At 46.1% G+C, this 62,075-nt stretch overlaps 1 protein-coding gene across 2 annotated transcripts; it reads right to left on the bottom strand.

The window, feature by feature from the left end:
* Window positions 1–30,008: 30,008 nt before the first annotated feature.
* DRGX (dorsal root ganglia homeobox) lies at window positions 30,009–60,968 on the bottom strand. 2 transcript variants are annotated; one of them, XM_077945457.1, is made up of 6 exons: window positions 60,932–60,968; window positions 57,583–57,764; window positions 56,549–56,650; window positions 52,677–52,855; window positions 52,475–52,587; window positions 30,009–32,325 (listed from the first exon to the last, which is right to left on the bottom strand). In XM_077945457.1, the coding sequence occupies exons 1-6, from the start codon at window positions 60,966–60,968 to the stop codon at window positions 32,060–32,062; spliced, it is 879 nt and encodes a 292-aa protein (XP_077801583.1). In that variant the 3' UTR covers window positions 30,009–32,059.
* Between the last annotated feature and the right edge of the window lie 1,107 nt (window positions 60,969–62,075).

Below are 62,075 nucleotides of genomic sequence, written 5' to 3'. Positions count from 1 at the left end.
TGCAACCTCCACCTACTGGGTTCAAGTGATTCTCCTGCCTGAGCCTCCCAAGTAGCTGGGACTACAGGCAGGAGCCACAATGACCAGCTAAGTTTTGTATCTTTAGTAGAGACAGGGTTTCACCATGTTGGCCAAGCTGGTCTCTAACTCCTGATCTCAAGTGATCCGCCCGCTTCACCCTCCCAAAATGCTGGGATTACAGGTGTGATCATTGCTATAAAGAAATACCTGGGACTGGGTCATTTATAAAGAAAAGAGGTTTAATTGGCTCACGGTTCTGCAGGCTGTACAGGAAGCATAGTATATCTACTTCTGGGCAGCGGGGTGGGGGATCTCAGGAAGCTTCCAATCATGGCAGAAAGCAAGGCATGGGCAGGCACATCACATGGCAAAGGCAGAAGCAAGAGAGAGAGTGGAGGGGGAGATGCCACACACATTTAAGTGGCAAGATCTCACAAGACCTCACTATCATGAAGACAACACCAAGCCATGAGGGATCTGCCCCCATGACCCAAACACTTCCCACCAGGCCCCACCTCCACCACTGAGGATTACAATTCAATATGAGATTTGGGTGGGGACACATATTCAAACCATATCAGAAGGAGAGGTGGCCAGCCAGTTTGGCATGCTCATCCACACTGTTTCAGCTCCATCCATGGGCTGACAGAGACCAGGTTCCTGACTCGCAAAGCTGTGAAAGGCAATGAAGATTGTTGTTATTTTAAGCCACTAGGTTTTGGAGTGCTTTATAACACAGCAACAGATAACCAGAGCCCTCTCTTTTTCCCAGTCTCCTTTCCCTCTCTACCCTCACACAATCCCTGAAACCTCACACTCTTCCCTGTGGGTCCTGACCTACAGCCTTCTCTTGTCTACTTCCTGTGGGTCCTGACCTGCAGCCTTCTCTTGTCCATTTCCTGTAAGTCCTGACCTACAACCTTCTCTTGACTACTTCCTGTGGGTCCTCACCTACAGCATTCTCTTGACTACTTCCTGTGGGTCCTGACCTACATACAGCCTTCTCTTGACTACTTCCCTAGGGTCCTGACCTACATACAGCCTTCTCTTGACCTCTTCCTGTGGGTCCTGACCTACCTACAGCCTTCTCTTGACTACTTCCTGTGGGTCCCGCCCTACAGCCTTCTCTTGTTCACTTCTTGTAGGTTCTAACGCACAGCCTTCTCTTGTCTGTTCCCTGTGGATTCTAATCTACGGCCTTCTTTTGCCTAAATTCTATGGATCCTAATCTTACACTTTCTCCTATTTACTTCCTAAGGATCCTAACTTTATAGCCCTCTCTTTTCTACCTCCTGTGGATCCTAACCCTACAGCTTCCTTTTGTGAAACTTCTGCACATCCTAACCTTACAGTCTTTAATGTCTTATTTCTACAGATCCTAATCTTACAGCCCTCTCCTGCCTAATTCTTACAGATCCCAACCTTATAACCTTCTCTTGTCTAATTCCTCTAGAGTTTAACCTTGCAGTCTTTTCTAATTTCTAGAGACCCAAAACAGATAACCTTCTCTTGTATATCTATTATGTACCTTAAAATACCCTAATTAGATACCATGTCCCTCTAGGAGGCTGTCCCTGATGCCCTAACTCCTAATCACACACCTCACTTTCTTAGTCCACCAGCACTGTGTACTCCTCCCATCATTGGACATATTGTCATTGCCTATTTAACTGTTTGTCTTCCTAACCCAGGCAATGGTCAGTTTTGGAGGGAGAAATCTTGCCTATCCACATTATGTTGTATCCCCAGAGGCTAACGCAGTGCCAGGTACAAGGCAGGCAACTAGTAAACATCTTTTAACTCTTATGTTGAGTTCTTATTTTCTTATTTTAAATTGTTGGGTTGAAACCAGTAAAACAAATTTTTTGGAAGAGCAACCAATGCCATGTTGACTGTGTTTCTTCACTTTTCCCAACTAGCTGTTGGACACCATGTAGATGAGCTCCAGTTCCAAGTCACGGTGAGTGCTTTCCCCCCAACCCCCATGTGGTCGCTAGACTGAACCCCACAGATGGGATCTCAGGTATCCAAGAACAGGGGTCCTGCAATGTAACACGTATGTAAGTACTTACATCTAACTAATGTTCTTTGATGAGAAATCTCATGCCTGCCAACAAAAGGAGGCCAAAAGGCTTGCCCAGCACTCACAACAACATCCAAAGCTCAAATTAGAACTGAAGTATTATTTGGTTTTGTAATGACGAGGACATTAGGCAAATTGTATTAAGTGAAAGTGGTGGATATGCCTGAATTCTGTGTTTATTACCACAGGGATAATTCAGCTGCAGACTACAGTCTTCATTGTGTTTGTTTACCAAGTGGGAAGGCCAAGTTAGTACAGATGTGCTTTTAACTTTTAAGTCACCTAAGAAAAAACAGGGGTGCTATTCTTCAGGACTAGGAGGGTAAATTAAGATAGTTATTTTATTTCTCTTCTCATTTCCCCTCAATCCAATGAATCTGTCTAATTTTAGTTTCATAGATGGAGAAATAAATATTATCACAGGAAAAAATGGCTCCAAAAGGCAAATAGCATCACTACCCAAAACATACACACATCCATGTTTAAATCTGTGGGTAGAATTTAAACATTATGAAGCACAGAGGAGCTTTCAAAACTTCTAGAGCATCCAAAGGATGCTTTACATGTTCATATCTCCATCAATTTTTCTATGAGTTTTTGAAACAGGTGGCTTTAAAGGTCAAATCGGGTGGCTTTTAGGAAGTCAAATTAGCCACTAAGAGTTTTTAATGTCCAAGAAAATTCCAACAGCTTCCTTTGAGCATTCTTGAGGCTCCAAAAACTTTAAACCAGCTGACCCAGCTAAATGAATTTGTTGAAGGAACTCAGACCACTCTGTGTTCCTACAGCATATTATCTTTGCTGACGGGGATGGCCCACCCAGCCCTAGGAAAGAACTTTGCCTCTCACACTCTGCAAGGGTCAGGGGTGGGGCAGAAGCCACCAGAAGCAAAGAAGGTAGGAAGAAATTCCCTCCCAAAAATGCCCACATCATATTAGAATCTAGTCTCAGTTTTCTCAGGCTGTTGGCAGAAGATGCTAAAGGCTATGGTTTGATTATGGTCCCCAAAGTCCACGTGTTGGCAACTTAATACCCAATGTGACTATGTTGAACGGTGGAACCTTTAGGAAGTGATTAGGTCATGAGGGCTCCACCCTCATGAATGGATTAATATTGTTACCTCAGGAGTGGGTTCCTGATGAAAGGATGAGTGTGACCCCCTTTCCTTTCTCACACATGTGCCCCCTGAGCCAGGTGATGCTTTCTGCCATGCTATGATGCTGCAAGAAGGCCCTCACCAGATGCAGCCCCTTGATCTTGAACTTCCTAGCCTCCAGAATTATGAGCCAAATAAACTCTATTGTTTACAAATTATCTAGTCTGTGGTATTTTGTTACAGCAGCACAAAATGGACTAAGAAGCTAAGGGTAAGGGTTTCTCTAAGCAAAGCTAAGCCCTATGTTGATGGCTGTAGAGAGGATTTACTAGGTGTGAGTTGTTCCTCTCTGCCACTTAGGCAGGGACTCCAGCAACCCAGGTGAGATGTGTCCTTTCAAGGTATCATCATCAGTAGACCCATCAAACTGGGTCACTCTGATTTACACCAAAAGCCTTTTCAACTTTTAATGGAAATTTTATATCAAAAGGAATATGAATAATTTTATCATACTCTATGAATAAGCTCTTAGCTGAATTTACCAGTCACTAAAATTAACCACCATAACTAACTGAAGTATATATCATGAAGGCATGTATCTTCTGTCTTCCCTTTCTTGTGCATGAAAAAACTAAACAATTTTTAGATTTGGGCAATAGGCAGCATAGGACTGGAATCCTGAAGACAGGGCACAAGCACAGGGTGAGCTCTAGGATTTTACCACCTTACTATCTGAAGGAAATTTTCAGGCGGCAATGCAGGGGGGTGGAAACCCAAGAAGAGCCTGGTGGTTTGTCTTTGTAGCCACAGAGATCAGAGTTTTAAGAGACCCAAAAAGCCAGAATCTGCAGGGCAGAATACTGGGGAGAAGGAAGCGTCACCGAAGGAAAGCTTTGGAAATGAGCAGAGGGGTCTCCTAAAGTCTTGGGCTGAGTAATGGTACACATATATGTAAGAAGAAACTGCTAGGAAATGAACTACCAGTAATGCATACACAAAATAATCCCCAGAGCTCATACAAAGCTGGGAAGAGTTCACGTCCCACGCATCAGAATGGAAATACCTCACAAGACACAGATCATTGACTAGAATCTTCAGAAGGGTGTCACTTTGGAGTGAAGCTAAATAAGTCTTAGAATAAAGGCTCACTGGCTCTACCTTTTAGAAAGCTTGAAAGCAAACCTGAAATCTACAGCATCCTATAGCATAGCCACTAGCCAAATATGGCTGTTTTAAATTAAATGAAATTCAAAGTTTAGTTACTCAGTTGTACTAGCTAAACAGAAAGTGTTCACAAGACGCATGTGAGTGGTGGCTATCCTTCTGGACAGATTATAGAACATTTATCAAAATAAGTTCTAAAGGACCCAACTAACTTCGAGTAACTTAGTTGTTCACCATACAAAATATGACTCCATTTAGAAGAATACAACAAAATCCAGCAATTTTCAGTAGCCAATCAAGTATTACCAGGCATGCAAAAAGCAGAAAAATACAACTCATAATCAGGTAAAAGAATTCACTCAATAGAAACATACCCTAAATGAAAGAAATAATGAGCAACCAGAGAAGGGCATTCAAACAGCTATAATAAACATGTTCTATACATCCCAGAATGTAGAGGAAAACATGAGCATGATAAGGAGACAAATGTAAGATATAAAAAATAATCCAAATGTAACTTCTGGAGATAAATATTACAATATCTGAAATGAAGAATATACTGGATCAAGTTAACAGCAGATTAGACAATTAGAAGAAAATGCCAGTGAACTAGAAGATATAGCAAGAGAAACTATATAAAATGAGACACATAGAAAAGGACTTTTAAAAAGTTAACAGTATTAATGGCTTGTGGGACAATATCAATGGGTTTAATATACACTTAATTGGAATCAAAGTGAGGAAGAAAGAGATAAGGAAAAAAATTCAAGAAATAATGGTTGATTTTTTCCAGATTTGGTGATATAGTTTGGATGTCCCCTCCAAATCTCATGTTAAATTGTAATCCCCAGTGTTGGAAGTGAGGCCTGCTGGGAGGTGATTGGATCATGGGCCGGATCCCTCATGGCTTCGTGCCATCCTCACAGTAGAGTGAGTGAGTGAGTACTCATGAGATCTGGTCATTTAAGTTTGTAACACCTTTCCTTCCCTACTCGTTCTTGCTCCTGCTCTCGCCATGTGATGTGCCTGCTTACCTTTTGCTTTCCACCATAATTGTAAGCTTCCTTAGGCCTCCCCCAGAAGCCCTGCAGACACTGGTGCCATTCTTCCTTTACAGCATGCAGGACTGTGAGCCAAATAAACTTCTTTTCTTTATAAATTACCTAGTCTTAGGTATTTCTTTATAGTGATGTAAGAATGGTATAACACAAATTTGGTAATAAATATATACCCAGAAATCCAAGAAGTTCAACAAATGCTATGCAGAATAAATCTGAAGACAATCATGCTAACCAGTGATTAAGAGAAAAATTTTAAAGCGGCTCTAGGAAAAGAAGACATAGTACATTCAAAAGATCAAAGATAAGAATCACAGCAGACCTATCACCAGAATCTATGCAAGTAAGAAGACAGTGTGGCAACATCTTTAAAGTATTAAAAGAAATACTCTGTCAATGTATAATTGTTTGGCCAGCAAAAATGTCATCCAAAAATAAAGATTAAATAAAATCAGACAAAAAATTCTAGGACAACTTATCTCTGGAATATATGTACCTCAAGAAATATAAAAGTAAGTTATTTAGGCAGAAGGAAAATGATATCTGATGGCAAGCTGAGAATCTGAATATACACTAGAGATAAAGATAATTGTTTAAAGCAAAAATAATGTCAATGCATGTGGATTTATGTAAACAGAAGCAAAATATATGTCAACAATAGCACAAGGGATAAAAGGAGGTACACAAAAATATTGTTGTAAGGTTTTTATAAGAAGTATGATAATATTATTGGAAGATTGTTTTAAATTAAGGATTAAATTGTAAATTCTACAGCAACTACAAAAAAAAAAAAAAAAAACCATGAGATTAAACCAACAGTGGAGTGAAATGAAATTATAGAAAATAATGTTTCCAAAAGAAGATAGGGAAGGACAGAAAAAAGAAACAAAGAGGATATGAGACAAATATCAAGATGGTAGATTTAAATCCAAAATAGATAACGATATTAAATGCAAATGAGAGACAGAGATGGTCAGATTGGATTGAAAAAGAAAAACCCAATTATAACCTGTCAATAGACATTCAAATTCCATGTAAAGTCACAAACAGTTTTAAAAGTAAAAGCATAGAAAAAGACATATTGTGCTAACACTAATAAAAATAAAACTAACTTGCCTACATCAGAATTGAACAAACAGGCTTCAGAGAAACAAACATTACAAAGAGTGAAGGTGATAATATAGTTATAGGGGTCCTAAGTAAAAACAAAGCTTCAAAATACATGAGGCAAAAACTTATAAACTGACAAGGATAAATTTAAAAAATTGTAGTCAAAGTGTATTAGTCCATTCTTGCACTGCTATAAAGAAATACCTGAAGGCTGGGCGCAGTGGCTCATACCTGTAATCCCAACACTTTGAGAGGCCGAGGCAGTCAGATAACTTGAGGCCAGGAGTTCAAGACCAGCCTGGGCAACATGGCCAAACTCCATTTCTACTTTAAAAAAAAAATGCAAACATTAGCTGGGTGTGGTGGCATGTGCCTGTAATCCCAGCTACTCAGGAGGCTGAGGCACAAGAATCGCTTGAACCCAGGAGGCAGAGGTTGCAGTGCACCAAGATCATGCCACTGCGCTCCAACCTGGATGACAAAGTGAGACTCCGTCTCAAAAAAACCGAAAAAAAAAAAAAAAGATATACCTGAGACTGGGTAATTTATTTTTTAAAAAAAGAGCTTCAATTGACTCATGGTTCTGCAGGCTGTACAGGAAGCATAGCAGCTTCTGCTTCTGGAGAGGCCTCAGGAAGCTTCTAGTCATAGTACAAGGCAAAGGGGAACAGATGTCTCACATGGCAGGAGAAGGAGCAATAGAAAGGTTGGGGGTAGGCACTACACACCTTTAAACAATCAGTTGTCATGAGAATTCACTCACTATCCCAAGAACAGCATCAAGGGGATAGTGGTAAACTATTCATGAGAAACTGCCCCATGATCCAATCACCTCCCACCAGGCCTCACCTGCGACACTGGAGATTACAATTCGACATAAGATTTGGTGGGAACACAGATCCCAACTCTATCACAAAGATTTCAACATCAGTCTCTTAATAATTGATACAAGTAGACAGAAAATCAGTAATGATATAGAAGACTTGAAAAACACCATTAACCAACTTGATCTTATTGACATTTATATAGCACTTCAACCAACATCATAAAAGTATTCTTTTCAAGCGCACATAGAATATTTACCAAGATAGGCCATATTCTGGGGCATAAAGCAAATCTCAATAAATTTTAAAGGGTTCAAACAATACAAAGCATGTTCTCTGACCAAAAGAAAATTAAATTAGAAATCAATAGCAGAGATGGAAGGGCAGAGCAAGATAGCAGAATAGAAAGCTCACTGATCATCACCCCTGCAAGGACACCAATTTAACAACTATCTACACAGAAAAAACACCTTTCTAAGGACCAAAAATCAGGTGAGCACTCATAGTACCTGGTTTTAACTTCGTATCGCTGAGATAGACACTGAAGAGACAGAAAAAACAGTCCTGAATTGCCAACACCACTCCTCCTCCACCCCTGGCAGTGGCTTGGCACAGAGAGCCTCTCTGGGCCCTGGGGGAGGAAGAACATAACAATTGTGAGGCACTGAACTTCGGGCTATTCTGTTAGAACAGAAAGGAAAACCAGACCAAACACAGCTGACATCCACCCACAGAGGGAGCATTTAAGCCAGCCCTACCCAGAGGGGAATTGCCTACTTCAGCAGTCCAAACGTGAGTCCCTGCAAACCTCACTACTGAGGGCTACACTACTCTGTGTCTCCAAGTAAACTTGAAAGGCAGTCTATGCCATAAGGACTGCAACTTTTAGGTGAGGCCTGGTACTGAACCAGACCCAGAGACAGTGGACTGGGGGAGCTTGAGACATACTGAGACACCAGTATGATAAAGGGATCAATTTAGCAAGAGGATGTAACCGCTTTAAATATACATACACCTTTTTTTTCTTTTTTTTTTTTTTTTGAGTTTTGAAAATTCTTTATTTTGTATACAAACATATCTCTCTACCTGAGATACGTTTGGCCAATATTTTCTCCCAGTTCGTGGCATGTATTTTCAGTTTTGTAATGGTATATTTTGTAAAGCAATTTATTTTTATTTGGCTGAAGTCTAATTTATCATTTTTTTCTTTTTTTTTTAAATTATACTTTAAGTTCTAGTGTACATGTGCACAACGTGCAGGTTTGTTACATATATATACATGTGCCATATTGGTGTGCTGCACCCATTAACTCATCATTTACATTAGGTATATCTCGTAATGCTATCCCTCCCCACTATCCCCTCCCCACAATAGGACCCAGTGTGTGATGCTCCCCTTCCTGTGTCCAAGTGATCTCATTGTTCAATTCCCAACTATGAGTGAGAACATGCGGTATTTGGTTTTCTGTTCTTGCAATAGTTTGCTGAGAATGATGGTTTCCAGCTGCATCCATGTCCCTACAAAGGACACGAACTCATCCTTTTTTATGGCTGCATAGTATTCCATGGTGTATATATGCCACATTTTCTTAATCCAGTCTGTCACTGATGGACATTTGGGTTGATTCCAAGTCTTTGCTATTGTGAATAGTGCCACAATAAACATACGTGTGCATGTGTCTTTATAGCAGCATGACTTATAATCCTTTGGGTATATCCCCAGTAATGGGATGGCTGGGTCAAATGGAATTTCTAGTTCTAGATCCTTGAGGAATCGCCACACTGTTTTCCACAATGGTTGAACCAGTTTACAGTCCCATCAACAGTGTAAAAGTGTTCCTATTTCTCCACATCCTCTCCAGCACCTGTTGTTTCCTGATTTTTAAATGATTGCCATTCTAACTAGTGTGAGATGGTATCTCATTGTGGTTTTGATTTGCATTTCTCTGATGGCGAGTGATGATGAGCATTTTTTCATGTGTCTGTTGGCTGTATGAATGTCTTCTTTTGAGAAGTGTCACCTAACACATGAGCATCAGATATATAAAGGAAGTATAATATGAGCTAAAGAGAGAGATAAGCCCAATACAATAATAGCTGGAGACTTCAACACCCCACTCTCAGCATTGGACGGATTTTCCAGACAGAAAATCAACAAATAAACATCAGACTTAATTTTCACTATAGACCAAATGGATCTAATAGATATTTACACAACATTTTATCCAAAAGCTACATAATACACATTCTTTTCCTCAGCACATGTATAATTCTCAATAGACCATATGTTAGGTCACAAAACAAGTCTTAGAACATTCAGAAAAATTGAAATAATATCAAACATCTTCTCTCACCACAATGGAATAAAACTAAAAATTAATAGCAACACGAATTTTGGAAACTACACAAATTCATGGAAATTAAACATGCTCCTGAATGGCCTGTGAGTCAATGAAGAAATTAAGAAGGAACTTGAAAAATGTATTGAAACAAATGATAGTGGAACCACAACCTATCAAAACCTATGGAATACAGCAAAAACAACACTAAGAGAAAAGTTTATAGCTGTAAATGTCTCCATCAAAAAAGAGGAAAAACTTCTAATAAACAATCTAATGATGCATCTTAAAAAAAAGAGCAAACCAAACCGAAGATTAGAAGAACAGAAATAATAAAGATCAGAGCAGAAATAAATGAAACTGATATGAAAAATATAAAACATTAATCAAACAAAAAGTTGATTTTTTTGAAAAGTTAAATGAAATTGACAAACCTTTAGCCAGGCTAACTAAGAAAAAATAAGACAAGATCCAAGTAAATAAAATCAGAAATGAAAAAGGAGACATTACAACCGATACTGCAGAAATTCAAAAGATCATTAGTGGCCACTATGAGCTCACCATATACCATATACCAATAAATTGGAAAATCTAGAATAAATGGACAAATTCCTGTATACATACAACTTACCAAGACTGAATCAGGAAGAAATCCAAAACCTGAACAGACCAATAATAAGTAATGACATCAAAGCCATAATAAAAAGTATCCCAGTAAAGACAACCCCAGGATCTGATGGCTTCACTACTGAATTCTACCAAACATTTAAAGAAATAATGTCAATCTTACTCAAACTATTCCAAAAAATAGAGGAGGGAATACTTCCAAATTTATTCTATGAGGCCAGTATTACCTTAATACCAAAACCAGATAAAGACACATCAAAAAAAGAAAACTATAGGCCCATATCTCTAATGAATATTGATGGAACAATCCTCAACAAAATACTAGCAAATCAAATTCAACAATGCATTAGAAAGATCCTTTATCATGACCAAGTGGGATTTATCTCTGGGATGCAAGGATGGTTCAACATACATAAATCAATCAATGTGATACATCATGTCAATAGAATGAAGGATAAGAACCATTTGATCATTTCAATTGATGCTGAAAAGCATTTGATAAAATTAAACACCTTTTTATTGTAAAAACTCAAAAAATGAGCATAAACGGAACATAACTCAACATAATAAAAGCCATATGTGACAGACCCACAGCTAGTATCATACTGAATGGGGGAAAACTGAAAGCCTTTCCTCTAAGATCTAGAACACAACGAGGATGTCCACTGTCACCACTATTACTCAACACAGTACTAGAAGTCCTAGCTAGAGCAGTCAGACAAGAGAAAGATATAAAGGGCAACCAAACTGGAAATGAGGAAGTCAAATCATCCTTGTTTGTAGATGATATGGTCTTATATTTGAAAAAACCTAAAGACTTCACAAGAAAACTACTAGAACTGATAAACAGATCCACTAAAGTTGCAGGATACAAAATCAACACACAAAAATTAGTAGTATTTCTATATGTCAATAGTGAACAATGTGAAAAGGAAATTTTAAAAAATAATCCCATTTACAATAGCCACACATAAAATTATATCCCTAGGAATTAACTTAACCAAAGAAGTGAAATATCTCTATAACGAAAACTATAGAACACTGATGAGAGAAATTGAAGAGGACCCAAAAAATGGAAAAATATTCCATGTTTGTGAATTGGAAGAATCAATACTGTTAAAATATCCATACTACCCAAAGCAATGTACAGATTCAATGCAGTCCTTATCAAAATACCAATGGCATTCTTCACAGAAATAGAAAAACCTAGCCTCAAATGTACATGGAACCACAAAAGATCCATAATAGCAAAATCTATCCTAAGCAAAAAGAACAAAACTGAAGGAATCACATGACCTGACTTCAAATTATACTACAGAGCTATAGTCACCCAAACAACATGCTACTAGCATAAAAACTGACACATAGATCAAGGGAAAAGAATATAAAACCCAGAAACAAATCCACATAGCTACAGTGAACTCATTTTTAACAAAGGTGACAAGAACATACACTGGGGAAAAGACAGTCTCTTCAATAAATGGTGCTGGGAAAACTGGATATCCATATGCAAAAGAATGAAACTAGACCCCTGTCATTCACTATATACAAAAATCAAATCAAAATTGATTAAACATTTAAATCTAAGACCTTAGATTATGAAACTACTACAAGAAAACGTTGGGGAAAATCTCCGGGACATTGATCTGAGCAAAAATTTCTTGAGCGCAAGCAACCAAAGCAAAAATGGACAAATGAGATCACATCAAATTAAAAAGCTTCTGCACAGCAAGGAAACAATCAACAAAGTGAAGAGAAAAACCCACAGAATGGGATAAAATATTTGCAAACTACCCATACGACAAGGGATTAATAAGCAGAATATATAAAGAGCTCAAACAACGCTATAGGAAACAATCTAATAATCTGATCAAAAAATGGGCAAAAGATCTGAATAGACATTTCTCAAAAGAAGACATACAAATGGCAAACAGGCATATGAAGAGGTGCTCAACATCACTGATCATCAGAGAAATGCAAATCAAAACTACAATGATGCCGGGCGCAGTGACTCACGCCTGCCATCCTAGCACTTTGGGAGGCCGAGGTGGGTGGATCACCTGAGGTCAGGAGTTTGAGACCAGCCTGGCCAATGTGGTGAAACCCCGTCTCTACTAAAAATACAAAAATTAGTTGGGTGTGGTGGCATGTGCCTGTAGTCCCGGCTACTCGGGAGGCTGAGGTAGGAGAATTGCTTGAGCCAGGGAGGTGGGTATTGCAGTGAGTAGAGATCGTGCCATTGCATTCCAGCCTGGCCACAGAGCAAGACTTCATCTCAAAAAAAAAAAAAAAAAAAAAAAAAAAAAACTATAATTGTGTATCATCTCACCCCAGGTAAAATGGCTTTTATCCAAAAGACAGGAAATAACAGATGCTGGCAAGGATGTGGAGAAAAGAAACCCATGTACACTGTTGGTGAGAATGTAAATTACTACAACCACTATAGACAACAGTTTAAAGATACCTCATAAAACTAAAAAAAGAACTACCATACGATCCAGCAATCCCACTGCTAGGTATGTACCCAACAGAAAGGAAATTAGTGTATTGAAATGATGTCTGCACTCCCATGTTTAATGCAGCACTGTTCACAATAGCCAAGATTTGGAAGCAACTTAAGTGTCCATCAACAGACAAGTGGATAAACAAAATGTGGCACCTATACACGATGGAGTAGTATTCAGCCATAAAAAGAATGAGCTCCTCTCATTTGCAAGAGCAAAAGTAGATTTTAGAACAAAGAATAAATAGAGACATTTCAGAATGATAAAGGAGCCAATTAATCAAGAAGACACAACAATCCTGAATGTGCATGTGCCTAACAATAGAGCTCTAAAGTTCAAGAAGCAAATTAAAGTCTAAATAAAACAGTATCACCTACTTACCCATCGGATTGGAAAAATCAATTCTGACAATCCCAAGTGTTGACAAGAATAGGGAGTTATGGGAATTCTAGTAGACTGCTTGAGACAACATTAATTCATACAAACACTGTATTAGTTATCTACTGATACATCACAAAATACCAAAAATATAGTGGCTTTTAAAAAAGCCACCTTATTTTCTCATACTACCAAGGGTCAGGAATGAAAGAGTGGCTTAGCTGCATATTCTGGGTTAGGGTAACTCACGAGATTGAAGCAAGATGTCAGCTGGGGCAGCATTTGTTGGGGCAGCATTTGTCTGGCCTTCCTCAGTCAAGGGGTCTGAGAGAAGGTATCCCCCAACCACCACCTCCCACTGAAGGAGATCCCCGAAGACATGCAACCGAAGCATGCCAGAGTAACATACCAATTACCCAACTCCTACTCCACAGAGGCAGCTCACAGTCACTACCAAAGAGAAGCCCCACCTATGAGGAGCTAAGGCACAGGCTTAGAATCAGATTGTCTGGGTTCACATTTCCACTGGACTACCACTTACTCAGTGATTGGGCAGGCCACTCTGACCCTCAGTATCTTCATCTGTAAAATGAGGATCATTCTAATCCCAACCTCATACAATGGCAATGAGGATTAGGTGAGTTAGTATGCCCAGGGTCTGGTACCCACTAAATGTTCATAAGTGTCAGGCACTGTCACCATCACTTTCTGGTTCCTTTGGCCACAGCCCCTCACTGCTCAGCAGAGTTTTATTGTCCAGTGATGGCCCTGAGAGCCTAGCAGGGCTGAGCCAGGGGCAGGACCCCTCCCATTCCTGGAGGCTGAGAAGGTCACTGCTCTCTGCACTTCCTCCCACAACACAAGCCTGAAAAAGTTGCAAGAAGAGCTCCAGGAGCACAGGGCCTCTCAGCACCCAGTGGAGGCTCTGGATTCTGCAGCAGCTGCAGTTGGAGTCTCACATGCACAGGAAAGGCCCAAGTTTAATAGAGGATAACACCTAGACTGAGGGACTGAAGGGGAATTGGATTCAGATGACCAAGTGAATGAGGCTTAATTGGAAAAAGTTACTCCCTCCTTCCTTGCACCAACTCCAAGAACATAATCTGGTGAAGCAATCTTGGCAGAAGTGGCTATGGCCTCTGAGGAGCATCTCTGCTTTGGGGATGGTATTCAAGGCTCAGGGCTCAGACCCTGAGCAGAGAACATCCTCATGCTGTCTGTGAGCAATGCTGGCTGTGAGATATAGGCTGGTGCTCTGCTTGAAGCTCCCAGGCAGGCCCTGAAGTGCACAGCACCTGTGTGAGAAAAGTCAGAGGGATTCGGACTCCTAGAGTTTCTGGCATGGGAAGTGTCATACCAGGCTTTGCAATGGCCACCAGCATCCCCCACCCATGAGGGCTTCCCATTCCTCACCGCCTCTCTGCCTCCTATCACCCAAGTCCATCATCCCAGCACTGCCAGGCTCCCCTCCCCTATTCCTCTTCGTTACTTTTTTCCCAGTGCTTATCACCTGCCAACATACCATGTGTCTTAGTTTGTGTTGCTACAAGAGAACACCTGAGACTGGGTAATTTATAAAGAGAAGAAGTTTATTTAGCTCACAATTCTGAAGGCTGGAAAGTTTGAAATTGCACATCTGCATCTGGTGAGGGGCTTGGGCTGCTTCCACTCATGGCAGAAGGCAAAGAGGAGCCAGACTTTGCAGAGATCGCTTGGTGAAAGAGGAAGCAAGAGAGAAAGGGAGGTGCCAGGCTCTTCAACAACCAGCTCTTGTTGGAACAAACAGAGTAAGAACTCACTCATCCTGGAGGGAGAACATTGATCTCTTCATGAGGGACCTGCCCTCATGACCCAAACACCTCACATTTGGCTCCACCTTCAACTTTGGGATCAAATTTCAAAATGAGATTTGGAAGGGACAAACATCCAAGCCATAGCACCCCATAATTTAGGGTTAAATTGAGTCTACCATTTATTGTCTCTTTTCTGTCAACAAGAATACAACCCAAAAAAAGGCAAGCATCTTTGTCTGTTTTGTTCTCTGCTGTATCCAAAGCACCTGGAACGTAGTAGATGCTCAGTAAACATGTGTGGAAGACAGGAAGGAGAGAGGGAGGGAACAGGGAGGGAGGACAGCAGGCAGAAAGACAGGAGTGTGGATTAGCATCAGATGGTAGACCACCGGTCACAAAACAGGGTTCAAGGCCCCTTGGAGCTCATGAAGAAACCAAGGAGCAGCTTGGCATGCCAGTCATGCCCCCACCGATACATGCCCTGAGCTAGTGAGGAAGATCACAGTCAGAGCCAGATGGGAGGGGGAAGAAAATGGACGTCACTGGGGAAACTCTCAGAACAACAAAGGAATAAGAATTTTTTCTCCCTGCTCACTGCTTGTGGATGTGTTAGGCAAGAGGGTCAGCACACTCTGTAGGCCCCAGGATGAAGCTGCCTCTGCTGCTGGACCAGCACTCCCTGGACGTGGAACACAGTGTCAGTACATAAGCCTGTGGCTAGAGCAGGTCTTCCTAGGGGCAAGGGTAGAGGGGGATCCTGGTGTCAATCATAGCAAAAGGGGTGGATCCCTAGACAGGAAGTGACCTTGAAAGGAAGGCCTGGGACAGAGAGACAGGTCAGCCTGGGTCTCAGATCTCATTTCTTGGGACCTTGACTGAGGACACAGACTGTCCTCAGTGGGGATTGCTGAGCTGCTGCCTGGAGTGGAGGTTAGAAGTGGAGCAAAAAGAGGAAGGATGCAGCCATGGTGGCCTCCAAACTGAAGGTGCAGTACCCTGTACTCTGATGGCCCTGGGTCATAGGTCTCTTTGCAGTCTACTTTCCTGTAGGATGAATGTGACAGATTGTATTTTCCAAAATGCTACAAAATTATTTCCTATCCTACATACTCTCCTGGAAATTTTTCATTCCCACAGTAAGAGATAGAGTCTATGTTTCTTCCCCTGCCTTCCCCTAGATGGGCCTCTGTGACTGCCTCCACTCATTAAGTACAGTGGAAGTGACCCTATGTTACTTCCAAGGCTGGGTCACAAAAGGTGATACAGTTTCTACCTGTTTCTCTCTTTGTCCCCCAGGGTTAAGTAAAAAGTCTGAGGCCACCATGCTGTGAGGAAGCTCAACTAGCTCACATAGGCAGACCACAGGGAGAGGCCCTGAGACTACATGACAAGATGCTGGATCTCCCCTGATCTGCCACAGCCCTTGACCTTCCAACTCCAGCCATCACCCCAAGACAACCACATGAGAGGTCTGGTGCCAGAGCCACCAGCCAAACCATTCCCAAATGTCTGACCCACAGACCCAAGAGATATAATAAAGCATTGGCGTTGCCTTAAGTCACTGATTCTAAAATGATTTGTCACTCAGCAATAGAGCAATGGAACATTCCAGCTGGTCTCCACCATGCTCCACTATACAATAGGGAATAGGGGAAAGATGGAATGTCCGTGCTTGGGTCAGACGAGACACATCCCTCAGGGACAGCTTGGAGGAGGTGGCTGATTAGTAAGAGAGTAGGAAGGGAATCGTCCATGGCAGAAGTTGAGGCTGTAAGCCCTGGCCAGCCAGCCCTCCTTGCCTTGCATGGCAGGACTCATGTTTTAGAGGCCTGGTAAGCCAATTATTGATAGCAATTATTCTCTCAACATTGTGCTGAAGAAAAACCTGAGGCTTAGTGCACACCAAGGTCATTGTGCCCACACGGAGTGGAACTGGGATCTGAGCCCTCCGTTCCCCCAACTGCAAACCTAAGCGGCTGTGCCAACGCCATGGATGCTCAGGGAAGAGCCTAGTCATGCTGTGCAGACTGCAGCAGTGTGGGAGGAAACAGGGAGGGGTCCTGCATGGGGCAAGCTGAAGCCAACTCACGTCAGGGGCCATGCGTGGCAAGGTCCCCACCCTGCACAGAGACCTGGACCAGTCCTGTCCAGAAACCTCCACTCCCTCCACAAGCAGGCACGACTACATCCATTCAGAGACATGCTCCTCCCCATGAACCCCTGCTGCCAGCCTGCCTTGCCTTTCCAGCCCTCCACATACCTTCTGCAGAAGAACGTCCTCTTCATCAGATAGGGAACAGGTGCACTGGGAGAGATGCCCTGTGCCAGCAGGTTTTCATGAGGGTGTGAACCTGAAAGCTTGGATTCAGCAGGCTTCAAGCAGTGTTTGGAGGCATAGCTGTCATTGAGGGCTGCCACAGTGGAAGGTCAGATTCACCCAAAGTTAGAAAGCTCCATGCCTGGAACACACGTGGGGTGGGCAACAATAGTGAATGGGGCAATGAAGAATCTGCAGGTGGTGGCAACAGCCAATTCCCCACAGACCCAGGTCTACTACAGGAACATTTTCCCAGCACAAAAGCCTCCTAAGAAGTGGATGTTAGGAGGTGGTGCTTGGAGGGACAGAAAGGGAACTCAGAAGGTATTATGATTCTAAATTCCTCTAAATGGGGATAGAGGGAGTAAAGCGTGAAGCTGTTCAAGTACCCCCTGCCCACTGAGGCATCCTGATGAGGAGGCAGAGCCGAGCCTGCAGGGGTATCTGGGCCAAGCAAGGAGAGGAGGGTGAATGCCTGGCAGGGGCAGCCTAAAGGTGCTGTAGGCGCTGGAGACCTGGAGCTACTGGATGAGGGAGGCCAGTGGGGCGCCAGGCTCTGACAAACCACCACCCTCCAAAGTCACCCCACTGAGTAAACAGAGATGAATCTTCCCCATAAAGAGGGACTCCAACTGATGCCACTACTAATCACTGGCAATAAAACTGCTAAATAAAGAACAGAGATGGAATGATAAATCTACAGGAGGGAGGCCCAACAGAACAATTACGCTTGAAAGGCAAACATGCGTTCACAGACATCACTGCCAGCCATGTATTATTAATAAAATAGTCATTGAGCTCAGTCAATAATAAAAGAAGAGGGGACCCCAGTCTCCCCTACCCTAGTGGAGACTTCCATCAGCTCTCAACCCTAGCACTGAGCACTGACAAGAGCTCCTAGGTATGGGAATGTGCTGCCCTGCCCCACTCCTGGGGCCACAGGCAGGACCCTGATGGCTCCCACTGCCAAGCACACCAAGTCCAGGTCCCCCTTTCTCAGTTGTAATAACAGCATCCCCTGACTACTGTCGCATAACAAGTTATCCTGAAACGTAGCAGCTTAAAACAACAAACACTTATTATCCTGCAATTTCTCTGGGTGAGAATTGGGCGTGGCCTGGCTGGGTGTCTGTGGCCTTCAGTGTCTCATGAGGCTGCAGTCAAGCTATTGACCTGGGCTGCAGTCTCATCCGAAGTAACTGCTGGGAAAGGGCGCTCTTTCAAACTCATGCATATGGGCCTCTGCTCCTCTGGGGCTGTTGGTATGAGGCCTCCCTCAGTTCCTGCCTCAAGATATGTCAGCTGGGGACCCACCCTCTCCTGAGGGATCTATCCAAGAAAAAGTGGGAGCATGCACCCAGGATGGAAGCTGCCATCGTTTTCTACCCTAATCTGGGAAGTGGCATCCCATAGCTTATTTTATTCATCAGAAATGAGTTACTAAATCCAGTCCACTCTCAAGGGGAGGGGGCTACAGGAATCACTGGGGGACATTTTAGAAGCTGCTTGCCACACCTACTACATATGGGGATGGTGGGCAAAAAGACCAGCTGAGAGGCAGGTGGTCCTCAGAGTCAAAGAAGGTATCAGGGAGTGAGGGAGGGATGGAGGGAGGCAGGATATTCATCAACAAGATGAAATATTTCCTCCCAAGTTGTGTTTGCTTCTCCCCCTACACTCCCTACAACACTGAGGTAAAAAAGTATCCTAAAAGAACAAAGGAATTTGAGAATTTGTGTCAACCCCACATCTGCTCTTTAATCCCCCCATACACATGGTGACACAGATACCAAAAAAGGGAGCATGAGGGGGCTCTTCAGAGCATGACTGGCAGCCACGCCTGGCTGTCATGTGTGACCTTCTTCTCTCCTGGCACTCCTCTGCCCACAGAGAAATGGAAACCAAGAACAAGGTGGCCTTTTCAGGATAAGAGAAACATGCCCAATATGGACTACATTTGGGGTCCCGCTTGTGCCCGGGGCTCTGTCTCCCTCGCCTCACTCAAGATTCATTCCAGAGCAGCCATCACTGTGCCTGCTTTCTGGGAGGGAGAAGCCCACCAGGAACACTGGTCTTTGACTCAGGCCCAACACTAGGGAGCCAGCTCTGTACAGACATCTGGAGAAAAAGATCTGGATATTAATGAAAGTGAGAGTGGTGGTACCACTCATTTGCATGAGTCACTGATGGCCACTTGAGCTGGAGCTCCAAGAAGCTCACAGAGCCGGGGATGTAGACAGCCTCAGGGGGCCTAAAGGTGGGCAGAGTTGTCCCAATAGCCTCCTAACTCTGCCCAGGACTTCCTGAACTCTCACACTTTCTCCCACATCTAATTCCTCCACCTACCCCTGAGTTGACCAGGGGAGGGCTGGCCTAGGGTCAAGTTTCCCTCCCCATGTTGTGACAGCTGGGGACTCCCCACCAAGATAGGCTGGAAGGCAGAACCCAGCCCCAGTCTTGAGACACCAACAGGATGACCTGCTGACCCATCTCCAGCTGGCTTCCTCCCCACACCCTCCAGCCCCCTCCACTGCAGTGACGGGCAGTGCAGGATTGACCAGGAAGCAAAGCAGGAGGAAACCCTGGCAGAAATATGTGTTCCCTGTCCCTCTCTGGGACTCAGGGCTGAGTGTAGTGGAATGCCTCTCCCCAGGCCAAGACTCCTGTCCAGCAGCCCCCCTCCAAGTGGTAGGGCACACTGGCTCAGGGACCCTGCCAGCCCTTGTCTACTTGGGCCCAGGGATGTAATGGCTCCCCACTGTTGCCAGCTTCACCTACACACCTGAAAACCCTCCCTCCATGAAGCTCTTTGAAACCACCTATGGGAAGGCACCTGTAGGACCCTGACTAGTGGAGATGGGGTAGACTCAGTCCAGATCTGGGAACTGGTGGAGACGGTGGGAATGAGAATGGGACAGAGACAAGGAGGAAGGCGCCAGTGGCCATGAGATGACCCGTCAGGCCCATCTGACAGCTGTGTGGACATGTCCAGCTGCCTCAACAAGCTGCGATGAGTGTGACATCTCCTCCTGTGACCCCATCTGGCTGCTTAGGTCTGGGTTTTTACTACACAGCTGCCAAGAGGTACAAACAGGAGTGTCAGCATCCCGCTCCCAGCTCTCTGGGTGAGCGCCCTCTCTCTAGATCAGTCTGGTCACTCACCTGCCTCGGCCAAGTACTCTCAGGACCACAGTTGATGTAATACTTTTACTTTAAATCAACTCCCTTTTTTATTCCACTAAAATATTCTAAAAGGAAACTTTATCTCAATGTTTTGCTGTGCCAGTTATCTGTTTCTTAATGCATGTCAACATGGATACACATCTACCTAAAAACTGTGTTGATGCAGGAACCATCTAAGTGTTTTTCATACCAGGAATGCAGCACTCCCCACATTCTGCTCCAGCACTGTGCCTGGTACTCCCAGTCTTCTTACAGCCGGGGCATGATCCCTGCAGCCACGTTGGGGCACAGGAAGTGGGGTGCCTGGTTCCTTGTGTTGACAGTTGGGATTCAAGCTGTCTGCCTTGGAGTGGGCAGGGTTGAGGGGTTCCTCAGCTTGGCAGTCCTGGAGAAGAAGCTTCTAATCCACTGACAGCACTGCAGACAGCAGCAGGCCCACCTCTCTCCAGCAGGGCGGGTAGGAGAGCTCAGGACAGGTTGCCAATCTCGGAAGACCATGCCTTTGCTTTGGGACAAATTCCCAGGAAAGGAGGGAGCCTAGGCATCCATGTCATATGTATTTTGGCTCTGCCGATCACTAGCCTTTTTGTCTCTAGGTAAGTCACTTAAACCCTTTGAGCCTCTGCTTCTTCCAGATGTAAAGTAAAAAACAAAATAATGCCAGCCTTATAAATGTATGTGTGCATCAGAAATAATAGGTGAGAAGCCTCTGGCTGAATGCTTGGCACATAGATGGTATCCATAAATAATCTTTATTTTCATAATCAAAGACAAATTCAGCCCAGCAACCCTTGGTATTCCAAAACTTCCTTGGTATTCCAAAACGTCCTTGCAGCCCCTACAGTGTAAAGCTCAGACCCCTACCCTGCTTCTCAAGGCCCCTGGCCTCTGGCCTAAGCCTGTGTTCTGGGCCTCCCCCACCACACCCTGGACACCTTTGCTCTTCTCAGATGGGACTACATTGACTCTTGACATAAATACATCAATTTTCCCACAGGATGGGTCTCCAAACATTGTACCTGCACCCCTAAGTCAACTTCCTGGTACCACAGTTCGACTTCAGAGCATCAGCCCGTGCGTAGACACTTTAAGCTAAATAGTCAGTGCTTTAGTGTTAACATATTTTTATCAATACCACAGTGTTGGTGCTATACCGGATTATTGGCCCTTATTATCTTTTTAAAAAGTGGGAAAGGAGAAATTAAAGCAGAAAAAAATATAAATCATGAGGCACACTGCTACTAACAAGCCACTGCTTTCACTCTGATGTTCACTGGAACAGTCTGGGCACTAGGTGTCCATCTGTGCAAGGAACAAACCAGGAGAAGAGCAGCGGCCAGATGTCAGGAGGAAGCAGAGAGGAAGTTTCTAGAGTTTAAGTGCATGGATGGAGGGAATAGAGATGCATGGATTGAGAATGAACTACAAAAGAACATTCCAGAAGCAGAAGCTTAGGCCCTGATACAGGACTCCCTCCAAAATATGTATTTAAGAAGGAAAAAGCAAAGACCCAACAGTGTGTGTGACTTGCCACTATTTGTTTGAATGAGAGATATGCATATACACCGTCTCTGGGTGGATACGAGGAACCTGGTAGCAGAGGACATCTTTAGGGAGAGAGGCCAGAAGAGAGAAGGTTAGCAATGGGGAGAAAACATCCAACATAATTCACCAGGCTTCCTTGTTTTCTTCTTACCACATGAATAGGTTGTAGTATACAGATCCAAATGGAGAAAAGATTCATGAGTCCATATGCTACATTGTGGCTTCCCACAGACTCCTCTACCAAGACAAGCAGGCTGGCATTGCATCTCCTCTTGACAAATTGTTCCCAAAAGTTGATAAGACATCACCAAAGTCAATTTTGCATTGTCCTACTCAATCCTGTACACGTTGAAAGAATCCCCATCAGCAAAGTTTTTTCCACGTCAGAAATAATTTCCTCCAATAAGCACATGAAAAGATGCTCAACACCACTAATCCTGAGGAAAATGTAAATCAACACACCACAATGAGATGTCATCTCACTCCCGTTAGAAGGGTCACTGTAAAAAAATTAAAAATAACTAGAATCCTTGTGCATTGTTGGTGGGAATATAAAATGATGCTGCCACTATGGAAAACAGTATGGTAGTCCCTCAAAAAATTAAAAACAGAACTACCATATAATCCAGTAATCTCACTTTGGGGAATAGGAAATATACCAAAATAATTGAAAGCAGGGTCTCAAAAATGACAATAGCCCAAAGGCAGAAGCAACCCTCGTTTGGTTGCTCATCCAAGTATCCATGGGGGATGACTTGTTAGGCTAAATGTGGAGTATACTTACAGTGGAATATTACCCAGTCTTAGAAAGGAGGGAAATTCTGACACATGCTATAATATGAATGCCTTGAGGACATGATGCTAAGTGAAATATGCCATTTAGAAAAAGGCAAATACTGAATGATTCCACTTAGATGAGGTACTTAGAGCAGTCAAACTCACAGAAACAGAAAGTAGAATAGTGGTTGCCAAGGGCTAAGGATAGGAGGGATTGGGGAGTTATCATTTAGTGGGTGCAGAGTTTCAGTTTTGCAAGATGTGAAATTCTGGAGATGAATGTTGGTCATGGTAGCACATCAGTGCGAATGAACTTAATGCCACTGATTTGTATACTTAGAAATGGTCAAAATGATAAATTTTATGTCATGTGTATTTTGCCACAATAAAATATATTTTTAATTTAAAAGTTTTTTTCTGTTTCCTAAATGTCACTATATGCTATCTGATGGAATTAGATTCAGGTGTTTAAAAAGTATTTTAGAAGTTATGTGGTGTTGACTGAATGCTTGTGTCCCCACCCCCAATTCAATGGCTTCGTATGTTGAAGCCCCAATCCCCCAGTGTGGCTATATTTAGAGATGTAGCCTAAAGGAAGTAATTAAAATTAAACTACATTATAAGGCTGGGGCCCTGATCCAACAAGATTTCTGTCCTTATAAGAGGAGATACCAGAGAGTTCTCTCACTCCTCCCCTATCCCATGAGGAAAGGTTACTTAAGGACACAGCAAGAAGGCTGCTGTCTGCAAGCCTGGAAGAGAGCCCTCACCAGGAGCCAACACTGCTGCTGCCATGATCCCAAACTTCAGCCTCCAGAAGTGAGAGAAAATTAATTTCTGTTGTATAAGCCATCCTGTCTGTGGCATTTTGTTATAGCAGCCCAAACTGACTAATACATGTTATATGTAGTCAGTGTTTACTCTCTACGGTTAATGTTTTAAATCACCATGAATAACAATCATGTTTAACAATCTTCTTTAAAAAACATATACCCCTGTGAGATCTCATGTATATAATAGTCTCAAAATTTTTTAAGTATAATGATGGAAGACAGATGAGTACTGCCAGGGGTTACATCTGGGGAGGGTATGATTACAAAAGAGTAGCATGAGAGAGTCTCTTGAAGGTGAAGGAACAGTTCCGCATCCTGATGGAAAATGTATATGTGATGACATTTCATGCAATCATTACCTTCCTCCCCCAAAATGAGCATATGTAAAAATTTATGAAATCCAAATAAGGTCTGTAGGTTAGTTAATAGTATTGTAGCAATGTCAGTTTTCAGTTTTGATCATTGTACTATTGTTATGTCAGTGTTCTCTTTGGGAGAAGTTGGGTGAAAAGGACATGAGAACTCTGTACTACTTTTGCAACTTGTAAGTGATTCTAAAATTATTTCAAAATAAAAAGACTTCTAAAATATATCCACAGTTAAAGTAGCTTTTATCAAAAAGATTTTTTTAAAAAGTTGGTAATGGCATATATGTGGAGAAAGGAGAACACTCGTACACTGTTGGTGGGACCATAAACTAGTACCACTACCAAGGAAAAGAGTATGGAGTTTCCTCAAGAAACCAAAAATGAAGCTACCATATGATCCAGCAGTTTCACTACTAGGTATATATCCAAAAGAAAAAACATCAGTGTATTGAAAAAAGACATCTGTCCTCCCATGTTTATTGCAACACTATTCACAATAGCCAAGATATGAAGTCAACTTGAGTATCCATCAACAGATGAATGGATAAAGGAAACATGGTATATATACACAAGGGAATAATATTCAGTCATAAAAAAGAATGAAATTCTATTGTTTGCATCAACCTGGATGGAACTGGGGGACATTATGTTAAGTTAAACATGCCAGACACAGAAAGGTAAATATTGCATATTATCTCATATGTGAGAGCTAAAAAAAAATAAAAATAAAAAAAATTTGATCTCATGGAGGTAGAGAGTACAATGAAGGTTACCAGAGGCTTAGAAGGGTGGTGAGGATGGGGGGATTAAGAGAGATTAGTTAATGGGTACAACAATACAGTTAGATGGTAGAGGTAAGAGCTAGTGTTTGGTAGCACAATAGGGTAGCTATAATTGACAATAATTTATTGTATATTTCAAAATAACTTGAGGAATGGATTTGGAATGTTCTCAACACAAAGAAAGAATAGTTGATTTGGGGTGATGGATATTCCTGATTTGATCATTACACATTGTATTTTTATGTTAAAATATCACATTTACCCTATAAATATGTACCACTATTTCCTGATCCTAAAAAATTAAAAATTAAAATATGTATCCGATAGTTGGAGAATTTGTGATATTCTGTAGCTCCTTGGAGACAGAAGCCACTTTACCATGTGTAAGGTCTTGTTGGACTTCTGTACACAGGATTTGCATATCATCCCAGGTGCACTCTTGGTGAAAACAGGAGCACAACACGCTCAGTGGCCCAGAGTCGCTGGAATTCTGCATCCCTCTCACTTATAAGGCTTCTCTCTGCCTAGAAGATTCTTCTCCAGTTCCCTCAGTCTGAAGCCGCTGACCATTGTCCAGGACAGCTCACACCCTCCTCTGCAGCAGCAACCTCACTGAGTGCTGGCCACAGTGCCCCTCACTGTCTCATCCCACCTAATCCTCACTGCCCCCATTTTACAGATGAGGAAACTGAGACTTGGAGAGGGCAAGAGATTTGCTTCTGTGGGTTGTGTGGGATCCTGGACTCAAGGCTGGGTCTGGTGACACCCCCACTGGGCTGCCGTCGCCCCCCACCACCACCACCACTCAGACTGCCACCTGCAGGCTGGCCTCTGGCAGCAGGTGTGAGGGAAGCCAGTGGGGAGAGGGCACTAATTCAAGTCTGCAGCAGAGCAGCTGTTCTCTGGGTCCCTGTGGCCTGAGGCCATGCTGCTCTTACGTTCTCGGGTAAAGTGCTCCACTTAGGAGAAACTCTCTCCTGGCTGCAGGGCCATTAGCTCCCTGACTCCTGAAAAAAAAACATTTGGCCAGCGCTGACAGATGTGGCCATTACACAATCACTTAGCCCCCTCTCGCTGCCCCATCCAGACCTTGGGAGGAGGAGGGGCCTTGAGGCAGGCAAAGCCCTGGGGAGAGTCCACGCAATTCACTTCCTGGCGCTGCCTCCTCTCTGCTCTTAGATTGCATTTTGCCAGGCCACACTGATGCAGCAGGAGGCAGCTTCAGACAGCACCATGTGCTGCCAATGACGTTGTTCTCCTGAGAGTGGTTCAAAAACTGCCTTCACATGCATCATTTCCTTGACTCCTCATAATAACCCTCTGTACTCAAAATTAGGATGATTCTTTCCATGATACAGATAAAGAAATGAGGCACAGAGAGGTTAAATGTCTTGCCCACGGTCACATAGCTGGGAATGTCAGGCCTCTGATTCCCAGGCCTGTGATGCTTCCTCCGCCCCAGGCAGCGAGTGTTACCATGCATGGGGAACTCCACCTCAGAGGAGGGTCTCCAGGGCCAGAGAAAGGGCAAGGGCAAGGGCTGCTTCTCTCTGCTGAGTGGAGGAATGCGGCCACCAGAGACTGCAAGGAACATCTTGCCCCCTTGGCAGCTGCCAGGCAGCCCTTGACCCGGTGGGCCACCAGCTTGGGTAATTTCCTCCTGCACCACCCTCCTTTGCTCTCTAGACCCTGGCTCAGGATGGATGAGTGCCCTCTCCCACTCAACCCCCCAACGCAGTGTGGCCCAGGCAGGGTTGGCAGCCCTCCAACAGCTGGCAAGCCTCCTCTCCCAGCCATAGCAGAGGTCCCAAGATAGGGGTTGCTGTGGCATCTGGTGCACCCAGCTGAACCAGGCCAGGATCAGGCAGCCACAACTCCTGTGTTGTCTGACAATGCACCCAGCAAGAGGGAGGGGGTGGTGCCCAGGACCTAAGGAGGTGTGTTAAAGAGCAATGGCCCATCCTGCACACAGCCAGGCTCTGACAAGAAGCAGCTTCACCCGGCAGGGGCTCTGCCGTCAGTTAAGAGGCTGGTGAGCAGATGGCAGGCAGCAGCAGCAAGCACAGGCTGGGCTCCCAGGCCCGTCTCCTTGGTCCATCTGGCAGGGTGCAGGACAGGCCCTAGGCGCTTCCAGGGCACCTGGGTAGGAGAGGCCCTAGGCACTTCCGGGGCACCAGTCAAAGCTGCTTTCCACCCAGATGCCTTGCTTTGCCTTGAGGTGGCTCAGAAAGAGGTAGCTGAAAAGTCCATATCCGGGCAGAGGCAACCACCTTCTCTAAAATGCTCTTCCTGGGGGCTGGAGGATGGATTGTGATTTATCCAAACCCATTACCCTGCCTCCTGCTTTGGGACTGAGAGCCAGGGGGCCCAGCTCTGCCAGAACAGCTCAGGCTGGGAGGAAGGTTGGGGCCACTGCTCTTGGCCTCAAGGACTGCAGGCCCCAAACACCTGCCAGTCCGACACTAATTATGTCATTCCCCTCAGACAGCAGTTGGTGGTGCTGGGGCCAAGGGTGTCCAACTTCGGAGTCCAGGGCTTTGTTGTCATTGGGAGTGTGATCTGGACACAAGCGGGCAGCTGAGAACGGCTCAAAGGGACAGCTGGGTGTTCCACAGCCCTAGGGCCTTTGAGCTTCCTGGGTGCGGCGGGCACACGCTCCGTTCCTACAAGAGTTTGTTGGAGCTGCTGTAGAAGGTATTTGGCCAAGTCTTGATTAGAAAAATAGCCAAATGTGGAATTCTGTAAAGTAGGTTGACAGTGTTCATGAGTGGAGCCCAGAATGAAGCTGCATTATCATTTAAAAATAATAAAAATATAAGCCCTTATAGTCCCTGTCTCAGGGAAACCTATCATCCTTTGGTTTAACTTGCCTCAGCAGGGACTGGGTTTTCCACATCTGTGCCCTTCTCTGCCTCTGGTGCCATCCCCGTGGGGGAGATGGGGGTATATGCTGGGTGTCGGCCCAGATCCCCAGCCCAGAGACTTAGAGCCATGTCCACTCCCCAGGGCAGGGCAGGGCCAGAGTGGCCATGATTGACCACTCCTGATGAGACCAGAGGGGTCTGCTGGCTCAAGTCCCCAAGGGGTGTGGCTGAGGCTGGAAAGCCACAGCGATCCCTGCCTGGCTGATGGCTGTGAGAGAGCAGAGAAGGCCGAGCTGCAGGGGAAAATGAAGGAGGTCCCTGACAACCCCTTGCTTCTTGGTACCTGTCTCACTGGGGTCCCAGGACTAGAGTCTCAGCCATCCTGAGTTCCATGAGATCACTTGGTATCCTCCTCCTAAAGGCACTTTTTGACATAAACTGGCTTCAGTGCTTCCCAGTACTTGCCACTAGAAGAGCTCTTTCTAAGACATTCCCCCTACCCCAGCCTTCATGCCCACCCCTGCCTCTGGGTACCACAGATTCCCTTCCAAGCTCAAGTGCCTGGGCACACGCATCCTCCTGAAAATCAACCCTCCTACAGCCCACACAATTTGCTCAGGGAAGGGTGTGGCAATCCCAACTCCCTCTGTCGGCTCAGGCGCAGCTGAGAGCCGTTCCATCGTTTCCTTCTTGAGAAAGTGAGGTTTTCACCTGAAAAAGGTCTTCAAGCCTTTGACATGTGTGAGGCTTGGTGGAACAAGAGCTGGCTTTTATACTGCACTTCATCCATGCCAGGCACCATGTAGCTATCCATTCATTTAATCTCCAAAGAGCCCCGGGAGGGGAGGCTGGTACATTATTACATAGGAGATGACTGAAGCACAGAGAGGTTAGGTGACTCGCCCAGAGTCACACAGCCCTTAGGGTTAGGATTCTGAACAAGGGAAACATGCTCTTAACCAACTTCAACCAAGCTCTGAATTTGTAAAGGCTTCACTTTTTCTGGTGAAGCCAGAAAATTAGGAAGAAAGAGAGTTTCCATTAAGTGGACTGGTTGAGTCTCAGGCACCTTCTTGGTGTCCTGTCTTGCTATATCCATTGGAGGGGCCCAGAAGCTCTGGGCACCACTGAGTTCAGGGATTGTTGCTGGGCCTGCTCTTAGACAGGCACACACCTGAAGGCCTGCTCTTAGACAGGCACACACCTGAAGGCCAGGTGCAGATAAAACGGGGGCAGGCTGGCCCCTACCCCGGCCAGGCTGGACCCAGGGGAGGGAGACACTGAGGTCTGACAGGGTGCTGGGGTGGCTCATCCTCCCCTCCCACAGGCCCACCCAGGACAGAACCCAAAAGACAGTGAGCAAAGGCAAACCATGACTCACCATCTGTGAAACCTGCTGGGACCAACGGGTCCTCATATGCCTCCATGGTGCTCCTGGCCTTGAAGACTGAGCCCAGTTGATCTCATCAAGTCATTTATTAACCACTCTCTGTGTGACAGCCAATGAAGTCGAGTTCCCTCTTCCTATCAAAGGCTATCAACTATGTAGCTTTACAGAAGTTGTCCGATCTAACTGTGCCTCGGTTTCCTTAACTGTGAAACGGGAATAGTAGGACTTACATTGTGGGTTTATCATTGGAATTAAATATGCTAACCTATGTAAAGTTTTCAGGAAATGAGACAGTGGCAGAGTCAAAGGAAGTTCTTTCTACCCAACTGAGAGATCAGACACTGGGCACCCACCAAGAAATGGAGGAGGAGCCCCCAAGTCCCCCAAGCCCTATGCCAGGGCTGCCCGCCCTGACTCCCTGCCATGCCACAGTTGCTCCTCCTCTGGGCAGGCTGTCATCCCCAACAAGGCCAGGCTGTCTGCCCCAGTCACAGTCACAACTTCAGTGGTTTCTAGGCTCCTTTCCCAAACCTAGAGTGCATTAAGGAATGGACTTCATTGTGCCTCAACTAATAAATGAATAATAATTAATTAATCAATCAATCGCTGGGGCCCCAGCCTCCTTCCCACACTGAAGCCCAGCTGCCTTTTACAGTCATGTGATGAACTCCTGCAGACAGGGCAACCTATGGGGGGCTCCAGGAACAACGACCCTGCAAGGCAGTGCTTGTCAATGACTTGGGGAGGACTCTGATCTGCACAGAGGACCCTATCTTGTCCCAGCATCCACTAAAACGTTCCTGATCCAAGGCCTCAATGCCCTCCTCCTGGAAGTTTCCAGGTTTCCATTTGCACATTGGCCAAAGTGGAAGATTGAAGAGCGCAGACTCCACCCAGCCCTGCAGCCTCAGGGCTGGGAGGAACAAAGAGAGGACCTGAGCTTTTTCGGTCTTTCTTTTAACTCCTCTAAATTTATTTGGGTATTTAAACAAACAGAAACTACATCATGCATCGTTACTTTTTGCCTTTGTACAACAAAACTAAGTACTCAATATCTCTGCAGAGGCTTGGTGCTCATTTCTTTTCCTTTCTTTCAGTAACATCAGGCAGACTTTTCGATATGATCCAGTTTTGCACAGTCACTAGAGTGTCGCATCATGAATTATTAAATCAGTGCTTCGTGGTAATACATAATTTCTTATCAATTATTCATGCTAATGTGTGTGTAGTTTACTTAATTGTGTTATTGACGATCAAAAGTAATTTCCTGAAAGTCCTCAAGGACACAAAATTTAATCAGCATAACTACTTTTCAGATGCAATGCTGTTAAGTATTCTTAATTTGCTCAACAGTTCACTTATTTATGTACCTTTCTGGAGGAAATACGAGTTTAATCAAACAATTAGATTGAAGAGTTAGTGTACATAAGGGCTTGAGCTTACATCCTTCAACCAAACATTCGTAATTACAGGGAAACGGAAGCAACTTTGCCGCTTTTTGGCAAATCGTTTCATCTTTATACTCAACAAGCAAAATACAGCAGGAAGAAGGATTTGATTTTTTTCTTTAAAGGAGACAGTGTGTTTTATCAAATGCTTCATGGTGATCATAGATGAGGCACGATACACTCAGGAGTATTATTTGGGGGTCATGGAGTGGGGGAAGGTAAAAAGGGAACAGGAAATGTGAAAGTAGAACCTTTCGATGATAATAACTGAAACCAAAATAACCATCATGAAGGCAATAACTATCCGCATGGAAACACCATCAGCAAAAGCCACCAAAGACTGCAACCTTTCAGGTGCCGGGCGCCCCTGCCAGAAAGCGGCAGAGCTTATGCTATTGCACGTTCCCCTTGGATCTCCTCCAGGTCACCATCCACACCAGAGAAAACAGCCACACTAGACCAAAACAGAAATCTCTGTGAAACTTGGCCCTTTGGAATTAATGCTCTCCACACCATGAGAAAGCTGTCTTCCCCATGCTCCATTTCTGCACATACGCCGTTCCTGTCTCCCTTCCTACTTTTTTCCCCTCAGTAAAAAAACACCACTGAAGAGCCCCCTCTACATGCCAGGCACCTGGGGAAAGGTAGTTCATCCATATGCGCAATTATTTCAGAGGCGTTCCTGAAGGGCTTCTTCCCTCTCCAAGGGCCCTTAGGCCCCCTGGACCAGAGAGCTGCTTTTCAGTTGCTTCACTTCCCATCAACCCACAGGTCTATTTGGGAGAGAGGAAGGGCTTGCAGGTGAGTGCTTCAGGTACCGGGGCCACACTGGTTCCACACCCACAGTGTCAAGATGGCAGACCCCAGTTCATGGAGCCGATGGTCTGGGTGATTAGCCCAGTACCCCTGGCCAGATGTGCAGTGAAATCTCCTGGGTCAGAGCCACCGTGGACCTCTGGGACAGGCTGTGTCGTGTTGGCCCCTCCCTACCCTACATCTTCTCACTTTCTAACCAAGCCCACAACCAATATTCTCCAACAAGAGAAAGGGCACTACTGCTCATCTTGGCCCAGGGGAGCAAGAGCCGCTTGGGATTCCACTGGTTCCCCAGTTATCAAACAATGTAAGGGGGACAGGCCCTTTTCTTATCATGAAACTTCAGCCCATGCCACAGTTCCTGGGTTTGACAAGACCTTCAAAGGCAGCCCAGGCGGGAAATAGGAAGGGTAATGGATGAGGAATCTACCTCCCTCTGAGACTGTGGGCCTGGATGAAAATTCCAGGGAGACTCCTCACAGAGAGGGCTCTGCTGCCACCAAGTGCCATGGGGATCTGTTGCCAAAGAAGCCACCACAATACAGCCGTGCTGGTGGGACTCCAGAGGGACCCTCCAGGTGCCAAGGGAGCTGTGGGTCTCACTTGCCCGTCCTGGGTCCATGCAGAGGCCCTGGGGCCGCAGGCTTCTCCTTGCTATTTGGAGAGTTTTCTGTAGGGTCTGAGGCTGGGAGAAGCAGGGGCGGGGGGAGGGCACGCCGGACAGGGCACTGTGGACCCTCATACACTCTTCTCTGCCTCGCTCTGTTCCTTGGTGGAAGAAGTCTTGTCCTGGCTGCCATCTGGGGGCGCTGGCTTGGCGACAGGGCCGGGGCTGCTGCTGGTGGAAGGCAGGAGGTTGGCTGACTGCAGGACGGCTTCTGAGTGCTCACGGGCTTTCATGCGCAGGGCGGCCACGCTGGCCGTGCGGTTACTCTGGCAGCCATAGGTGGGAAGGAAGGAGAGTCCCATGGGGTCTGGGACGCAGCAAGAGCACAGTGGGCCCCCTGGAAAAGGAAAAACAACAGGCTCCCATCACTGTCCACTTTCTGCCTCTCAGGGCTGGGTGACAGGGAACGGTCTGAGTTCTGAAGGACAGAAAGATTGATTCCCTCTGGCGCCAGATACTAAAGGGAGAAGGACAAGTGCTCAGAACCTCAAAGGGACCTAGTTAATCGTTCAAAGTGTTGTCAGAGCATCAGGGACACCCAGTCAGTCCTGGCTCCCTTGCCAAGGAGCTGTGTGGCCTTAGGCCAATATCTTGGCTTCTCTGAGCCTCAGTCTCTACTTCTGTAAAATGGGGTAATACCTACATCGCAGGATTATAAGGAGGACCCCATTAAGTCATTCCACATTCCCAAACTGTGTCAAGCACCCCTAAGAACTCACTGGGGCACTGGGGGATACCTTAAATGAAGGGAAACCCAGCCACACATGTCAGGTGCCAGGCAAGCTGCTGGCTGCAGGCAGTTCCCGGCTTAACCACGAGATCCTGCTGCATTCCTGTCAAGAATGTTATCGCTTTGCAAAGCTGGATTTTGCAAGTACCACACAAAATTCCACATTGGAATATAAAATGTGGGTGGCGGAGTCTAAAAGAATTCCAAGTTTAGAGAAGCTGTACAAAGCTTATAAGGCACATAAGCCCCTTAGAAAGGAATAGTGGCTATTTAAAAATGAAAACAGTCAGGCGCAGTGGTTCACACCTATAATCCCAACAGTTTGGGAGTCTGAGGTAGGAGGATCGCTTGAGCCCAAGAGTTCAAGACCAGCATGGGCAACATAGTGAGACCCTATTGCTACAAAATAAAAATAAAAAATAAATTAACCAGGCACAGTGGTATGTGCCGATAGTCCTAGCTACTCAGGAGGCTGAGGCAGGAAGATCACTTGAGTCCAGGAGTTCAAGGGTGCGGTGAGCCGTGATTGCATCACTGCACTCCAGCCTGGGCAACAGAGCAATTCCCCGTCTCTAAAAATAATAATAATAAAAAGAAAAAGAAAAGAAAAACATTATTTTTCTTTTATTTTATAAGTATTATTTTTCAAATGGCTACTAAGCTGTCAGGACATACTTAGTGAGCTGCTTGGACCTAACCATTGAATTAACAGAACTGTTAACTGTTATATATTGCTTATGGTCCAGGGGGTGTCGTGAACTGAGGTTTGAGAACCTCATAGGGAACCAATTTGGAAAGTGCTTAGTGTGGGTTCAAGCCCAGGTCAATTCTTCTCACCCAGGTGTTGCCTCTTGGCTGGTGATAATGGAAAACATGGAGAAGATGGAATTTCTGAAGTGGTCCCAGCCAAGGCTGAGGTCTGCAGCAAGGTCAGCACCAAGGTCAGCACCCTTGTGTCCCAGCTCCCTTGCAGTCCTGGACATGTCCACAGGCTGCAAGTGAGCCTTGAGCTGCTGTCCTGCCTTTCTAAGCATGCTCTGGAGTCCTTCCTCGAACCACCAAGGGGCAGCAATCGTGAGACAAATGCCTGTGCTCACTGGAGCCTGGAAGGCCACTCAGGCCCGGCATCCACTTTTAGAGATCAACCTCAGGGGCAGCTGCAGCTGCACCAGCTTTTCCAGCAGCTGGGACGTCCCCACCCTCCCTTCCCAAGACAGCCTTCCTAATGCCAAAGCCAGGGTACCTTCTGCTCCCCTCAAGCACATTCACGAATCCTCCTCTTCCTTGCCAAGCCTGCTGAGAGACAAAGGGAAGCTCACCTTTGCCACCCACTGCTCCTCTTATCACATTATGGTTACCCATACTGTAGGCGTGGCTCATCCCCCTCTCCAGGTAAGGAAACTGAGTCTCCAAATTTGCACAGTTTATTGTAGAGATGGGACCAGAACCTCCTGGTGACCTTTCCCTCTCCTGTATCGTAATGGGAGGTTTAAATGCAGCTTCACCTCCTGCCTCAAGTTTGACTGAGGGGCTGATCCATTAGGCAGCAGATACCAAGATGAGTGTGAGGCAGCACACACACAGAGTGTGCAAGGGAGCTCTAGGACCAGCCCCACTGCCCTGCAGGCCCGCTGGCCTCCAGCCTGTCATGCATTTAGTCAAACCCCAGGACCTGGCTGCTCCACTTCTCCTAGGGGCTCTTACAGGCATAGCCACACTCTGACACCAGTCACTGAGAGACTGTCAGAGGGAATGACAGCTTTTGCTGGGAACAATGCCTTCTATGAGTCTCAGGCCTTCCTGATGGTTAGAACCCACCCCCAGGGGGCCTTGTCTTCCTCCAAGTCTCCCTGCCCAAGGGCACTCACTGGTGAGGAGCACCTAAGGTGTGAAGACACCAAGTTATTAAGAATGGTGTTCCCCTTGGAGCGGGTATGCTGTAGATTTGTATTTTCCTCTCTATGTCTATTTAGAATTTTTCTTGTTTTTCTACAATGAAAATGAATTTCTTTTAAGTTTAGAAACACAATGTTAATTTTAAATGAATGTTAAAAAGAAAGAAGATTGAAGACAGACCCAGCAGGCATATCTGAGAGTAGAGATTGGTTGGGGCTATAGGCTCTCAGGGACCTGGAAGGGGCCTCTGTCCTCAGGCTTAGCCCTGGGTAGCCGGCCTTGGGTCAGGCCAGATGAGAAAGATGGGCTCAATCCATCTCAGGCTGGTATTAACCCAGCCAAGGCCGTGCTTCAATGTAAGCATCAATGGTGAGTTCAATGTTCTGTAACTCAGTGGGAAATCTAGCCATGTACCAGATGTAGAAGTGACAGAGCCTCCTTCCCCTGGAGCCATAGCTTACAGCCACTAGGTCACACCTGCAGTGGACCCCAAGAAAGCCACCCATAACTATACTGCTGGCCCTTAAAACCCAAACTTAGAAGTTAAGAGGAATAAATTAACTCACAGAACCAAGGCTGCAGCAGGGTAAAGGGTCTATGTGTGCCTAGCTCACTCCCTACGCACATACACACACAGCACTGGATTGATGGGAAACTGAGGACCAAGTGAAGCCAAGGACCCTGTGGTTAAAAACCATAAGGACTGTACATACCATGGAATATGACTCAAAAGGAAGGGAATTTTGACACTTGCTCCAACAGGGATCAACCTTGAAGAAATTATGCTAAATGAAACAAGCCAGTCACTAAAAGAACAAATCCTGCAGGAATCCTCTTCTGTGAGGTCCCCAGAGAATTCCCAGAGACAGAAGTAGAATGACACAGACCTGGGGCGGGGGAGGGGAAGTGGGAAGATGGGGGAAGTGGGAAGTTTGCAAGATGAAGAGTTCAGGAGATTGGCTGCACATCAACAGGAATGTGCTTAATACAACTGAGTCACACACTTAAAAATGGTTAAGATGGTAAATTTTATGTTATGCGTATTTTACCATAATCAAAAAGAAAATAAGACAGTTTTTTTTTTTTTTAAGTATACTGGCCAGAGGTGAGTTGAGGGCAAGGTGATCCAGGAAGATGAAGTGTGCACAGGGTAGCCAGGGCTGTTTTTATGGCTCCTTCAGTGAGCAAGAATCTCCAAAGCCCCTTGAGCTGCCAAACACTCACCCAGCCACACCCAGTCCCACGTTCATGGGGCTGGCACTCTCAACCAACTGCACTCACTGGGCCTTTGCCTAAGGAAGCTTTGCAGGGTTTTCACACATCCCTCCAGTACCTGACCATTGGTGGCAGGGGCAGGGGGGAGTGGAACTCCTCAGCAGGCAGCTGACTCCGATAGGTGTGCACTGACCAACAAGAGTCTTGGGGTCCAGCACAGTGGCTCACACCTGTAAAACCCGCACTTTGGGAGGCCTAGGCGAGTGGATCACCTGTGGTCATGAGTTTGAGACCAGCCTGACCAATATGGTGAAACCCCGTCTCTACTAATACAAAAATTAGCCGGATGTGGTGGCATGTGCCTGTAGTCCCAGCTACTCCGGAGGCTGAGACAGGAGAATTGCTTGAACTCGGGAGGCGGAGGTTGCAGTGAGCCAAGATCGTGCCACTGCACTCCAGTCTGGGTGAAAGAGTGAGACTCCTTCTCAAAGAAAAAAAAAAGAGCCTTGGGCACACACCCCGACACGTGCCATCACTCCCTTTCCTCATTTGCACCCTTTCTTCATCTGCACCCCAAGCCTGAACTGCAACTAAGGCATCCGTCAAAGGGGGCGGATGCCTGCAGGTGGACACAAAAACACAGAGCCACACCCAGGAATGTGGCAAATGAGCCCTGGCCATCTGAAGGGAAGTCCTCAGAGGCTGCCAAAGGGGCTTCCCCTGAACCTGCCCATACCTGAATGAGAACTGGGAAGATGTGTGGATCCAAGACAGAGGTATGGACAAGATTGAAAGAGGCCACTGTGTAAGAAACAAGATTAAAAGCAAACGGGACAAATCTAGTGAGATGGTTAACAAGGAAAAGTATAAAGTCTATAATCTGCATCCAAGGATCTATCTGCACAAAGGAGACATGGTTCAGTGATCAATAATGTGTGGTCAATATGACTTCACAGTAACTTCACAGCCATCCCACAGGGTTGTGGGTTGCCTTAACAGAGGCAGAATCTGCAGAAAAAGGGAAGGTAAAGTCCTTCTTTCTTGTGTGATGGTCACACCCTGCCTTATGTCTCCCATCAACAGACACTTCTGTCATCACCCTAAAGAGAAAAGTAGTTGGGGGGATAGGAAATACAGTGATCTGGGCACATACACATGTTAACTTAAATTGTCCAACAACCAGCATCTCCCTTGAATTCTATAGCCATTTTTTTGCAAAGGAAAAAAATGATTTTGATTTCTCAGTGATCTGACAGTACCAATATGCTGCCTGCACAAACAACTTCATGGACCCTGAACACTTTTGAGAACTTGAAATAACATGATGGAGCTTCATCCTCCATATAGAACACACTGCGACTATGACAAATTATATTAAAGGAGGATATTTAGTTCCCAGGGTGACTCATTAGTAAATAGTTACTGAGTGAAAATCTAGACCCAAAGCTCATGCACTTTGGCCATGAAACATGTGCTCAAGTAGAGGCCGGGCACAGTGGCTCGCACCTGTAATCCCAGCACGTTGGGAGGCTGAGGCGGGTGGATCGCTTGAGCCCAGGAGTTTGAGACCAGCCTGGGCAACATGGCAAAACCCTGTCTCTACAAAATATACAAAAAAATTAGCCAGGTGTGGTGGCAGATGCCTGTAATCCCAGCACTTTGGAAGGCCAAGGCAGGTGGATCACCTGAGTTCAGAAGTTCAAGACCAGCCTGGCCAACATGGTGAAACCCTGTCTCCACTAAAAATACAAAAATTAGCCAGGCATGATGGTGTGCGCCTGTAATCCCAGGTGCTCTGGAGGCTAAGGCAGGGGAATTGCTTGAACCCAGGAGGTGGAGGTTGCAGTGAACTGAGATCATGCCACTATACTCCAGCCCGGGCAACAGAGTGAGACTCCATCTAAAAAAAAAAAAAAAGCCGGGTGTGGTAGCACACTGCTGTAGTCCCAGCTACTAGGACCTTCACCAAATGCTTAAAGATTCTCCTATGTGCAAAGTGCATTTCTATTTCTAACATAAGTTGTATGATTTCCAAGACTGCCACAAACTTTAAGTGGCTACTAGTGGCAGACACATTGATGGTTAATACTGAGAAAAGAGACAAAATTTTATAAAACAGCCAAAAACCCTCCAAATGCACAATAAACTGGAGCCATTTGCACAGAGGCAAGCAGAGCAGAATCCCGGGATAGCCCAAAGCCATTGCAGCGGCCACTGTGGGTCTCAAGATATGATGTTTGACAGGGCTTTGAAAACTGCACCAAGCCTGTGACTATTAGTCATGGGGCCACTGAGTTGGTCATGAGAGGAGCTAGACTCTGCCTCTTTATTACATCATAAGGTGACAAACACACTTAGAAAAAGTCTACCCTAAAACCAAGTCATCATTATGGAAACCCTATAAACAAGTGACAATAGGACGTCTCTGGGGCCAGAAAGCCCAGTGCATCTGTGTAGGGCAGAAGAAGGTGAACAAAAGAAGAAGGTGGTCAGAAGAAGGTGGTCGGAAGAAGGTGGTCAGAAGAAGGTGGTCAGAAGAAGGTGGTCGGAAGAAGGTGGTCGGAAGAAGGTGGTCGGAAGAAGTCTGACCCCTGACCCCACTGTTAACCAGACACAGGACCCGCCTTCATCCACTCAAGCTTCAGCTTCTGCACCTTAACACACCTACTTTGGTGATAAATCCTATAAAGCACCTGGTACTTAATCCTCAAACAATTATTTCCTCAACGCCATAAAAATTAAAGGACAATTCTAAGTCACAATCCACAGCTTATTCCAATTTCTGGTTCAATTTCATGACCAGCTGAAGAACCCAAGTTGTCCCGAGTATCCGCCAGAGGACACCATGATGGACACAAGACCTGCAACCATACTCATGCACACACACGTAACACTACATATGTGCACATAGGGTATATGCAGTGACTGCGCTCACTGGCACTGTGTGCCTACCCTGCCTTTGGCACAAGCCATACGCCTTTTCACAGCTGTATTTGTTCCTCAGTGAAATCTTCCCGTCTGGCCAAAAGGTAATTTATACTGCCAAGAGAATTTTGAAGAGTGAGCCAAACAAACTTTCAAAGCCCCCTCTTAGTTACTTGATTTCTATACATGGGGCTCTAGAAGGGAATAGAAGAGTATTTTTTTGTTTTTGTTTTTTTTAATTTGTCAAAAAGCTATCATGTGCTCACTTCAGCAGCACATACACTAAAACTGGAATAATAAAGAGAAGATAAGCAAATAATATTTTTTAAAGATAAAAATTTAAATAAAAAAGTTTAAGCTAGTATTAATGGGCTAAAAATTGAATTAGCTACTAAGGAAGTCATACTTGTGTGCATATAACAACAACAAAAAACATAAATCAACCAATGGTCCAATAATAGGGAACTAGCTGAATAAGTTATAACCATATAGAGCACATTGCAACTATGACAAATTATATTAAAGGAGGATATTTAGTACTATGAAAAAGATACTAATGAAATAAGACATTAAAGAATCGGTAAAGGAGCAGTAAATAAACAATAAGTCATTAGTAAGTCAACATGCATACATTTTGGAATACATATGCGTGTGTATAATACATACACATGTGATAGACTGAATGTTGATGTCCCCCCACCCCAAAATTCATATGTTGAAATCCTAAACCCCAAGGTTTGGGAGGTGGGGCTTTTGGAATATGATTAAGTCATGAGTGTAGATCTCTCAGGGACTAATGTCCTTACATAAGAGCCCCAGAGGGTCGCCCTGTCTCTTCCTCTTCCACTATACAAGGACACAGCAACAAGACACCATCTACGAATCCAGTGCCCTCACAAGACACTAAGTCTGCCAGCACCTTGATCTTAGACTTCCCAGCCTCCAGAACTGTGAGAAATAAATTTCCATTGTTTATAAGCTCCCGGGTTTATGATATTTAGTTATAGCAGCCCAAACCGACTAAGATGATCCATATCCACATATACTCACACACATATATGCACATAGTGTACATATGTATATGTACAGCCATAGACCACATCAATCTAGCATCATAGATATATGTATGTAAATATAAATTTACTTAGAAATAGAAAAATGTATAAATTTAAATTCTCAATTTAAACTTTTTAATTTGTAAGTTATTAAATATATGTTTATCAGATATATATATATATTCATAAATGACATCTTGAAATGTTCCAATACCAAAATATTCAGTGTGTGGTTCTGGGTGTTGAGGCTATGAATTTTTTTTATTTGTGTTTTATTGTATGTTTTGCTCTTTCTAAACTGACCAGGTATTACTCTCATAGAAAGAGTAATCTCCTTGGGGTTTGTGATTTCCTGTCTTCTCTCATTCAGAGATGGCGACAGATGTTCTCCTTCAGCACAGAGTCTCCCACAGGTTGCTAAGGGATAAAGACCGTGTCTTCACCACCCAGTGAAGACTCCAAGATGACTAATGGCATCCGTCTGCACTCAGGGTATTGACAGCAAACACGGGGCTAAGGGTGCGCCATGAGATTCACCAGCAACCTTCTATTCATCTCCCCTCTCATTTGTGTGGACCAAAGTCAGTAAGTCCCTTCCTCCCCGCCCCCACCCCATGAAACCCCTAAAAGGCCATGACTCCCTCCCTCCCCCTGGCAGACTTGTGCCATCACAAAAGTCTACGCAAGAGCCCTCTGGTCTTTAAATGCAGTCTGAGAACATGCTACTACCTCCTGGACACTAAATTAAAACACACAATTTGATTTCCATTAAGTTACAGCAAATTCTGCTGAATTGATCTAATCGGCCTCCATTCCTATATGACATCATGCTTTAAAGGTTTGGTCTGAATATAAATACTTAATGTAATAAATACAGTCTGAAATATTTGATCTCCTTGGCAGTTTAATTGATCTACTACCAAGACTGACAGGAAAAATTAAGTTAGCTCTGTCTCGTCTCTGCCAATAGCACATTTTCATCATAAAGGTATGTGGACTCCAATGCTCGTGACAAGGAGAGCTCTCACACCCAGTTTTCCTGTTGAACATTCAGGTTAGGGTAACAAGAGTTGAACAGAAAATGAATGCATGGATTTATGAGACATCTAGTGCAAACAGCATAGTTCACTTCTTTTCACTTTATAGTAAAATAAATGAACTGATAAACATTCTGTGAGTCATCACACCAGTTCCTTATAGTTCACATGGAGAGTTTAAGTGGGAATATTGGTAGATGCCTACAATATTTAAGCATATTTTTAGCTGCTGTGTTTAAGTGCTATCACCAATAATCAAGCAAAAAACAAGGCCAAATCACACCTGGACACACTTTCTTCTCCTAATGGAACTCCTGAAGTACTTTCTCCTCCTCTTGTTTTATGGCTTATTTCTTGTCTTTTCACCATGAGCCGTGTTTGTTTTTGTACACACCTCACCTCCCAAGCTTGATGTGTGTGCCTCCCCCATCCAATCTCACAGCCCTGATTGCAGAACAAAACTGTCCCATTTAGGTACAAAGTAAACACTCAGTGAATATTTAGTGAAGGGGGAAAAGGAGAGAGAATCTATCTTTCTTGACTGAGTTGGCATATTTTAGTTCTTCAAAGTTGCCATCTCCCGAGTTCTAAGCTTCCTCAATACCCCATGGAAAGAAAAACTGTATTCTTAACAAAGTTACCCAATCTGATTAATGTCAAAATCCCTGGGCTAATTTGGAAGGGGTTTTGTTGGAATCAGCTCTAAATCCCATCCGTCCCTTAATTTCACCTATTACATGTAAGGCCTTTGTCTCAACAATTACTTATGCACTCAGCAAACACTCATTGATGGGGGCCAACTCAGCTGACCATTCCAACCAGAGCTTTGTGTTCTGACACAGTCTCAGGGCCAGTGCACATGTTCTGTTTCTGCTTGGATGTCTCCGCAGGGTCAAACAAATAATGACAGTGGCCCCCAGATCCAAGGACCCCCAGCACAGCCAGAACAGCCACAGGAACACATGTTCCTGGCAGTCAGATGCCGATTCACACAACCCTGCCTCCTTTCAGTGGCAGCCAGAGCTCGGCATGGGCAGGCTGCTTCTCCTGCTGCCTCTGGAACCAGCCAGAGCCTTCTTCTCCTCTCCATGCACTCCAGGGCCCCATTGATTCGCAGGAAGGGCAAACCCATCAGCACCCATAGGAAATGGCTTCTGGAAAGTGAGTTGCAGATTTTCAAGTCAGAAGATGACAGAAGGTGCCTGTCAAAGGAGCAGAATCAATACAGGGTGTAGGGGGCTGGAAGGTAGCACACCCAGATCCCTGAATTGTGCCTCTGACATTCATGCTATGTGACCTTGGACAGTTCTATCTCTTCTGCAGGCCTCAGGTTCCCCCACTATATTCTGCAGAAGCAGTGGTAACATGCTCGTCAAAGAGATTCCTTACAAATCTTAAGTGCCAGGATTCTCCGCCTGTCTTCCTGACATCAGCTAGGCATGGAGGGGCCAGGGTTGACCCAGTCATTTTCCCCATGAGGAATGACCACTTCTGTCCCTTGAGTCCTCTGCTCCCCAAATACCTGTATCCTCAGAAACGAGCCAGGGACCCTGGGAGACTGTGTTGTTTTCGTGGAGCCCCATGTGCTGCCCACACACCATGAAGCCCACTCACCATGCACTGGGTACTGGGAGACTCTCCCATGGGAGAGTAAATGCTTGCAGGAAGCAGAAATCTCTGCCCCAGCAATCCAAACCCAAGCCCTAATCAGATTCCAAGTGACTTTTTGGCCTCAACATCATGACTCTAACAACAATTACAAGCACTTAGGTGGATTTGGATGTGCCAGATACATGGGCACCATTAGGTATGGCCTTTACAGTCTTTGTTTCACAGGTGAGGAGCCTAGCATCCACCCCAAGGTGACCCAGTGTCAAGAAAGAGGCAGCACTGCCAGGTTCCTTCCCTGCATTCATGCTTCTCTCTGCCTGGAGTCTCTCACCCACTCACAGCTTAAGCATATTCTCTGGAAAGACTTCTTCCTGTGAAGAAAGTTCCTCCCTCCTCTGGGCTTCCCCATACCTTGTATGCCCTTGTTTGCTTCTATGAGAGTACATGACTGTCACCTGAACTGGGATTCTTGGTGGACCTGTCTGTTTCTCCAAGCCCACCCCCTCAAACCGCCAGACGCTTTGGGTAGGGATAGTCTAATTCATTGGTCTAATTCATTGCTAAGTGCTCAACCTGTGGTTCAGAGTCTGGCAAAGTGTAGCTACTCAGTGGGTGCTGAATGAAGAACAGGAAAGCCTCATCTCTGGAGTCCAGCAGGTGGCCAGCAGTGCAGAGCCAGGTGCCAATATCTTTGGAATCTCCTAAGAGAGGACCTTCTCTCAGGCCCAGAGCAGCACAAGATTCTTTCCTTCTTTTCCCAGACTGCATTACATTTTACTCTGCACCACACTCTGTGCTGGGGTAGAGGTAGGTGGAAGGATCCAGAGGCGCGTTGGATGTGACCAGTGCCCTTAAAGTGTAAATAGTCACAACTGGAAGTACGGGTGGTCAAAAACAAACACCCCAACTCATGGCAGGGGCCAGCATAACCTTGATACTTGTGGCAGTTAGTGTCTGCAGTCACTCTCAATGGACCACACCTCCCAGGACTCACACCCATGTGCAGTCCCCTCTGCCTGAGTCTGGGCTGGCCCGGCGATTGGCTTTAATAGGATGCAGCAGCAGTGACACTATACCCATTCTGGGTGTGACCCTTAAGAAGGCCTGGCATCTTCTGCTTTTATACTCTTGGTACCCAAACACCACTCAACCCCACCCCAAGCTAACCATAGGAGAGACCATGTGGAGAAAGAGGGAGAAGTTCAGTCTCCCAGCATCTCTGTAAAAGCACCAGACACCTAAGTAATGCCATGTTGTATATACCAGGCCCAGCTGCCATGTGACTGCAACCTCACAAAAGATCCTAAGGAAAAGCAGCCAAAGAACCACCCAGTTGAGCCCAGCCAGTCCTCAGAATGATGAGAGATAACAAAACAGTTGCTATTTTATAATACTAACTTTTGGGGCAACCACAGTTAAGTAAAACCATACCAGAACCTGGAATGGAGATTATAAGAAAAAAAAAAACACACATCCATCTCCTCATGATCATAGCTGCAAACACCCTAAAGAAAACATTAGCAAACCAAATTCAGTAATATGTAAAAAGAATAGCATGTCACATCTAATTTGGGTCTATTCCAGGAATGTGCAGTTGTTTTAACATTAAAAAAAAAAGAATCAATATAATTCATCCTACTAATATATTGAGAAAGAAAAAAACATACAGTCAGCTCAATAGCTACAGAAGAAGTGATGAAATTCACTATTCATTAATATTAGCAATTTTTAAAAATGATAATCAAGAAAAAATTCTTAGAAAACTAGGACAAGAAAAAAATATATTTAATTGATAAAGAGTATCTTTAAAAAAAAAAACAGGCAGCAAACACAACTGTCAAACCCTAAGAGCTTCCTCATGAGATCAATAAAGCAACAGCAGGTCACACACACCACGTATGACATGATTCCATTCACATGAGATGTCTACAGAGACAGAGGGCAGGGTCAGGGTTGCCCTGGGCTGTGCAAAATGGAGAAAGTGCCAGTGACTGATAATGGATACAGAGTGGTAAAAATGTTCTAAAATTGATTGTAGTGATGGTGAACACTCAAATGGTGAATATACTAAAAGTTATTGAATTGTACACTTTAATGGATGAATCATATAGAATGTGAATTATATCTCAATAAAGCTTTTAAAAAAATAGAATAAGGCCAGATGCCTGTTTTCACCACTTCTGTTCAATACTGTACTAGAGGTTCTAGCCAGCACAGTCCCACAAGAAAAAGAAATTGAAAAGTATAAGCTTGGAAAAGAATAGACAAACAGTCTTTATAGACATGCTTGTGTACATACAATATCATAAAGAATCTATGACTAAACCTAATTGCAACAAATCTTGTAAACATAATGCTCAGCCAAAGAACTCAGACACAAAAAAATACATACTGTAGGACTCCATGTATATGTGTGTATATATTTTTGTGTGCTATATATTTACTATATATATAGTACATGTATGTATATGTGAAGTTCAAAAAAGTCAAGACTATAGATTGAGCCTCCCAAGTCCAAAATTTGAAATGCTGTAAATCTAAAGCTTTTGCATGCCAACACGACACCCAAATAAAATGCTCATTGGACTGTTTCAGATTTAGGATTTTCAGACTTGGGATGCTCAACCACTAAGTAAAATGCAAATATTCTGAAATCCAAAAAAAAAATACAAAATCACAAACACTTCTGGTCCAAGCACTATGGATAAGGGCTACTAACCGGTACAGTGTTTCAGAATGCCTACTTCAGTGGTAAAGTTATATCATCATAAAAGTCAGCAGAGTGGTGTCTTTTGCTAAGAGGAAAAGTGACGTGAGTAAAACAAGGCACATGGAGTTGGGAGTGTGGAGTGCAAGCAAGGTAATCTGGATACTTGAAACCATTAATGAAGAGCCAGGTGCATGCTTCATGCATTTCTCTAATGAATATCCTATTTTACAATACAACCATTATAAAAAAATTTAAAAATTTTTTAAAACATCACAATTTTTTAAAAAAGGAAAACATCATTAAAGAAGAAAAGGGGAAAGATGGTTTCAGGGGGCCTCAGAGGAGGAAGAGGTCACTTCTGACTCTGAGGTCAGCCTTTGTGGACAAATGCTAAGGCCAGTACAGCCCTCAGAAGCTGGACATTTCAGCCTGGCCTGGAAGCCCAAGGGCGAAGGCCAAAGCAAAGCAAAACATTCTTGACTAATGCCAGGGCCATACCCTTAGGAAGGCCATGGCCCGACCTCTGCTAGCACTCCCTTCCCCTGCACATCCTTCCCCTCATCCTCACGCACTCTGTGCAGGACCAGGACTGCCGCTCAATTGCTCGTGTCTAGTGAGTGCCACTGCATGCCTGCACAACGTGGGGCACGTGACCTACAGCAGCTCCTTCAGTCCTCACAGCGTCCAAGGTCTCTGCGGGGAAGATGGGGCCAGACTCCAGCCTGTCTGTCCCCAGACTCCTCCCAGCCTGGGCCTTACCTCCAACTGGCTGGAACCATCTCACCTCTCCAGAGGGGATGAGGAGGAAGGCAAGAAGGAGTCAGATCTTACTCCATTGTCCTGCCGCTGTTCTCTGGCCTCGGGCTCTGACTCTAGGGAACCACACTGGGGACGAGGGTCCCCATCATATCCACCTTGCCCAGAAGGCTGACCCCTCCCACCTGGGAAGTTCAGCTATGATGCTGCCACTCGGCAGGCTGCCCTGCCGGGTGCAGGGGGTTGCTGTGACTCCTGCAGTGTGAACATGCAGTGAGTTATGAAAGCTTTCCCCTGGCAGCTGTAATTATGTCCCACCTCACACCCAGCTCTGTGAATCACAGGTTAGAGGCAGACCAGCTAAGTGCACTGGGGAGAGCACCTCCTCCACTGTGACTCTCCAGCCCCAGCTGCTCCCACCCGGCCTGTGGCCAGCACTTCCCCGGAACAAACCCAAGCGCCTCCCTGGCCATTAATAACCTCCTCTGCATTAATGAATTGTGAATGCAATCATGGCCATTAAGACAGCCTAAGAAAATTCTTTGTAATGGGACAGATTTTTTTCTAGACACCCATTATTGTCATGTTAATCCTCTCTGCACAGGAGTAGGGTCCTGCTCTCTTCTTATTTGAGAGTTTCCATAAAATAAAACATGCCCACAGTGAGCCCAGCAAACCTGCCTGGCCATCCCCCCAGAGGACAAAGCACATCACTGCATAAAGCCCCAGGGAGCCCCAACCACGAAATCCTACAAATGACATCTCAACAGGGTCAAAAATTGGAGCAACAAGGGTTACAAGGAAAGGGTAAATTTCAGTACAATAAAGTTTACAGAAATGGGAGAAGTTTTGGAGAAGAAGATACTTTACTGAGTCCTTTAAAAGTGAATGGGGTCTAGGGACTGCAGCTGGGCATGAGAATGGAGGACTCTGGTCAACAATAGTAGTTGGTGTTCAATGATGGTTAGTGATAGTGTTGCCTCCCACATGCTACACACTGTCCTGAGGGCCTCAAATGCTCTAGCTCGTGTTCTCCTTATTCAGTCTTACAAAGTCAGTGCTATCGTGATCAAGATCCCCATTCTGCAGATGAGCGGGCAGAAGTACAGAGTGTTTTGGTGATTTACTCAAGATGTGCATGGCTACAGAATGGGAGAACTACGGTTCACACCAGCAGGCCTTTGCTGGAAGCCACTGTGCTAGTCAGCTGCTTCAGAATTAAAGGAGAAAATCCCCGCAAGAGTCTGGTTTCTGATTGCCTAGCTTTGTCTCTGGTGGGCAGCTTCCTGACTCGAGGCAACCAGTTGCCTCACTGCCTGATGGGGTCAGCCCGATGGCCATCCAGGCGCCCGCCTGGTAACCCTGCAGGCTAGTCTGCCACACCTGCACCCGTGGACACTCCACCTGGCCAGCCTTACTGGAGCAGCCAGGAATTCCTTCCCAAAAAGGGCTGCCGTCTCCCACACCCCACCTCCAACCCTTGCCCAGCTCCCTCTGGCCCGAGCAGCCCTGCTGACCTTGGCAGCCACATCTTTCTTGTGCACATGCTGCCCCCACAGGCCCCAGCACCAATCCTGCTGGGCTAGCATCGCCAGCTTTCTCAATATGTGGAGGCTCTCTCAATACGTGCAAGACAAGGACTTCACATCCATGGCAACCATGCCCAGAACCAAACGACCAGGACCCCAAGTTCAGAGTCCTCTGATGTGTAATCACACATAATGCTCTCAGCGGTACCCCAATTGCTCACTGGGAGAACAGGTCTTGCCCTGGGGCATTCGGAGCCCTGCATCGACCTCACATTCTAGCTGGGGGCTTGTGGAGCACGGAACAGCCTTTGCTTGGATTCTCAGTTACAGGGGAGCAGCACTCAGATGGTATCCAGGGCTGGGCCCAATCCTCCGTGGCCTACCCAGAGACATTTGTTGTCTTTGGTCCGGGGCTGTGTGATACCAGTAAGACCACAAAGCCTGGGGAAGGAGACTAGCACTGATTTGGGGCTGGGAGCTGAAAACAACTTTGATTCATTTCTTCCGGGTGAATTGCAAGCTGCTTGGAGAAGTGGTTGGGATGTCTGGGCTAGAAGGGGCCCCAGGGCTCAGCCCACATTGGTTCTGGTCTCTGTGGTCCTGGGCAAGTCCAGCCCCTCCCCCAGTAGACTTATGACTGTCCTCACTTGCTGGGGAGCAGCAAGGGGGGATGTCCAAGGCCTCTCATTGTCCCCCAACCAGCCGTGCTCATCCAGAGGAATGAATGAAAAAGTGGTGTCTGGTAGTGCCAGGCAGGGAGGGAGGGACACATCGGGAACCCGAGGATAGCAGCCTCCATCCCAAGGGGGTGACCCACCCAAATCAGTGATTTGTGAGCAAGCGACTTCCCCTCCCCAAGCCTTGGTTTCTCATTTATAAAAAGAGCTCAGTCAGGTGCCTTCTAGCACCGGCATGCATGCTGTGCTAGTCCCCTAGTTGACTAGCAGCCCCTAGGGAGCAGGATTCAGGCCTGAGAAAAGGAGAACTGGTTCAGCCAACAGCTGTGCCCAGCCACCTCTGGGGATGCAGGAAGATGAGGGAGGCTATGTCATAGCCCAGAGCTCCTCAAACTGAGCTAGGACCTAAAAAATTGGGGTCATTCCTTGGCCAGGCTTACATTGGGCGTGTGCTTAATTTCTGCAGCTTGGGGAAACCTAAGAGAAGGAGAAGACTGGGCTGCAAAAGCCAGAAAGCTGTGCAGCCCCAAGCCACATACCACATGTTCCACCCTCACCCTATCTCTGGGCACCCTCCCATGGGCACCCAACACCCCAGCCATTCTCCAGAGGGATCTGGTTCTTCTACTGGCCCCTGGAATGCTTTGCCTATGCCATTTCCTACACCCAGAATCCCTTCCCTCTTTCTTCCTGGACACTATCTAGGGAGACTCTATCATATTCTCCTTCTGTCTCCAGAAACCACCTTTGAAACACACTGTGTGTGTGTGCGTGTGCGTCCCACCTACTGGAGAGGGACCCCGGGGATAATTGAACCCCGGGGGTGTTAGAAGCTGACTATGCTGCAGGCACACACCTCCCATCCCCACCCAGGGTGTTGAAGCAGAGACCCCCACACACTTCCAAGAGTGAGTCAGTGCTGACCTGCTGACTCCAAGGCAGCCCCAGGGACTGGCAGCTCAGAAGACCTCACTTCCAGAAGTGTCCCATGATGGAGCCAGGCGCTTTTAGAATGCAAAGCTGCCACGACCCACATAAGCAATCCCAGCTTCACCCACTGGTTGTACAACTACAGACCCCCTCTTGCTATAATGCTGACCATACTACTGTGAGAATTGAATGGCAGGTTGCCTGGTAGAGCACAGGAGAAGTTTCCATAATCACTCACTTGCCTCCCTTTCCAACACGACTTAGCTTGTCGGAGATTTAAAAGCCACTGCTCAGAGAGACCAGGCAGGAGTGGGCCATGGAAGGGAAAGGTGTCAGGATGAGCCCAGGGAGGAGAGCTTTGCTGGGGACAGGAGGCAGGTATGCAGAGAGAACTCAGAAAGCAGAAATGGGACACCCCCTCACAGCCCAGGGGGTGTCACAAAATGGCAGGGCCATGGCAGGTCCAACCAAGGACCTGCCAATTTGGCCCAAAGACTTGGAGGCAACATTTAAAAGATGGAAATTGTTATGGACTGAATGCTTGTGTCCCCCACAAAATTTGTAGGTTGAAATCTTGTGAGGGTGTTCAGAAGCAGGGCCTTTGGGAGGACTTCGGCTGTGAGGGCGGAGCCCTCGTGAATGGGACTCGTGCCCTCTTAAGAAGAGTCCTAGAGGAGCTTGCTCTCTTTCCACAAGGAGCAGTCCGAAGCCTGCAGCCCCAAAAGAGGGCCCTCACCAGAACCCAACCCTGCTGGCGTCCTGATCGCAGACTTCCAGCCTCCAGCACCGTGAGACATAAACTTCTTCTGTGTCTAAGCCACCCAGCATAGGGCACTGCGTTATAGCAGCCTGAACCAACTAAGACAGGAATACTTCAAATATAAATACAAATCTCCAGCTTCTCTGGAAAATGCAGCAATTCTGGCAACACAGAATCCACATTCCCACACAGCCACAATCAGCTGGCAGAGCAACAGCTGCCCCTTGAGTGGGCAAAGGCCCCCCATCCTGCCTCTGCCCAACCCTAATCTGAGGGTGCCCCCAGCAAGGCTCCTCCCATAGCTGCTTCTGATGGTAGCGACATGTGCATTTTACCCAGGCCTCTCTCAGAGTGGGAAAATGACAAACAGACCCAGAGGGTCTCCTGTTTCAAGAAAAGGGAGCAAGAGCTCATTTGTAACTGGGGAAAAAAAGACAACACCTGCACACGCTCACTTTGCGCCCACCTGCCTGGCTCTGGAAACACGGTAGGTCGCCGACCTCAAGGGCCTGCCACGCCCCTGATTAGACATGAAGGGGATCTCACAGGGGTGTGCTGGCTGCCCCTGAAGGGCCCCTACAGTGCACAAAGACACGTCCAAGTTTGATGAGCACACTGTGATTCCTGCCACCTCCACAGGGCCCTGCAGTCCCCAAGGTCTGGCAAGAAAGGCAGCAACAGAGGAAAGTCCATCTCCAGCAAGGCAGGCATGGGGCAGGCTCCGGGGGAGGTGGGGGCAGGTCACAGCCCAGTCAGAAGGGCTTAGGGAAGGGGTGGAGGGGAGAGGAGGAGAGTGGACAGATGTTTGTGGCCACGTTCACTCAGGCCAGTTGGTCCAGTTCAGCACCACCCCCTCCTGTCTGCACCAGCCTCTGTCCTGGGTTGCTGCTGAGCTGGGCACCCCCAGGGTGTGGGAGCCACAAGCCCAGCTCTGTCTCCCTCTCACACACTGCCCTTAGCCTCCCCACCGTCCTAGCTGCAGTCTAGTCCTCAAGCCCCATTCAGCCACTGCTGGTGTCCAACGGGGACTCAGCTCAGCCTATCATAGATGCCGTGGGAATCACTTCCTATTCATGAGGCCAGAGTCGGGCGAGCAACTCTCATTTGTAAAAGAGAAGATGACTTTCAGGAGCTGACCTGGCCCTTGCTGAAGCAGACAGTGCTGGGTGGACATGGGATTGACTGCTCCTTTGCCAAGCCCCAGCCCCCTGGATGATACCCGCATCCCACTGGTAATCTTCTGGATTCCCCTTCTAATTGGTTGCCTGCACCCCTGTAGCCCCTAAGCAGCCCACTGTGTCTTGTAAATATGTCCCAAGTTTGCTCTATGGGGTTGGGGAGCAGGGTTGGGTTCTATGTGGCCCCCCGAGCACCTGGACCCTGGAGCTGAAGGAAGTACCAGGAGAAGGTACTGAGCTAAGTCTTGTCCACATCAGCCAACTGAGCCAGGGGATGCACCCAGCTGCCTGGACCACTCAGAAGCAGCCCCAGGCTAAAAGGGCTACACCTCCTGCAGTGGGAAGTCCAGACTCAGAATCCTGGCATCCAGGGCCATCAAGCTCTGGCCCCCGCTGGGCACCCTCACCGATCTCTGGGCACTCTCCCATGGGCACCCTCCTCGCCCCTGGAAGTCTTTGCATATGCTGTTCCCTACACCCAGAATCCCTTCCCTCCTTCTTCCTGGACACTGTCTAGGGAGACTCCATCATATTCTCCTTCTGTCTCCAGAAACCGCCTTTGCAACACAGATTGCCATACTGTGTGTGTGTGTGTGTGTGTGTGTGTGTGTGTGTGTGTGTGTGTGTCCCACCTGCTGGAGAGGGACCCTCCTCCAGAGCCAGGAGACCCCAGGCCTTAGCAGAACATGCAGGGGACACCCTAAGGGTGTGTCTCCTACTTCCTATTATCAGAAAAAAAGCCTACAGCCTACCCCTGTGCCCCCACCTCCCAGACCCCCTGTGACAAATGAGCCCCCTAACACTCCCCCAGACCCACGCTGGGACCCAGCTCTGCTCCTGGCCAACACAGCTGCGCAGCCTGGCCAGTATCTGAGAAACACTGGATGAGCCCATTCCAGTGAGGCTGCTCAGAAATCCCAAGGGCCAACGCCACAGGAACTCCTTTCTCTAAGTCTGACAAAATGTCCCTAACAATTTCTATCCTTCAGACGAGACAACAGCCACTGAGAAGAGAGCACATCCTGGAAAACCACAAATCCTGACAGCTCAGACATCTGGCATCAGGAGACCTGAGGAAAGCAAGTGGGCCAGCTGCACGCATGGAGAGGGAGCTGGGAGCAGGGATGATTGACCCACCCAGGCCCCACCCATGAGCTGCAGGTTGGCACCTAACACTGTTACCAGGGAGCAGGAGAAAGCTGCGAACATGGAAGGTCACTGTGGGGCAGTATCCTCTAGGACCAGCTCTCTGTGGGTGAAATGATGCTTAGGACATTCTCTCCATGCTCAGGCCGCATGTAGGAAGCAATCAAGATAGTACTGGACAGCACCAGTGGCCCTGGCTGTGACTGACAGGAGGCGAGGAAGCTGCACAGGCCCAGATGCAAGGATGGCCAAGCTGAGACCCAGGCTGGTCACACAACCTCCACCACCCCCACAAGGTCATGCCCACCAGCCCAGCTGAACCCAAACTCACCTTTGAGGGAGGCCACATGGGACAAGGCCTGGGCATAGGTGGCCGTGTTCAGGAGAGTCCCCGGCAAGCAGGAGGGGAAGAAAGGCCCTGCAGGACCTACCGTTCGCCCCAGGCTGGCAAAGGAAGGAGATCACATTGAGGTCTCGCCCTGTGTCTGCAGTGCTGCCCACGGCCCACCGGGCCTAGAGACCCACAGTCTCACCTCTGCTGGGCCTCCAGCACCTCCTTCTTGCTCCGGGCTTGGTCCCCAGGGGGTGGGGAGTTGATGTTTCTCACTGGAGGAGGCGTCACCTCTGCCATGGGTTCCTTGGCTCCTGGCTCCTGGTCTGAGGCCCCTCTCTCCGTCTTCCTCCATTTGGCTCTTCTGTTCTGGAACCAAACCTGAATCCCCGATGGAAACATGCACCCAGTGAAAATCAGACAGGAGGAGGGAGCCAGAACCCTGGACCCAGTGCTGGCACTTGCAGCTCACCCTGCAGCCTCCTCTCCACACCACGCCCTCTGAACTGCAGTGTCAGGCCCACAGCGGGGTCAGAAGACCCACTTAAGAGGTTAGGACAGGCATTTTTTAATGAACGTTAAATAATAGAAAGTATCCGAATGCCCATAACAAGGGTAAAAGCACTATCTTGTGGAAATCCTTAATGTTGAGTCACACGCAAGTTCATTTATTTGATGTGAAAAGTATTTCCTACTGGAGGTGGAGGATCACCAGCAAAGCAGCTAATGAAACCTGACCCAGGGCTTCCTCATCACAAAGACTCACTAGGTCTTCCGACAGCTGTGACCTGGGTACCTGGGTGTGTCTGGTCTGGCCTCATATCTATGATATCGTCTGATACACATCACGGCATATTCGTGATCAGCAGCCCAGTGTACCCATTAGAAACATTGACTCTGGGTCAGGTGTGGTGGCTCAGGCCTGCAGTCCCAGCAGTTTGGGAGGCCGAGGTGGGCGGATCACTTGAGGTCGGGAGTTTGAGACGAGCCTGGCCAACATGGCGAAACCCCGTCTCTTTTTGTAAAAATACAAAAAGTTAGCTGGGTGTGGTGGTACATGCCTGTAATCCCAGCTACTCAGCAGGCTGAGGCAAGATAATCACTTGAACCTGGGAGGCAGAGATTGCAGTGAACTGAGATCATGCCACAGCACTTCAGGCTGGGTGACAGTGAGACTCCAGGAAAGAAAGAAAGAAAGGAAAGAAAGAAAGAGAGAGAGAGAGAAAGAGACAAAGAGAGAAAGAGAGAAAGAGAGAGAGAGAGGGAGGGAGGAAGGAAAGAAAAAAAGAAAGAAAGAAAGAAAGAAAGAAAGAAAGAAAGAAAGAAAGAAAGAAAGAAAGAAAGAAAGAAAGAAAAAAGAAAGAAAGAAAGAAGAAAGAAGAAAGAAAGAAAGAAAGAAAGAAAGAAAGAAAGAAAGAAAGAAAGAAAGAAAGAAAGAAAGAAAGAAAGAAAGAAAGAAAGAAAGAAAGAAAGGAAGGAAGGAAGGAAGGAAGGAAGGAAGGAAGGAAGGAAGGAAGGAAGGGAAGGAAGGAAAGGAAAGAAAGGAAAGGAAGGAAGGAAGGAAGAAAGGAAGGAAGGAAGGAAGGGAAGGAACAAAGGGAAGGAAGGGAAGGAAGGGAAGGACGGAAAGAAACACTGACTCTGGATCCAGCCATGGCCTAGAATTTGGGACCTCAGTAAATCTGGTTTAGAATCCACGGCATCCCTATGAGGTAAGTAGTCCTGCTATCCCCATTTTACAGATGAGAAAATTAAGTGCAGAGAGGTTAATTAACTTGCCTAAGGCCATCCAGGTGGGTAAATGGCAGATCCATAGTTTGAAGCCCACTGGCTTGGCTGGGAACTGTGATTCAAACTGTTTGGGGGTAATAACTGTGGCCACCCCGTAAGACTTGTTAGGAAGATTGGCATGCCTGCAAAACACTGAGCACAGGGCCTGATGCATAGCCATCCACCACTCAGTAAACATGCACTCATGTCATCTCCATCACCCTCAGGTTACAAAAAGGCTGGTGATTCATCTTGACCTAAGCACCTTCTTCGAGTCAGGTGCAGGGTTCTTTAAGCCCTAGAAACCAAAACTATATTCTGCAGGACAGCCTCATGGAAGCCGGGCAGCCCAGGTTCAAGGAGTTTCCAGAGGTCAGTGAAATCCTGCTTCTGTTTACTCCTTCCAGCAAAACCTCTTCCCTCCCCTCCTGGGAGATAATTCCTGACTACAAAAAAAAAAAAAAAAAAAAAATGCTTGGCGAGACCTCCCTTCAATTCCCCAGCGCATCCTCTCCTCCTCCCCTGGCTGCTGGCACACTGGCCCCAGAGAGAGCCTAGGTCCTTGAGGCTGAGCTCTCTGCTGGGCTGGCCCACCCTATCTCTTAATTTTCATTCTTCTTTAACTGGGTTTCTTTCTTTCTTTTCTCATCTACTTGGCTTTTAATTGCACATATCAGCAACCATTGAATAATGATTTTATCTATATTCTAAATTTAGGGCAGTTAAATGCAAAGCAAAATGCAGACACTTTCTTGCGTCTTAATTGAATGAAGGTCACAGCTATAACAACATTTAATTGAGCTATTTTTCATTATCATATTTTAATGACTTTGCACTGACAGTTCGCCTGCTTCTGAGGAAAGAGCATGATGGAGTCGTTTATTTCCCTATTTAGTTATTGTTTGACAACATCAGCTTCGATTAAGACCCTGCTTTATAGAACATTAATCATATTTGAATGAGCAAGGGGTATAAATGTAAACACATCTCCCTTCCCGCCACCGAAGCCCACGTCCCCACACGGAGGTTCACTAAACAAACGTTTCACAGCCATTGTCTGTCTGCATAATAGCCAACAACAGCCTGAACAACAATTCCCGGCTTTAATTGTCACCACCCCTATCTTACCCTTGCACCTTTCAGGGAGAAGTTATGATCTTCCACTTCTGAATGCTCAATAATTGTGTCATTTATCTCAATTTGCAGTTCAGTCTTTAGGCAGCTATTGGCAAGCTGGCATTAAAAAAAGAAAGGATAGACGGTATCCTGGCCAAAGGAGATTTTCATTTCCAAATAATAATCAGTTTAATTTGCCTGCATATGACCAATGATTCATGTTCGGATTTAATAATCAGGATCACATAATCTGATTATAGGGGAAATAATTTGTTTACAACCCCCAATTTACTGCTCAGAATTCCATTATCTCTCTTCAGCCATTGGTTTTTAAGAGATACTAACATGACCCAGGGGAACCGAAAGCAAACTATTATATTTCCTACAATTAGATCTTTGCATAGTCTTAACCCCAAGCCCCTACATAAAAAAAGAACAGAAACAGCATGGAGGAAACCCCATAAATAAAATGAATATATAATTGTGCTCAAAGAACAGCTCGCCCGGAAAGGCGGCACTGTGGATCCCTTCCTCTCGCGCTGAGGCACATCTGCTGGGTTTGGCGGGCGGGTTTGTGCACCTAAATGTAATCACTGTGTAGCTTCTAAACAGAAATCCTGTTTAGAGACGGCCACCGCAGGCCATACTCATCTCTGAAGCAGCCCTGTTGCTTTTGCTGTTTCAAGATTTTTAAATTGCACATCTTCTTCCGATCCACTTTGTTGAAAGAGTCAGAGAGCAGGGGAAAAGTTGGACATGATGCAATTTCTGGAAAGCAGATCCTACCCTGCTTCCCATCTGAAAACGCGGTTCTCTGCAATTGACTGGCCTTACACCAGAGCGGTCAGAGCTGCTTTGAGAATAGCATCTCAGCTCTTTTCTTTCTTTCTTTTTTTTTTTTTTTTTTTCTCCAAAGCAAGGAAATGGATGTGCATTGATGTAATTTAGTACCTTAGAGACGCGGACAAATTAGTGTAGAACATTATCACTAGTTAATTATGAATGACCGATTAATCAACCTAATCTAATATTCCACATTATGTTGATGTTATTAAAGTGCATCATGAAAATGACAGATAGTCTTCATTTGCTTTCTTTGGCCAAATGTGCACTCTGCAGTCATGATGTCAAAAAAAAAGTTTGCCAGTTTTAATATTAGAGAGTTAAATAATTAAAAAGAAGGTTTACCTGCACTCTGGCTTCTGTGAGGTTTATTTTCATGGCGAGCTCTTCTCTGGTGAAGACATCTGGATAGTGTGTTTGGGCAAAAACGGCCTCGAGAGCTTCCAGCTGGTAAAAGGAAAAAATATGTACTGGTGAGAGGCTGTGGCTAGGTGAGGGGAAGCAGATGCATATTTCAAATCTCCTATGAGTGGTGAGGAAGCAGTTTCACAGATCAAATCAAGGAAGGACAGGGAGAAAGGAGCTCTTTGGAAGGATCCCACAGAATGAGAATTTCAACCGCGGATGACTTAGGAGCTACAGCTTACTGGCAACCTCAGTGCTCTGGCAAGAAGTAGAAATAAGAGAGATGTGAATATTTATATGCTTTTACATTTAAGTATTGTCATAGGAATCAAAAAAACCTAATGGTCACCTTATGAACAGTTACAGTAATTGGTATCGCTTTCACCATAGGAAGCCAGGGAACAGAAACAACTTGCAGAAGCCCTCATGGTGTCATCCCACAAAATGCCATAGGGACATTTGGTCACCTTCGCAACCACTCCAGTTCGCAACCCACTCCAAGAGTGGGACACAGGCTGATAGAGGAGAAAGAGCCCAGCTCTGGGAAACACAGTATCAAGGTCCCAGTTGTAGCCCTTCCACTTGTGGGCAACTATACCTTATCCAAGTCAGCCAACTTCCAGGGATCCGGGTTTTCATCTCTGTACTGAGAATGAGAATGTCTGACCTGCCTTCCTCAGAGGGTCACTGTGAGGTTCAAACGATATTGCTGACATGGAAGTGTTCCCCAAACTATCAACCTAAGGCAAGTGGGAGAGAACGTTGCTGCTTCTCTCATCTGGGATTACAAGGCTAAAGTCATCTGCACTCCCCCTAAAACAGATTCCTTGGCACATAAGTTGTTCAAGAAAACAGAAAGATTCAGTTAACGTAATCAATTGGTCTTATTTTAAAAGACAAAGAAGAGTTGCTCAACTCTGATTTGGGAGAGGTAGGAAGTAGCTGATGTTTGAAAGGAGAATCAACGTTGGTACCTGCTGAAGAGTGAACGTCGTCCGGTTCCGGCGCTGTTTTCTACGTAGAAACCCGTCGTCAAAATCCCCCGAAGAGTGGTTGCCAAAGGGTGCAGTGCCTACCAAGAGCAAACTGATCAGCCTGGGCTGGAAGGGGCCCCAGTCCTCAGACCGCCCCCGGACACAGTTCAGAGGGCACACACCTGACCCACCAGACAAGCAGCCCTGTTTGTCCCAAAGGATATTTTTCTGTTCCTCCTATTAAATCCCCCTCTTTTCCACTCTGTCCCCAAAACCTCTGACTTTAAACCCAGTTATCCCTATTACACAGGGCAGGTGGTAACCTTAATCCCCGAGATGGCCAAGTTCAATTCTTGTGAAATTCTGGACTCTGAACCAGGAAGGGTCACTGACTTGAGGCAGAGCCTTCACCTGCTCTCCAGCTCCCGGCTCCACCCCTGTTCAATGTGCCTTTATCTCACTCCTACTCCAGATCCTTTAATAGAAGCCTGTGTGTCTCCCTTTGGCTCATCTGGTAGTTTACTTTCCTTTATTTCTATAAAGAAGAATTAAAATCTGGGAGCTGGGAGAGGCTGGGGGAGGAAAGAAAACACCAAGAGTTTTTCACAGCACTTTTCTCCTAGAAGTGCAGAACGCGAGGAGGGAAGAAGTTTATAAATGAATATTAATTACAGTTGGTCACAGCTCATCAGCACCATAGTGGATCTGTTATATAGATGTCAATTAACAGGAGATCTGCACCAATAGTGACTGTCCTGAATGCCAAGCAGACTTGAACAAGGCCACTCTCAAAGGGCACCCCGCCCTCTGGCCAGGCCTTATAAAGCACCTATTGCTTCTACTTCCCCACAAAAGAAAGACGTTGTCCTCCCCAGCAGGCTTCAAAGCTCGCTATAAACCCAGAACAGAGTTTGGCCCCAAACGTGCATTCAGATCATTTTCCAAATGTGCTCTATTTACTTGATAGTCCACAATGGCTTCTTAGGAAAACAAATGAGCAAGTTGCCATTAACCAGTGAATACTTTACCTGCTATGGGCTCTGTTCTCAGAATCACGGCATTAGGAGTTCTGGAGCCACACTGTCCCAGACAAGGACCCTCAGAAGGGCCTCAGTCTCAAAGATTGAAAGTCCTTTGGGCTTCTTAAAATTCTGTCTACTAGAGGAAGTTCCTTCTAGTTATTCTTTCACCCTCCAGGGCCACATCCTTTGCCAAACACCCTAACTCTCTGCTAAAGTGTTCTCCTTCCATCTTCCTGTCCAAATTGCGTTGTTCCTCAAAACCCTAGTTACAGTTATTTCTCTCCAGCTCATTGGAAACTTAAAAGGAATGGCCTCAATGCAGTCTTATTTTCATTACTTTGCATGAAAACAAATTGTCTTTTTTTGAAACAATGCACTTGACTGGTGAGGATGGAATACAATCTCTGAGGATCTCCAATCACAATTTCCCTCAGTCTTCTAATTTATACCTCATGGTCCCAAAGTGGCTCACAATGTGTACATGCAGAATCTTTAAGTGAAACACTGCATGTCAAACTGAATCCTAGAAAAGGATGACAGTTCACCAAATTAATAAAAGATTGACAAGCTAATAGAAAAGAAGAAAAAATGAGAATAGCTATTTTACTTAAAAATAAGTAGGATAGTCGATATTATGAAAATGTTAAACCTTAAAGATAATTCAACCAAACACAACAGAACAATGAAATATTATTTTCAACATTTTGGTGAAATAATGAAGTGCATAAAGACACCCAGTACAGATATGAGTGTCATAAGATGTGCAGGTTAATTCACCATTTGTAGGAGTACAAATCAGGTGCAGCCTTATTAGAAGGTAATTTGACAACATCCATCAAACATTTAAGTACACATACAGGTATTTAATCTCTGAATATATTTGTAATGTGTGCCAAAATAGAAAAAAATGTGTTTCTGGAAACACCATAGTTGAAAAAAAAAAAGGAAAACAACCAAAATGCCCATCAGCAGACCCTTTCTCCCTTTCTCCACAACGCAGAATGGAATACTACGCAGCAGTTTAAAAGAAATCAGTAGATCTACACATATTGGCATGAACAAATCTCCAAGATACACTACAAACTAAAAAAAGCAAAGTACAGAATGATGTAGCAACATAATTTCAGTGCAAATAAGGCAAAACATGTATTTTTAAAATACATAAATGAGAATTAAATCATATTTTCTTGAAAGAATGACAAAAAAATAGCAGATACTTTTAGGAAAAGAGGTGGAAAAGGAGGATTTTACTTTTCAATGTATAAGTTTCTGCTGTTTTCAAACTTCTCAGGCAGGTGCCAGTGGTACTTTTTAATGTAACATCAGCAAAATTATACGACAAGTAAGATTATGAGCCATTCTTTCTCTTCTCCTTTATGTCTCTCTAGATTAGCAAAAAAATAAAATAAAATAAAAAAGATGATAGACTATAATTATGTCATGTTCCAAAGGTCTGTTCTCAACTTTTCCATTCTCAGGAGATCCCTTTCACCCAGCAACACTCAACTAAACTAAATTACTCCTTTTTGCAAAACTGGCAGAGAAACACATCTACAAACGGAAGAAAGGCTCTGAAAGACCCATCTCCTCTTCTTCTGGTTATACCACAGAGTCAGCACTGAGGTGGGATGTGCCCAGGGTATGGGGAGCACAGTAAGCCCGCTAAGCTGGGCTGAGAGCTGGGGTCACGGCAGGCCAGGCCAGGACTCTCCCTAAGTCACTCCTGCAGCCCACCCTGCACACAGACACTCATGATGTCCCCTACCTGCCAAATGCCCAAACCTCTGCCTTCCCCAACTTTGACCAGAAGGGTGGGACACTGGCTGGCAATTAGTCCAGACCCCTGGTTCAGATGCACAGAGAAGGCACCCTCAACATAGGAGAGACTCCCTCAACCCCTAGAGTACACTGTCAGGGGATGCACATCTCCCACCCTTCCATAAAACTCACCCTGCATGGGACCTTGGGGATAAAAGGAGGTGAAATGCAGGCAAATGTGTGGCCTTCCCTTCCTAGCAATGCTGACAGAGCTAGCAGGGCTTAAACACTGGTCCTCATTAGCTTCCTTTAGAAAATCCTACTGGACTCTTAAGAGCTTTTATGAGACAAACAAAAACAAACTTTCTGAGGCTCAGCCACTGTTCAGGGCAGCCTGCGGCAAGACTGACAAGTATCACCTGAAGTCTCAGGTCTCCCAGGGCCTCACAACATTTACCCTGCCCCTTGTCTTCCACAACTACTTGGCTCCCCAAATTCTCCCACCACAATAATAAATCAAAGGAGTAGGTTGCCAAATGCCACTCCCACGGTTACAAAAGTCCCAATACCCCAGGGCTGAGACTGCTGCTCTGCAGAAGGCCCCATTAAAGCCCACAGTGTGGCTCACCTGATGGCTACTAATTGGCCCCCTGATGTGAAGACCCCATCTTAGATCCCCCGGGTCCTGAGCAGGGGCATGCAGGAGGTCCCAACTGTCCCCTTCTCACCAACCCACACCCCCCTAACAACTGGGTGCCGAAGCCAGACTGGGGATCCTGAAGGGAAACTTCTTCTCAGGCCTGGAGACCCTCAAAGATGGAAATTCTGGTCCGGGGGAGTGGGGAGTGCTCGACATTTAGGATTAGTGAGTCACAGAGAAGGAGCCACGCTAGGTCAGTCCGGGCAGGTGGTGGGCAGGGCCACCTAGTTCCAGGGACAGCCAGGCGGCCAGGAAGCGAATTGAGCTGCACAGAATCCAAGGCGGATGAGGCCCCTGCAGGGCTCTCGCCAGCGTCCCCAGTGAGAGCAGCCCAGCAATGGGCCCTTCTAGGCTCGTGCAGCTCTTGATCGGGGCCAGGACGCGGCGGGCTCACTCGCCTTCGCTTTCTGGGATGTTTGCAAAAGCACCGTGAAAGATTGATGCGGCCCCCTGGGTTGGGGAGCCCCAATTAGAGGCGTGACACCAGCATCTGTGCTGGGAGGATTCGGCCGGTCCCCGCAGCACGCATAGCCCGGGGCGTCCTGGCCCAGGCAGGGAGGGAGGTGGGAGGCAGGTGGCGACGGGGCGGGGAGCTGGAGCGGGGCTGCAGTGGGGTGTAGGGAGGGGGACAGGGGCACCCCTACTCACCTGCCGGCGGCTGCGCTCCCCGCAGGGCGGGGACCCCGCCACCCGCCAACCCTGCTGCCGCTCCGGCCCTTTCTGGCCGGCTCTGGCTTCATGGAGAGCCTGGGGCGCGGCGCTTACTTACCCTCTAGCTGTGGCGGGCAGTGGAAATAAAACATCGCCGGCTGTCAGATCGGCTGGACGGCCAAGACCTGGGAGGGTGGCAGCGGAACGGACCGGCGCGCGTTGCTCCTGCCTGGCTGCAAAGCAAACAGCGATAGAGCTTCAAGTCTCCCTCTGCCAGCGCTCCCGCCCAGCCCTAGGGCGCACCCGGGGTGCTCCCCTCCTGGAAAACCCTTCCCAACGCCTTCAGCTCACTGCCGGAGACA

This window comes from Macaca mulatta, chromosome 9, assembly GCF_049350105.2.
Source record: "Macaca mulatta isolate MMU2019108-1 chromosome 9, T2T-MMU8v2.0, whole genome shotgun sequence".
Classification (NCBI taxonomy): domain Eukaryota; kingdom Metazoa; phylum Chordata; class Mammalia; order Primates; family Cercopithecidae; genus Macaca; species Macaca mulatta.
The sequence above is the reverse complement of the archived record's forward strand: the minus strand, read 5'-3'. Positions and strand labels throughout refer to the sequence as shown.

Bases quoted from the DNA above. Each gene is read 5' to 3' on its own strand.
- DRGX (XM_077945457.1), bottom strand. From the start codon at position 60,968: ATGGGGCCTTCTGCAGAGCAGCAGTCTCAGCCCTGGG. The intron at 56,651-57,582 runs GTACCAACGTTG...TCCTTTTACCAG, and splicing joins CGACGTTCACTCTTCAGCAG to CTGGAAGCTCTCGAGGCCGT. The intron at 52,856-56,548 runs GTAAACCTTCTT...TCGGGGATTCAG, and splicing joins TCACAGAAGCCAGAGTGCAG to GTTTGGTTCCAGAACAGAAG.